Genomic DNA, 72089 nt, shown 5'->3' with positions numbered 1-72089 from the left:
TCACTCCTATGTGAAATCTAAAGAAAAAAAGGGCACTATGAACTCATCTACAAAACAGAAACAGACTCATAGACACAGTAAACATTTTTATGGTTACCGGGGAAAGTAGGTGGGAAGGGAGTTTGAGATTTACAAATGTTAGCCACTGTATATAAAAATAGTTTAAAAAAAGTTTCTGCTGTATAGCACAGGGAACTATGTTCAATATCTTATAATAATTGTTAATGAAAAAATATGAAAATAAATATATGTACGTATATGCATGACTGGGACATTGTACTGTACACCAGAAATTGGCACATTGTAACTGACAGTACTTAAAAAAAAAAGAAAATTTGCTTTTTGAGCAACTGGATTGATTTTATTTTTAATTTCAGACATGGTAAAACTGATTGTATTTCCCTTTTTGAGTTGTTTGCTGGAAAACACAGAGACAAATTTGTGATGTCTCTCTATTGTTCAGTTGGTACTTTTGTCTCTTAGCTTCAGACCTCACATTATTAAAGAGACAATTTAAATCAAAGTGAATTCACTTGGAAAGGATATCCATGATATAATGTTAAAAAATGAGTTGCAGAATAGTGCAGAGAGTAGGATACCATTTTTGTGAAACAAATACCCTCCCATATATTTTAGTATGAGGATAGAGAGAAAGTGTAAACATTGATTACAAAGGAAGGGAAGTTAGAATTGGAGGAAAATTAATATGGGAGACTGAACCTTTTATCACCTTGATGTTTAATTTGTGACAACAAGCATGTATTATTTTAGTAATTTAAAGAAAGATTACCCCATTCTCAAATGAATTAGTTTTTTTTCCCTTCTAGTAAAGGAATTAAATGTTTAAACTAGCAATTACAATGTAATGTGATAAGTAGAGTGGCAGAAATAGATGTCCAGAAGAAGTACCCAGGAGAGAGTGATTATCTAAGGGGGAGGTCCCAGAAGGGAACAAGCTTTTTAAGAATAAAGAGCAGTTTGCTAAGTGGGTCAGTGGCAGAAGGGTGTTCCCAGAACAGGAAGCACTATGACATGAGGCATAAAACTGTTTGGTGTGTCTAGAGAAGTGCCCTGGCATATGTGATGTGAAGAGTGGTGGGAGATGAGGCTGGAGGGTTAGACAAGGTCCAGATCACACAGGGCTGTACCTAGACTTTAATTGTAATGTTCCTGGGTTAGCATCCTGTTACGCACACATCTTGCTATGTGCGGTGTGCAGGCTGGATCTGAGGGCATGAGATTGACAGAGAGATTGCTTGAAAGGGTATTGCAGTAGTCAGGGTGAGAGATGATGACGCAGGGGTTGTGGGGCTGGAAAGTCCTGGACAGATTCTCTTCTTGCCTCCCCTCTTCTTTCCCCACCCTCCTTCCCCTTCCCTCCAGTGTGACTTTCTGAACAGCTCATACCGTCACTGACTGAATCTTCAGCCTGGACCTCAGCCCATGAGTTACCCCCTGTGACTGATCCTTGAAAACTAAGTGCAAATTTTCTTCCTCTGGCAAGACAACTTGGACTTCCTCACCCTCCCAGATTTGGTTTGGGTAACACTTCCCTGGGACCTTCTATTCTATAAAACCTGCCTCTTGGATATGTGAGTTCCCCAGGGCTTGACATAATCTCCCCATTTCTCCCACCACACCATCACCTACCCTGATGCTGAGATCTTCTTTTAACCCCAAAGTGTTCCATGTACCACCTTTTCAAAACCCAGTATTGGAAGACTAAATCAGATAGTAAAGAGGGTACAATAGGACAACTACCAAAATATCTGCAGTTATAACTGTGTTGCAAAATATTAATTAGTCATGACAATAATGCTGCAAAATTCCTTCCCTCCTCTTTCCTACAACAAAATTCTCATTAAAAAAAATGCAGTTGATCCAAAAATGGTATTGTAAACTTGGCATCCATATTTATACAGTCACACTGTCATACGCACATGTGTTTGGTGCTTCCTCTCTGAATGCTCTAGACCTCTCCACCCTGCCCTTTGCCCTTTCAAGAGACTTTATAACTGCAAAATAGCAGAGATTATTGGCACAAAAGGAGAAGGGGGCTGTGTCACAACAGAAGATAAGGACAAGGATGTGTGGTGTCTGTCTTGAAAAAAATTCAACTTAAAATAGAACTGGTGGATATAAAATGGAGAATCTCATGCTTGTGCCCTCAGGAAGACGACTAAGGACCAGGAGACCGATTTCCTGTAAATGCCTGATTTACAGAAAACTGATAGTGTTGGAATTTTCTTGGAAGTTGGGGAGTTGATCAGAGGTTGTCTCATATCAACTTCAGGAAGTTTTGCCTGAGGTGTGAACCAGAAATGACCTGGGTCCAGTTGATCTTGCAAAGTGGGCTAAATTGAGTTTTGTTTGTGTGAGTGGGCTTATTTCATCTGCTAAGGAAGTTTTGAAGGCTGGTCTCTGTTTTAGATTATAATTGACCTTAACTGAACTCTTCACTTTACATTCCCTGCCCATAAATAAACCTACCCTAAACCCTCAACCACTCACATGTAGCGCGCTACAGCTTGCTTGTCCCGAATTGCAGTTCCTCTGCTATTTCCCAATAAACTCATCTTTGAGACCTTGCCTCAGTTTACCTCTTTTGATCAGTCAACACTCTGGAATTCCTGTTCATGGATGCTCCTTGTCATTTCTACTCTACCTGGTGTCTCTTCAATCCTGGTAGGCAGGGCGCCCCACGAAGAGTATCTGAGCAGCAGCCTTGACTTCCTCTGCCACCTGAAGCCAAGAGCCCATTCTGCGAAGCCCTCTGGTTTGTTGTGGATTAAAGGAGTAGTTATATCAAGCTCAGATTTGCCATTAAATAAGTGACTGGTGCTGTTTTGAATGAAAGCTCTTTGTCCTACAGAAACTACTAAAATAACCAATTCAAGGAAGTGATTAAGCAGCTGGGATTAGGGATGAAAACATCTGTCTGTCATCCTCCCTAGCAGAGCGCTGGGCATCTCCGTCATAGATTTGGATCCTAAAACCTAGATACTGTGTAGAATTGAGGATGTCCTGACAGGTGTCCAGGGCTTCTGCTGACCAGCAGGAAGGTGAACACTTCACATTGTATTTGTGCCCCTGTTGTTACTGTAGTTTGGGTTAAAAATAATATATTATCTTCTTGTATACGAGTTGTGAGTGGGATTGTTACATTTGCTTTTAGAAGACATTAACAGTGAAAAGTCATCCGGTGTATGTGCAATACAGCAAATAGTAAGACAAAGGTCTAAAATCCCGCAGTGAAGGTTCTTGATTCTGGCTGCACTTGGGTAGTTTCAGCAGGTAGCTTGGTGAACATTCACAGACCTGGGCCCCATGTCTAGGAGATCTTGATGTGCAGCTGGGGTTGAGAACCAGTGTCAGGGTTGGGTGAGGAAGCCTATCCAAAAGCCACCCAAGAGTATATTGATTTTTTTTCTTTTTAAGTAAAAGAAGATCCTTGATCTTCTACACATCTCTAGTTGGTGGTAATTCACTAATAATGGAAAAGTGTGTTGGAAATAAATTAGCAGGTGTGTATGTGAGAGTAGAGATGGGTAGCTTGGTGTGGTGGGAATATCATAGAGTTTGAACTAGAAGATCTCAGTTTAAGACTCTGATCTCCGTCTACCTGGCTAAGTAACGTTGGACTCCTCTTAGCTCAGTTATTTCTTTGGTGAAATGAAAATATTAGCACCTCAGTTACAGAGTGTGACCATCAGATGGGATGATGGTTGTATGTGGAACTACTTTGTCACCAGAAAAGCACTCCATTGATGCACGGAGAAGAAGGCCGCATGGAGACAGAGGCCGAGGCCGGTGTGATGCTGCCACAGCCCATGAACACCACGACCGCCATCACCTGGAACGGGGAGAGATCCTTCTGTAGAGCTTTCTCCTCTAGACTGCATGGCCCTGGAATGCCTTGACTTTGGGCTTCTGGCATCTGTACCTGAGAGAGAATAAATTTTGGTTTGTGGTTATTTGTCACAGTGGTCCTAGGACATGAACATAGAGTTTAGTGAAAGAGTCTTTGGTGGGGACAGTGGTCAGTGGAGGCTGGCGATCCCTGAAGGGCAGGCTGCTTTGGGGCTGACTCCTTACTTCTTCCAGTTTCTTCTTCTCTATCTTTGGATTCAGAATTTTCCACCTGATTCCCCTGGGAGCGGAAGGTGGAGCTCTTGGGCTGCTGTTGTGGTCGGAGGTGAGCACGTGGTGAGGGAAAGAGACACAGGCACAGTGTGTGGGGTTCATCTGTGAGTCAGAAGTCACTTGAAATGTAGAGGAATTTAAAGAAACAGGGGCATAACGACGGACATGTTGTGATGGTTATTCTTTGCTTAATTATAAAAATAAATAAGGCCTATTTGCCGTTGGGAGTATCATTTACACACAAATCATTAATAAAATCCTTAAAAAGTGTCTTATAATCATGTTTGCACTATTGATTTGCTTAGTAAATTATTTTGTAGAGATGGTACAAACTTTAGTCCCAACCTGGCTAATTTATGAGAGCCTAATTTAGTTCATTCTAAGTTATTGACACTTTATTGTACACAAGTGCAAATTACATATTTGCTTTTGTGTTTGCACTTCAACTTTATTGTAGGTCATAAAAATAGAATAAATTAAGAGAAAATATCTTGGGACAAATAATTATATGCTTAGATATACTGATATGTGGTTTAGCCTAAAGCGTCATTTTTGCAAAGGGAGAAGTCCAAATGTTAGTTTGTAATGGCTGTATTATTATTACTACCTTTAAAATGTTATGACAGTTCTTCTTTGCTATCTATAGTAAGGTAATTTTTGTCATCTCTCTACTTTCTTCTTTCTATTTTATTTTATTGTCTTTGGTATTCTTTTTTTTTTTTTTTTTTTTTTTTTTTAAGAGACATGACAGCATTTTTAGTTTGGTCTTACTGATACCATTGCCGAATTTAAAACTGAACTCTGTGAATTAAGATTATTGTTCCTGAAGTGGGTAATAAGTAGGTGATAGATAAATAGAGAGAGAGATTCATAGGGATAGAGTCTCTTTTTTGATGGTTTTAAGTCTTTTTCAATTAGGCAATATAGTCTCGATTATAAGGATTTCTCATTAGCCACTCTGTTCACTTTATCGATTCAGTTTATTTACTTGGGAAGACAAAGATGATAAAATGCAGCACTACCTCACTGAATGTGCTTTATAAACCATGAGCTCTGCTGTAGCATGTTGGTCAAGGTCCATTAATCAATCTGGAAAACATTGATTAAGCTGCCAACGTCTCACTTTTTTTTTAATCAACAGTACAAGACAAGGCTGAGTTATACAGAGAAGGAATGTCTGGTATTGGTGAGAGACCGTGAGATAGGTGTCTTGTGTCATTTGAAGTCAGAATCACAAGAGATTTAGGGAGTGACATAGTAGATTAAAGACTGGCATTAGCTGGGGGGATAATTAGAAAATTTGATTTCTACATATCTTTGGAAACAAGATTTTATTTTTATTTAAAAAATTTTTTTCATTTGTCAAGTCTTTTAAACTTTAATAAACATGTTAAGATATACATGCTAAACATTTTATCTTTTGCTGTGTATTTTAGAATGTTAAGTTTCTTTTATTTATTTTTCTTTTTAATTTTTAAATTTAACATCTTTATTGTGATATGCTTCCTATACAGTAAACTACACATATTTCAGATGTACACTTTGATAAATTTTGATAGATGTATGCATCAGTGAAACCACTACCACAATCAAGATAGCTAACATTTCCATCACTCCCTAAGAGGTGCAGTTTTTGAATTCCCAATTTATCCCTTCCCACCCTCTTTAATCCCTGGTAACTGTAAGTTTGTTCTCTATGTCTGGTAGTCTGTTTCTGTTTTGTAGATAAGTTTGTCCTTTTTTTTTAGATTTTACATGTAAGTGATATCATATAACATTTTCTTTCTCTTTCTGGATTACTTCACTTAGAATGACGATCTTTAAGTCCATCCATGTTGCTGCAAATGGCATTATTTTATTCTTTTTTATGGTTGAGTAGTATTCCATTACACACACACACACACACACACACACACACACACACACACACACACACACAGAATATGTATATATCATATCTTTATCCAGTCATCTGTTGATGGACATTTACGTTGTTTCCATGTCTTGGCTATATTGTAAATAGTGCTGCTATGAACATCAGGGTACCTGTGTCTTTTTTGAATTATATTTTCCTCTGCGTATATGCCCAGGAGTGGGATTGCTAGATCATATGTTAAGTCTACTTTTAGTTTTTTAAGGAACCTCCATACTGTCTTCCATAGTGGCTGTACAATTTACATTCCCACCAACAGTGTAGGAGGCTTCCTTTTTCTCCACACCCTCTCCAGCATTTATCATTTGTAGACTTTTTAATGATGGCCATCCTGAGGTGATACCTCATTGTAGTTTTGATTTTCATTTCTCTAACAATTAGTGATATTGAATAGCTTCTCATGTGCTTTTTGGCCATCTGTCTGTCTTCTTTGGAGAGATGTCTATTTAAGTCTTCTGCCCATTTCTTGATTGGGTTGCTTGTTTTTTTGATATTAAGGTGTATGAGCTGTTTGTATATTTTAGAAATTAGTCCCCTGTTGGTTGCAACATTTGCAAGTATTTTCTCCACTTGTGTAGATTGTCTTTTCATTTTGTTGATGGTATCCTTAGCCATGCAAAAACTTTTAATTAGATCCCATTTGTTAATTTTTGCTTTTATTTCCATTACTCCAGAAGCTGGTTCAAAAAAGGTATTGTTGTGATTTAGAAACAAGATTTTAAATAGTTGTGAAAGAAAGTTGTGCTCACTTTTATAGCTGCATTATAAATGTAAGAGTTCCTTATATTCCTATAAAGCAATGAGACATTTGAGTACCTTAAAGAAAATTTCTTCGTGCAGAGAGGTCTGTAGACTCAGTTGGCCTTAATGAGCAAGTCTGCAGGGACAAGCTGCAGGGAATTGGAGGTAAGAAAGTGACTCCTGTTGGATATTGGCATAAGGCATATACCTTAGGTGGATGGGCAGCTGTCCCTCATTCTGCCAGATGCTGAGATTATGCTTGATGGCAGGAGGATCAGAGCTAGGAGAATGCCCCAGGTTGCATGGAGGTGGATTGCCTTCAGAGGATTAAGTCAGAGTAGCTTAATAGCTATATTTACCTTCCAGACAGGCCAGACTCCTTGGGTTGATTCCGTCACTGTGGCATTGCTCATTCTACTTTCCCAATCTTCAAAGGGCCATATGAGTGGTTCTCAAGACATAGTTGCCAGATCAGCAGCATGAGCATAATTTGGGAATTGTTAAAAATGCAAAGTCTTGGGCCTCACCTCATAGCTACTGAGTCCAAAACTCTGGGGCGGACCCGGCAGTCTGTTTCAACAAACCCGCCAGGTGATGTTCATCTATGCTAGAGTTTGAGGACCGTGGGTCTCTGCTATTCTCTCTGCCTAATTTATTTCCAAGGCCTGATTAATTTTTTCCTTTTCTTAGAAGCCTCTCACATATATTCCACAGCACCTAACAAAATACCTAAGTGCATAAGAAGTACTTGATAAATCATGGCCCTATGAATGCTCAAGACTGCCATAGAGCTTTTGAAGGAAAGAATGTCTTTGTCTTACTGGCTAGCACCCTCCCAGCCATGGTACTTCTGATGGCCTCTGCCCACCACTAGAAGTGCTTTTGCATTTTGTGTCATACAAAATTACAGGTGTTTCACAAATAGTAGTGAAACATAGCACCTGCCATCAGGGAGCCACCAGTAGAATGTGGCAGCCACACAAAAACAATTACGCTGCAGGGTACAGGTGATGTGTTTATGATGAGCATTCTTTCAAAATTTCTTAGGATGGGATCAGTCATAATTATTTTATATCCTTTCCTGATAAATACCTGTTTCTCTCTGATTGTATGTTCCAAAATTTGGTTGAAAAATACAATGACTGTAGTCATAATGAAGCTAACGCAAGAAGGGAAATGGGTACAAAGAGAAATAAGGATTTTAATAGAACCAAATCCTGAAACTGAAGACAAGACACACAAAGCATTCAGGTATTTTGATTTGGGCTGGGGAGAGGGCAGTAGGTTTAGAGTCTGGAGCGCTGTGGAATCCTTCCAGTTTAATGCAGTAACTCAGGAGAAGATGAAATGTGGTCGTGGCTGAGGAGCGAGGGCGAAATCCCAGTGCTACGTGTATCTGCTGTACAAACGTCAAGCTACTTAACTTCTCTGAGCTACCTATAAAATGCAAACATTAACATTCAGGTCAGACTCTATGAGTTTTCCAATATTTGACCTTTGTGACCCACAAAAGCAGAAATTCCACATGATTCAAACCAATATCTACCTCAAAGAATTGTTGCAGGGATTTAGTGAAACCAATAGATAGGGTGCCTGACGCTTAGTAAATATTAGAACTAGTCTCCTCATATGAAAGTGACTGGCACACAGCCTTCAGGAGATGTTTTTGAATAAAGTAATCACAGGCGGCCATCTTCTTGGTATTCTCACTCTTAACAGCTCTCTCTGTGCCAAGAAACTGTCTCCATCCTGATTACTGAATTATTTTCTAGAATATTCATGGTGTGGAAGGTGTCTGGGTTTATTGAGGGGTTTTTTGATCCTGTATTTATTACTTATGTGGACATAAAAAGGTAGTATCTTATATGCATGTTTTTATTATTTAAAGCATTCACCATTTAGCGCTGGTACTCTTCTTGAAATGAATTTTGAATTGCATAGAACACTTACCCCTGTTGTGCTTTGGTTTAAGCAAAGGGAAAAGCAACTTAAGGCAGTCAGCCTTTGGTATATTAAAACACATTATTGATGGTTTCATTTAGGCTCTCCTGCAACACACAGGCCTGAGCAATGACTGAAATGGCTTTAATCCCTCTGAATAGTTCTGTTTCCACTGTGGGGCGTCTCTTCCAGTCAGGGGCCTGTCACATCCATGTCAGTGCCATACGGTCCACGTTGGTTGAAGTGCAGTCCCCAAATACCAGTTAATAGTAAAGAGTAGTTTTTGAGAGGGAGGCAAGAATCAGCGATAATGTTCTATAGAAAACATTGTCAAAGTCTGTGACTGTCCAGCTGTATGCTTAGAAGAGAAGGCAGAAAGAGAACCAGACACACTGCAGGCTTTTGTTCACTAAGAAAGAGCCCCGTGACATTATTATCCTTGGGTGTTGGCATTGAGCAGGGCTGCTGGAAGAGCTTGTTTCCATCCTGAGTCTTTAGCTTGGAGTCAGGGTTGTGTTAGGATTTCTGCAGCTCAGCAGCAGCATCCAGTTCCAGGTGGAAAACATGTCACTTCTGATGGTTGCCAGAAAAAAACCATCTCGAGTGCATCATGCCTGCCATTTGCTCTGGCAGTGGTTTGTTAATACTGGTTCTGCCTGTTCATTTTTTTTTTGTTTTCTCACCAGTAGAAAAACAAGTTGTTGACGAAGGAGGAAGATATGTGGTGTCTTCATGCCTCCCTCTCTTCTGATTCATATTTCTTCCCTACATGGAAGTTGCAAAAAAGTCCCAGTGATTGGGAAACATGGCATTTTGGAATCTCTTTCTTTTCAAAAATTTTGGTTTGCTTCCAACCAGAAGGTAGAAGGTGCAGTCTCAGTGGAAGGAACGAAGAAGCAGGTAGCCTCACTCATTCCTATCAATTCCACTGGTCAAATCAGGGGGTTTGGATTATATTATGAATATATGAATGAGTGTTTCATAAAGTCCTTGCCAGCTCCGGCAGTTCATATTACAGCCTAATTCCATTTTGCTGCTGTTCTCAGCCAGCTTGCTTGCTGTAGCTCTGGAGACGTCACCGTTTCTTTCAGGCAGTTGAGGATGGCTTCACAGTAAAAATGTTTACAACTTGACTCTAAGTAAGAAACAAAGGGTAGAAAGAGCAGGAGATTTTATGTTTCTTTTGAGTCCTTAGTACTTGACACATTAAAAAAATACCTATTACATCCTTTGCTGAATAAGTCAGATGGGAAGCAAGAAAGCCTGGGCTCTGCTGCTGGAATGACTAGCTGTGGAGCCTCAGCCAGGTCACCAGAGGCAGCTGGGCTGGGGGAGGGGATGTTGCTGTCCCAGGAGACCATTGAGAGCTTTCCTAGCTTTAACATTCTGTGAACCTGCATTGTATGCGTGTATGTGTGACTGAAGGATTATGCTGTACACCAGAAATTGATGCAACATTGTAAACTGATTATACTTCAATTTAAAAAAAAAACTAAAAATTAAAAAATAAATAAAAACAAATTGTTTTCCAACAGCACAATTTGTGAAATGGAACACAGTTATATTTTAGTATAAAAGTTTAAAGTGATCGCAGTAAGAGCACCAGTAAGGGTTAATTATTTTTATTTATAATTTATTTTTATTTTTTAATTGAGTTATAGTCACTTTGCAATGCTGTGTCAATTTCTGGTGTACAGTCGTACATGAATATAATAACCAACTCTCAACTGGAATCTCACAGGATGGAAACACCAGTACCTTAGCTTGTTTCCTTTTTGGGGAGCAGAGCTGGTGCAGGGGATAGAAAAAGGAAGCTGGAAGGAAGAAGGGGTAAACTGTAGTGGTGTTGAGCAGAGGCAGCTGGAGCACTAAGTGTGAAGGCAGATGCTGGTAGGGTGGGAGGAGAGGTTGGTACCTCTTGGCGGCTTTGGCCAGGTTCCGGTCAGGCAGAGGCCTGGTGCTGTGACCACCCGTGCACATGGCTGCTACTCTTCCTTTCAGGTCTGTGGCCATTAATTCTTAGCAGTCATGGTCTAGTTGCTTGTGCTTTGTAGATTTGTGTCCCAGCAATTTGGGTGCATTCTTAACCTTATTATGCTTCAATATCTTCACATTTAAATTGAGGATAATAATGGGGATTACAAGACAATACATGCAAAATACTTAGATCAGTGTGCAATGAACATTAGCTCTTAATAGTAATAAACATCAAAACATTGGCTATCATTATTTTTGTTACCACTGCTACCACTCACTCATTAGAAGAGATAGATGAGCTCGCTGCTTAAACAGGAAACAAGCAGTGTTGAGAAGATAGGTTCCCTGCTTTCGTTGCAGGAAACTCCCCAAACAATTCTCCCCCTAAAAAAACCTTTCCTTTCACATGACTTTAATTTGGTTTATAGCAGTTTCATTCTCTTGGGCAAAGCATTGCCCTCTTCTCTTTCAACATGGAAATAGGCACTGGGGGCAGCATATTAAGTCCTTAAGATACTATTATGAAATCATATCTAGAATCTCTTTTCTCTGTGACAGAAGGGTGAGGGGGGAGAGAGAGAGAGAATATGAATAAGTGAGAGTGAATTAAATCCATAAAGGGAAAAGGATTTGTCCTCAAAGGGCAAAGGGAAGGTGGAAGTGAGTAGGAGACTGAAGGGAGAACTAGGCGTCATGAAGGACAAGTGTCCCCGTCTCAGAGTTCTGTCCATGCAAGAGGGTTGCAAATAGTAGACTGTGCTTTCATGAAAACTTAGACACAAGATCATTTCCAATTTCCACAGTGATAGCCCAGAGGCTTAAGATTTTTATATCTCGATTTGAATCTTCATCTGTATTTGCAAAAAAATTCTGCAGACTCTCTATTGCATATTTTATTGATATCTTCAGTCTTCTGCCAATTTTTTCGGGGGGTATATTTAACAGAGACACAGTGGGGCTTACTCAGTCTGGATTTGATAGTAAAGCAAACTGTGAAAGATAAAAAAAGATGGAGACCAAAACGTCATCCAGGGAACTCTGTAGGAAGAGCATATGATTATAGGATCCTGCAGAGTTAGAAAACTCTGGAGAATGATTAGTCCTAGTCATAAATTACAAAAATATGGATATTTGCATAGATGAAGCTGTGTAGAGTATCTAAAAGGTGGTATCAGAATGGGAAGTCTTTCTATGAGAAACAAAATCTGATTGTTCAAAGTTGGTGTATTCTGGAGTTATATATGGGCACAAGTGATTTAAAAGCCAGCCCTTGGTGGGGAGAATGGTAATCAGTCTTTCCCCTCTTGTGGCATCGCCTTTACATCCCAGAAGGCACATGTGTTCCTTTCATCAGACCCTTTATGGTTCCCTCTTGTATGGCTCTAAGTCCATTTTCTCCATGGGACTTGTCTTCATACTTCTAAACCATGGATATTCTTCTAACTTTTGATTCGCCTAAAGCCCTTCCTATCTGGACCTCTCTATGGGCACTCTATAATTACACCTTTCATTCTAGTGTATGATTTATCTCCCCATCCAGATTATGAAGTCTTTGAGAAAAAGAATTACATCTGTGTATCCATACAGTGTATATTTTGGTGATGTGGGCATAATAGATACTCAAGAAATATTTGTGGTTGAGTAAAAAATTCTGTTTTTATAGGGAAAAAATTTAAGATTATCAACCCAATTTAAAGAAAATTCATCAATTTGGAGTTGGTGGTTTGAAAATAAGGAATGTCATCATATTGACTAAGCAATGGCTAGTGATAAACCAGAGTTCAAGTCTGTAAGTGAAGAAATTTCATTTTAAAACAAACCCAGCAAGACAATGTTTGAGTCCATTGGTTCATGCATCATAATTATACTTGCATAGTATATTCTGTTTTCTTTGAACTGGAAAAATTCTGCTCATGTCAAAGTATTGGGATTTCCAATGTACTAGAAATGAGTTTATTTACCAATACACATGGTTATTTATTTTTAAGGACTATTGTAAATAAAATTTATTTGTAAAAATTCTCAGAATACTAAACAAATGCTCTTAGATTTGAAACATAGTTTATGCCTCTTTCTCTTAGAACTTTATTTCCTTTCACACAGTCCAGTGATGTTTTATGATTATTTATTGTAGGTTAGTGTCTAGTATTTCCCTAAATGTCCTAGAACTTGAAGGTTGATTTAGCAAGTACAATAAGTACCAGGCAAGTCACTGAAGCTAGGAGAAGGCACACCCATTAGAGGGACAATTGTGTCAGAGTCGGGGCCATTCTGAGCAGCTGGTGGCTGCACGGGGCCCTGACGTGGTTTCTGTTTGCTCCATTTCTAAAAGAAACTTAGTCAAGTCCAAGAGTATCTGAGGTCTTTATTGAAGAACCCTTTTCCCACATGGGTGGCCTTAACATCTTGGCCTGGAGCAGAGGGGAGAACATGAGACTTACCCTCTCCCAGGAACACAGCTGGGAGACCAAGTCTGGCTCTATACAAATAACTGCCCCCATGGGGTGGGACAGCGTGGATGCTTTCTCTATACAAATAACTGCCCCCATGGGGTAGAACAGCGTGGACGCTTTCTCTCCATGACCGCACCGCTTTGTTTTTTCTAAGGGGCTTATGAGATATAAGGTTCTTGGGCAGCAGCACTGCAAGAGTAAACATTTAGAGGGGGAGGGAACCAGAACACATGATTTTGTAGCATTAGGCTTTTCCCCCCTTTTTCTATTTTGATTTAGATTTTGCATTGGACTTTTTTCTATGGTGATTTATATTTTACAACTTATAAAACTTATTTCGCATACCTTTGAACATCCTATAATGTTTTCAGCAGCATTATTTTCCTGTGATGACATCTCAATCAGACTCAGCTTCAAATTCATTGTGACTTTTTTTTTCTTGAAGTACAGTTGACCTACAATGTTGTATTAATTTCTGGTGTACAGCATTGTGATGCAGCTATACATAGTTATATATTCCTTTTCATATTCTTTTTCATTATAGGCTATTAGAAGGTATTGAATATAGTTCCCTGTGCTATACAGTGGGACCTCATTGTTTATCTATTTTATGTATAGTAGTTAGTATCTGCAAATCCCGAACTCCCAGTTTATCCCTCACCATCACCTTTCCCTCCTGGAAACCATAAGTTTGTTTTCTATGTCTGTGAGTCTCTCTCTGTTTTATAAATAAGTTCATTTGTGTCTGTTTGTTTATTTCTTTTGGATTCCACATATGAGCGATCTCATATGGTATTTTTCTTTCTCTTTCTGGCTTACTTCACTTGTATGACAATCTCCAGGTCCATCCATGTTGCTACAAATGGTATTATTTGATTCCATTGCATATATATATATACCACAACTCTTTTATCCAGTTATCTCTAGTGCAGAAAAGTAATAGGAGCCAGATGGCATGGAGTGTCATAGGCCATTGCAAAGACCTTATTTTTAACTCAGCTAGGAAGCCACAGAAGGCTTTGAAAAGAGTGGGGATATGATCTGAGTTTATATTTAGAAAGTATCACTTTGGCTATTGTGTTAAGAATAGACTGAAGGAGGAAATTGGGAGACTCTAGCTGAAGCTATTGCAGCAATCCAGTAAGTGGTCCTGGCATCTTGGCAAGATGGTGGCAGTAGATGTGGTGGTGATGAGTGGTTTGATGTCACATGTCTATGTCCATATATACTGAGAGGAATTGAGAGAGACAAGGGAAGCTCTTGTAAATCCTCGTTAGTAAATGAGATAATAGGGGAAAGAGTAGGTGAGTATGACTGGGGACATCAGGTAGGCTTCTAGGTGGAGGTGACTCATGTTGAGCCATGGAAGCTGACTATGGGTTGCACTTGTGGAAAAGAGAGTGAGCTGGTCCATTTTGCTTCTTTCTCTTCTTTCTGCTGATGAAGGACCCCTCCTTCTATCTAAAGTCATTTTTATTTCCAGTGTTCCGTGTTTCATTCCTCTCATCCTCCCAAGGCATTATTAATGACTTGTGTTTCTGCCTTTAAAAAAATAATAGTTTAAAATGTTTATTATAAATAATATTAAAGTAATAGTATTAATCTAGTTTGTTTATAAACATCTTAGTTGTGGTTCTCAGTTTTTCCTTTCTATTAGCAGTGTGTGAACTACATACCTCCCATTACATGTTTTTTTGATGTTATCCCATGTAGGGACAAACTGCTTTAGCAAAGTAGTATCCTTGAGCTGCTCCAACTTTTGAACACCATTGTACATATGAGGAAATAGTTCTTGAGACTAAAGCCATTTAACAGCCTTACTTCCTGTCTCTTATGGGTAAATAAAAGTTTATGTCACACATTTTAGTTTTGAATTGTACTGAAATCAGTTGCTATCTGAACAGTTTTTTTTTTTTAAACTTTAACTTCTCCCTGTGTACGTTTAGGGCATGGAAAATCTAAACAAGAAGATATCTCACAATGGGAGATTAGTTGCGACTTAATGTCTTCTTCCCAATTCATTTTTGATCCCGTAGACACGAGTTCACTAACTTCTTTTTTTTTTTTATTTGGCAACTACCTTAGAACTTTCTTTTTTTTTTTTTAACATTTTTTATTGATTTATAATCATTTTACAATGTTGTGTCAAATTCCAGTGTTCAGCACAATTTTTCAGTTATTCGTGGACATATACACACTCATTGTCACATTTTTTTCTCTGTGAGTTATCATAACATTTTGTGTATACTTCCCTGTGCTATACAGTGTAGTCTATTCTACAATTTTGAAATCCCAGTCTATCCCTTCCCACCCTCCACCCCCCTGGTAACCACAAGTCTGTATTCTCTGTCTGTGAGTCTATTTCTGTCCTTTATTTACGCTTTGTTTTTGTTTGTTTGTTTGTTTTTGTTTTTGTTTTTTAGATTCCACATATGAGCGATCTCATATGGTATTTTTCTTTCATCTTTCTGGCTTACTTCACTTAGAATGACATTCTCCAGGAGCATCCATGTTGCTGCAAATGGCATTATGTTGTCGGTTTTTATGGCTGAATAGTATTCCATTGTATAAATATACCACCTCTTCTTTATCCAGTCACCTGTTGATGGACATTTAGGCTGTTTCCATGTTTTGGCTATTGTAAATAGTGCTGCTATGAACATTGGGGTGCAGGTGTCATCCTGAAGTAAATTTCCTTCTGGATACAAGCCCAGGATTGGGATTCCTGGGTCATATGGTAAGTCTATTCCTAGTCTTTTGAGGAATCTCCACACTGTTTTCCACAGTGGCTGCACCAAACTGCATTCCCACCAGCAGTGCAGGAGGGTTCCCCTTTCTCCACAGCCTCTCCAGTATTTGTCATTTGTGGATTTTTGAATGACGGCCATTCTGACTGGTGTGAGGTGATACCTCATTGTAGTTTTGATTTGCATTTCTCTGATAATTAGTGATATTGAGCATTTTTTCATGTGCTTTTTGATCATTTGTATGTCTTCCTTGGAGAATTGCTTGTTTAGGTCTTCTTCCCATTTTTGGATTGGGTTGTTTATTTTTTTCTTATTGAGTCGTATGAGCTGCTTATATATTCTGGAGATCAAGCCTTTGTCGGTTTCACTTGCAAAAATTTTCTCCCATTCCGTAGGTTTTCTTCTTGTTTTATTTCTGGTTTCCTTTGCTGTGCAGAAGCTTGTAAGTTTCATTAGGTCCCATTTGTTTACTCTTGCTTTTATTTCTTCTAGGAGAAAATTTTTGAAATGTATGTCAGATAATGTTTTGCCTATGTTTTCCTCTAGGAGGTTTATTGTATCTTGTCTTATGTTTAAGTCTTTAATCCATTTTGAGTTGATTTTTGTATATGGTGTAAGGGAGTGTTCTAGCTTCATTGCTTTACATGCTGCTGTCCAGTTTTCCCAACACCATTTGCTGAAGAGACTGTCTTTATTCCAATGTATATTCTTGCCTCCTTTGTCAAAGATGAGTTGACCGAAAGTTTGTGGGTTCATTTCTGGGCTCTCTATTCTGTTCCATTGGTCTATATGTCTGTTTTGGTACCAATACCATACTGTCTTGATGACTGTAGCTGTATAGTATTGTCTGAAGTCTGGGAGCCTCTTTCTTTCTCTTCAGTAATGCTTTGGCAATTCTAGGTCTTTGATGGTTCCATATGAATTTTATTATGATTTTTTTCTAGTTCTGTGAAATATGTCCTGGGCAATTGGATAGGGATTGCATTAAATCTGTAGATTGCCTTGAACAGTGTGACCATTTTAACAATATTGATTCATCCAATCCAAGAGCATGGAATATCTTTCCATTTTTTAAAGTCTTCTTTAATTTCCTTCATCAATGGTTTATAGTTTTCTGTGTATAATTCTTTCACCTCCTTGGTTAGATTTATTCCCAGATATTTTATTACTTTGGGTGCTATTTTAAAGGGGATTGTTTCTTTACTTTCTTCTGTTGATTTATCGTTAGTGTAAAGAAATGCAACTGATTTTTGAACGTTAATTTTGTAACCTGCTACCTTGCTGAATTCTTCAATCAGCTCTAGTAGCTTTTGTGTGGACCTTTTAGGGTTTTCTATATATAGTAACATGTCATCAGCATATAATGACACTTTTACGTCTTCTTTTCCAATTTGGATCCCTTTTATTTCTTTCTCTTGCCTGACTGCTGTGGCTAGGACTTCCAGGACTATGTTGAATACGAGTGGTGATAGTGGGCATCCTTGTCTTGTCCCAGATTTTAGTGGGAAGCTTTTGAGTTTTTCCCCGTTGAGTACTATGCTGGCTGTAGGTTTGTCATATATAGCTTTTATTATGTTGAGATATGTTCCCTCTATACCCACTTTGGCGAGAGTTTTTATCATAAATGGGTGTTGAATTTTATCAAATGCTTTTTCTGCATCGATTGAGATGATCATGTGGTTTTTGTCCTTTCTCTTGTTGATGTGATGTATTACACTGATTGATTTGTGCATATGTTGAACCAGCCTTGTGTCCCTGGGATGAACCCCACTTGGTCATGATGTATAATCTTTTTTATGTGTTGTTGGGATTCTATTTGCTAAAATTTTGGTGAGGATTTTGGCGTCTATGTTCATCAGTGATATTGGCCTATAATTCTCCTTTTTTGTAGTGTCTTTGCCTGGTTTTGGTATCAGGGTGATGGTGGCTTCATAGAATGAGTTTGGGAGTATTCCCTCCTTTTCAATCGTCTGGAAGAGTTTGAGAAAGAGTGGTGTGAGTTCTTCTTTGTATGTTTGTTAGAATTCCCGGTGAAGCCGTCCGGTCCTGGACTTTTATTTGTAGGGAGGTTTTTAATTGCTATTTCTATTTCCTTTCTAGTGATCGGATTGTTCAAGTGTTCAGATTCTTCTTGATTCAGTTTTGGTGGACAGTATGTTTGCAGAAACTTGTCCATCTCCTCTAGGTTATCCAGTTTGGTTCCATATAGTATTTCATAATATTCTCGTATGATATTCTGTATTTCTATTTTGTTTGTTGTAATTTCTCCATTTTCCTTTCTTATTTTGCTAATTTGTGCTCTCTCTTTGTGAGTTTGGCCAGAGGTTTGTCGATTTTATTTACTTTTTCAAAAAACCAGCTTTTGGTTTGGTTGAGTTTTTCTATGGTCTTGTTAATCTCTATTGTATTTAATTCCTCTCTGATCTTTATTATTTCCTTCCTTCTGCTGCTTTTTGGGGCTTTTTGTTCTTCTTTTTCTAATTCATTCAGGTGGTGGGTTAAATTGTTTATTTGAGATTGTTCTTCTTTTTTGAGGAAGGCCTGTATCGCTATAAACTTCCCTCTTAGCACTGCCTTTGCTGTGTCCCATAGGTTTTGAGTGGTTGTGCTTTCATTCTCATTTGTCTCAAGGTATTTTTTAATTTCAGCTTTGATTTCCTCATTGATCCATTGTTTTTTCAATAACATATTGTTTAATCTCCATGCTTTCCTTTTTTTCTCCTTTGTTTCTCTGTTGTTGATTTCCAGTTTCATGGCATTGTGGTCAGTAAAGATGCTTGAGATAATTTCTATCTTCTTAAAATTGTTGAGGTTTCTTTTGTGCCCAAGTACATGATCGATCCTGGAAAATGTTCCATGTGCACTTGAAAAGAATGTATATCCTATTTTTGGGGGGTGTAATGCTCTGAAAATATCCACCAAATCTAGTTTTTCTATTGTAGTATTTAATTTCTCTGTTGCCTTATTTATTTTCTGTCTGGAAGATCTGTCTAGTGATGTTAATGCAGTGTTAAAATCTCCAACTATGATTGTATTCCCATCAATATCCCCCTTTATCTCTGTTAGTAATTCTTGTATGTACTTAGGTGCTCCTATATTGGGTGCATATATATTAACGAGTGTAATATCCTCATCTTGTATCACTCCTTTAATCATTATAAAATGTCCTTCTTTATCTTTCTTTATGGCCTTTGTTTTAAAGTCTATTTTGTCTGAAATCAGTACTGCAACACCTGCTTTTTTGGCTTTTCCATTTGCATGGAATATCCTTTTCCATCCTTTCACTCTCAATCTATATGTGTCCTTCTCCCTAAAGTGGGTCTCTTGTATGCAGCATATTGAAGGTTCTTGCTTTATTATCCAGTCTGCCACTCTGTGTCTTTTGACTGGAGCATTTAGTCCATTAACATTTACAGTAATTAATGATAGATGTGTGTTTATTGCCATTTTGAACTTATCTTTGCAGTTGAATTGGTATATCCTCTTTGTTCCTTTCTTCTTCCTTTTGTGGTTTGGTAATTTTCCTTTGTATTATCATGGATTTTATTTAACTTTTGTGACTCCTTTGTAAATTTTTGGCTTGTGGTTACCCTTTTTTGTAAATCTGTCAACCCATTACTATAACTGTTTTATTAAACTGATAGTAACATGATCTCAAACCCATCCTACTGTTAAAAAAATTTAAAAAAGAAAGAAAAAAATATTCTATATTTCCTGCCTCCCTCTCCCACTCTCAGTGATTTGTATGTCTTCTTTTATAATTTCATGTTTACTTTATTTGTAATTCATGAGTTATCACCTTTCCAGTTGTGTGTTTCTCATTTCTGTAGCATCCTGCTGCTTTTCTATTTAGAATAGCCCTTTCAATATTTCTTTTAGCATGGGTTTAGTGTTGCTAAACTCCTGCAGCTTTTTTTTGTCTGTGAAACTCTTTATTCCTCCTTCTATCCTCAAGGATAGCCTTGCTGGATAAAGGATCCTAGGCTGCATCTTCTTTTCATTCAGGGCTTTGAATATATCTTGCCACTCCCTTCTGGCCTGTAGTGTTTGTGTAGAGAAATCAGCTGAGAGCCTTATGGGGGTTCCCTTGTAACTTACTGCTTTGCTTTTCTCTTGCTGCCTTTAGAATCATTTCTTTATCCTGACTCTGGCCATCTTGATTATGATATGTCTTGGTGTGGGTCTATTTGGGTTCTTCCTGTTTGGGACCCTCTGAGCTTCCTGTACTTGGATATCTGATTCCTTCTTTAAGTTTGGGAAGTTTTCAGTCATGATTTCTTCAAAAACCTTTTCAAGTCCCCTTTGATCTTTCTTCTCCTTCTGGGACCCCTATTATGCGAAGATTGGGACGCTTTATATTATCCCATAGGTCCCTTATGCTATTTTCATTATTTTTTATTTGCTTCTCTTGTAGTTCTTCTGAATGGGTGCTTTCTATTGCCCTGTCTTCTAGATCACTGAATTCGTTCCTCTGCATTATCTAGTCGGCTTTGCACAGCTATTAGATCATTCCTCATCTCTGTCAATGAGTTTACCCATTCTACTTGGCTCTTCTTTATAGCTTCAATTTCATTTTTGACATATTTTATATCTCTAAACACTATCTCTTTTAATTCCTTCAGCAATTTGATCACTCCTTTTTTGAAATCTTGATCTAGTAGGCTATCGATGTCTATTTCGTTGATCTTTCTTTCAGGGGATTTCTCTTGTTCTTTTAATTGGGAAAGGTTTTTCTGCTTCTTCATCTTGCTCATACCTCTTTGGCACTGTGGTTTATGGAGTATCAGTTGTTTATTTTGGTCCTTAAGGATTTTATCTATCTGATGCCTATTTAGGAATAGAACTTAGGAAAAAAAGAAAAAAAAAATGTGAGAGAGAGAGAGAGAAAGAATTTTAATAGAAGGGAGAAAGAGGGTTTGAAAACAGTGTATAATGAATAATAGAAGAGTGAGTTGAAGCAGAGTATTAATCGGGTTGAGATGTCCTTTTAAAACCTTTACAAAAAAAGGGGGGGGGAGATGAATAGATGTATTTGAAACCTGTGTCTAATCAATAGCAGGACATCAAAACCTAAGAGAAATAGAAATGAATTAAGAAGTAAAGATTAAGAGAGTAATAGAAAATAGAACAGGTAAAAACAGTTTAAAAAAAAAGAGGGGGGGTCTGTCGGTGTTCTCCTGGAGTCTGTGTGCTTTTAATGTGAAGTCTTTCTGTCTTCGTCCTGTTTTGGAAGCTCGGCTTGCTGTTTTCAGAGGCCCTCCGTTGGCGCCCTCTTCTGTGCTGCTCCCAGCACCTGTCGGCAAGCCGATCGCGCCTCCTCCTAACACTGGGTCAGGTGCAGCTCTCTGCTGTGGGCGGGCGGGTCGCTGCCCCTCCGATGCCGCAGTCAGATGTTGCAGACTGGCCGGGTAGGAGGGCGGGTCGTGCCCCCTCCCAGCACCTCGGTCAGGGGCTGTGTTCCTGCCCGAAAGGCGGGGGGCCGCTCTCGCTCTACCTGGGCCGCCGCCGGTAGCTCCGCTGCTCTGTGCGGCTGCGCGCTCCGCCCTGGTCGGCGCTCCGCCCTGGTCGGCGCTCCGCGGGTGGGCTCGGGGAAGACCGAGGGACAGCCCTGTCCCTGCTCCGAGCCAAAACCCAGCTCCTTGTTTGTCTTTGTGTAGCAAGTTCTCTGACGGACCAGGATGGAAGGATCCTATCTGCCCCAGGCTGCAGGCCAGTCTCAGTTGTCCTTTGAGGCTGCTAAGCCCTTCGGTGCGGACGCAGGTTTCGCCCACGCCCCCGCCTGAGTGCTAAGCGCCGAGGATACGGCGGCTGTGCCTGAGCCCCGCCTCTCTTCCCCCGAAAACTTTCCGCGGGTTTTCAGAGATGGGGTTGTGCACCCTTCCCCCGAGAGCACATCAACCTTGCTGTTTTATGGAGGGCCCAGGTTGTTCTGCCCTGTGCACCCACAGCCACGGCGCGCAGCTCCTTGCGTTCCCCCGGGGCTGCCTCCGTGCAGCTACTTCCGTCCTCCGCCCGGCTTGTGCAGCCTGGCCCTGCCCTCCGCTGCCGGCCCGCGTCTCAGGCTGCGTGTCGGGGGGACGCTCTGTGCCCGTTTAACTTAGTTCTGTTAGTCAAGGGCTGTTCTGTACAGATCCGAGCCTCGGAGGCTCCCCCTCCGTCCCGCTGGCCTCTCAGTTGGAGAGGGGAGACCCAGCGAGCGAGCGCCAGTCCTCCTTTGCCGCTCCCTCCCCGCGGGACCCGTCCCGCGCTGCTTTGCCTTTTGTTCTTTCTTTTTTCCTTTTCTCCTACCAGATTTTTGGCGTCTTTATCTTTTGAAGACGGCGATGTTCTGTCGGAGTTCCACAGGTGCCCTGGTTGGCTGAGTGGGTCTGTAGTTGTGGTTCTTGGTGTATTTGTGGGAGAGGGTGACCTGCGAGCGTCCTTCTACTCCGCCGCCATCTCCGTCCCCCCCCCCCCCCCCCCGCGTTCACTCCCTTCTTGGTGGGGGAAGCATTTCTTTGCTTTCCAACCCATTTTGCTGCTGCTGCTACTGCACGCTCTTTTTATTCCCTCCGCGCTTCGGTGAAGGTGCACTAAAATCTACCTCTCTAGTTTTTTTTTTAAACAAATGTAAAATAGGTGTGGATAAGCTCTCAACTCAAATTTTTTTGGAGAAAATACATTTTCCCTGCCAGAAGATGTTATTAAGAGATTAAATAAATTCAAAAAGTATATTTCTTTTAATAAAAAATTCTGTTTCATTTCTAAAAGAAACATATGCATTTGTATTATGCATTATAGAAAAATAGATGGTACAGGCAGCTCTGGATGGGTATTTGATCATTCTTCTCCAGCTACATGAAACTCCATAAATGAGTGACAAACAGATGGTGTCTCATTATCTCCAACGGAGAGCCTTGAATGCAGTCTGTAAGCCTTTGAATAGTCTGTTTTGTATCTAAGTGAAAAACTTGTGAGCTCAGCCTTTTTCCCTTCTTTTTTGCGTAGACACATTACTAGGCTGTATTAACTCAGAATCAAATTGATTCACATCTCTGTACTTGGAAAAATGCTCACTTTGGGAATGAGGACATTATTTCACACTGAATTTGAAGTCACAATAAACAGCATAGGAGTGGGAATTTGAAAATCGGGGTCAGTGGTAACTATGTCTGTAATAGACACAGACAGGTAAATATATGCTTGCTTGGGTGGGTACGCATGGGGTTTGGATGTCTGGGATTACACCCATTAAGGGTGGGGCCCATGCCTTTTTACTTGATTTCCTGCTCTCCCCCCACACCCTTGCACATGCAGCACCATGCCCACCTAGAAGGAATTTCATTTGGTTTGTTAAATTATTGAAAATAATTTGTTCTAGTTAAATTGATACTACATTTGAACTTTTGGTGTATTGGATTTTTATGGTTAAACTCCTAATGCATCATGAAACTTACTTAAATTTATAATGCTCAGTTTAAAATTTTCTTACTTGGAATCTAAAAAAAAGACACAAATGAACTTATATACAAAACAGAAACAGACAGACTCACAGACATAGAAAACAAACTAATGGTTACCGGCGAGGTGAAGGGGGTGGGAAGGAATAAATTGGGAGTTCAAGATTTACAGGTACTGCTATATATAAAATAAATAACAGGTTTCTTCTCTATGGCACATGGGAACTGTAATCAGTATCTTTCAGTAACCTATAATGAAAAAGAATATGAAAACAAATATATGTATATATATGACTGAAATATTATGCTGTACACCAGAAATTGACACAATATTGTAAACTGACTATACCACAATCAAAAAAATTTCTAAGAGAATTATGCTTTGATGTAATATAGTCTTTTAATAAAGGTGTCAGTTATAGGCATTTCTAAGCATAGTTTAGATTTCATAATTCTGTGAGCCTTTGTATATAAATAAATGAACAAATAAAATAATTCCTGACCTGCTCCACTGCTAGTGAAAGACTCAGACTATTAAAGATTTACCGTGATACTCAGATCAGTAGCATTGGGTCTGCTCCACACTGTATTAGTCAGCTCAGGCTGCCATAACAACATGCTACAGACTGGGTAGTTTAAACAACAGACATTTATTTCTCACAGTTCTGGAGGCTGGGGAGTTGAAGATCAAGGTATCAAGGTGCCAGCCAATACAGTTCCTGGTGAGGGCTTTCTTCCTGGCCTTTAGATGGCTGCCTCTTCTCTGTGTCCTCACGTGGCCTTTTCTTAATGTGTACACACACACACACACACAGACATGCACTGAAAGAGAGAGAGAGACAGCTCACCGCTCTTTGGTGTCTGTTCTTAGAAGAGTACTAATCACATCATGGAGGCTCCACTCTCGTGGTCTCTTCCAATCCCAATTACCTCCCATAGGCCTTGTCTCCAGATACCATCCCATAAGGGGCTAGGGCATCAACATATAATTTGGGGGGGGGGTGGCACACAAATAGTCCACAACACATGCACAACTAATTTCTTGTTCAGCATTGCTCCTTCAAGTCAGCTTCTTTTGCTTCTGACATTCATGCTGACCCAAAAGATGAGCTAAGAGAAACAAAGGAAATATTGGTGAGTGAGAAGAACGAAACTGAAGTGTAGTGGTGGAACAAATTAAGTTAGACTACCACAGGGAGTAGAACAAATGGGAAGCGGTCAGAGGGTTATTATTTTAACCAGTGGAAAAAAAACTAAAGTAAAATCCGAAAGCAGATGAGGCTTAATCAGAATGACAATCGGTGTGCTGAAGTGGTATTGGGATGGTTGCCCAGGGACTTCTGGAGCAGCCTGGCTGATGCCACCAAGGCAGACACCAGCTCCAGGGATGGATGGTCATGGATACCCGTGGTGCTTCTTTAGGAATGTATTAGAGATGTGTGAGGTTGGGGTACTAGGAGATATTTGCTCCTCCTCCCGGGGGTTGTCTGCCCCTGAAGGGTCCCAATTCCATGTCTCTGTGTGGTTATTCACAAGTTAATGGTAGCTGCGATATACCAGCAGCTGAGGTGTTTCAATAGTTCAGGCAGATGTAGCCTGAGTAGCATCTTCTGCAACTCCGCTGGCCACTCTGTCTGGGGTGTGATCTCATTAGCTAAGATTTCTCACCCTGGCTCTGTAGTGATGATATGGACATTGAGATCCTGGAGTGTGGCTGCAGGGGTGTGCAGCCTCAGTCAGGGAGAACAGAATACACATTACTTTAACGTGATAATATAGTTACTGCAGCAATGATTCTACTAGATAAAACTTCTAGAAATCTTAGTCAGTCCTAATAGTCCCTCTAGACCTTATAGGACATCCGAATACTATTTCTAATGTGATTTGTCCATCAAGATTTTAGTTGTTTTTCCTAACAACATCATTTGTGCAAGCTACCATACCAGAGGAAAGCCAGCCATAGGACAAGGATCAAAGAATTGTCATTGAGTCCTACCGTGGAATTCTTCCTGGAGCTAGTCTTTTTCTATTTGATAACTTTGTTTCTGGAATTTAAAGCCTGCAGTTGTGGTTAGAGAAAGCTACTGATGATTTAGCTACTGTGTTACTATCCACACTAATAATTACCTCTGTTTATGGGAGATTCTTTAGGTCAGGCATCATGTGTTACTCACCGGTATATTCTAAGCACTTAGCATTTCAATGAACAGGATAATTGTGAATGAACCAGATTTTTCTAAAAACCGAGACAAGATGGGTATCAGGAAGAAAAGTTACAGTGTTTATAATGTATTCCCTACTCTGAGAGGAATTAACCCATCCTTTCAAAATTGGGATCAGTGGCATGCCATGTTCCCATCAAAGGTTGTTTTCCTCCTCTCACTTCCTTTCAGTTTCCTGGGATGGGATGATTCTAATAATAGTGACAGATGTCATATGTGTGTGCATATGAGAGTTTCAAAACTGTGATATACACTTTAAATTACATTAGAGGTAATAATACTAGCAATAGTTAATATTTATTGAGCACTCGCTAAGTGCCAGACACTAAGTGCTTTATATACAATAAGTACTTAAACTACTTCAGTCCCATATTGCAGATGAGGAAACTAAGGCACAGAGGGGCAGGCATGGACCAATCAGCTGATGGATGTGGAGTCCGATAGTAGATTTAGGATCTGTGCTTGCTCCTTGCCCTTTTGCAGTGCTGTCTCCTGTGTGCTATGCTGTCTTCCAGGCTGCCACTCGCCCTTTTGGTCCTTTTGTGCAAATGGGAAAGAAGTGCTTCCTCCTTAGTAATAAGAAATAATTGTAACCGTAAAGCCATTCTTTAGAAATTATGCAAATTGAATTATGAAGCATAAAATAATAGATGTTTTGAGGTTTTAATTAAACATTGGAAAAATCGCCCGTGGGATATAAAAATTTGTTTCTAAATACAATCTTGCTTTCATGGAAATTAAATTAGTTATGACAGGTTGAATGCTTACTTTCTCCAGTATCTCTTTTTCTATAGAAATGGTTCCTAGACTCATGTGACATCTCTTGTGATGTGCTAGGCCTTAAGGAGTTTATATATTTTAATTTTATGAAGATATTTTCTCCACTGGTGACTACTATTGGGAAAGTTAAATATGTCCTGAGAGCTGTAAAAATATTTGGATATGTGTCTGGTAACTTATTGCTGAAAGTGTATTGTTATGTGTGTATATATATATATATATTTGATTTTTGAGATATTTATTCTTCTGTGCATAATAGCTGTTGAAGAAAAATGTGCCCACACTATACATGCTGTTATAGAATTTTTTAAAAGTTGTGGTAAATGAAGTCTACCCTCTTAACAAATTTTTGAGTGTACGATACAGTCCTGTTCATGACCAGCACACTGCTGTATAGCAGACTTCTAGAATGTAATCCCCTTGCATAACTAAAGCTTTGTGTCTGTTGGATAGCAATTCCCTATTTCCCCTTCCCTTAGTCCCTGGCAAGCACTGGTCTACTTTCTGCTTCTATGTACCTGACCACTTTGGATACCTTATATTCATGGGATCATGCAGTGTTTGTCATTCTGTGACTGGCTTATTTCTCTTAGCAGAATGTCCTCAGGGTTCATTCATGTTATCTCAAATGGCAGGATTTCCTTCTTTTTTAAAGTTGAATGATATTCTATTGTGTGCATACTATAATTTTCTTTAATCCTTTCATCCACTGATGGACATTTGGGTGTTTCCACATCTTGGCTTATTATGAATTAAGCTACAGTAAACATGAAAGTGCACATTTTTCCTCTAGATCCCAGATTTCAATTTCTTTTTTGGAATAACTACTCAGAAGTAGGATTGCTGGATATACGGTTGTTCTGTTTTTAATTTCTTGAGGAATCTCTGAACTGTTTTTCATAGTGGCTGCACCATTGTGCATTCCCACCAACAAGGAATGTTTGAGGGTTTCGGTTTCTCTATATTCTTGCCAACACTAATCTTTTGTTGTTTTGATAACAGCCATCTTAACAGGTGTGAGGTGGTATCTCATTGTGGGTTTTGATTTTCATTTCCCTGATGACTACTGAGGCTAAGCATGAAAAGATGTACAGCATTACTAATCACCAGAGAAATGTAACATTTTAATGAGAAATACAAGTGATTTTTCAAAAACAGTTAAAAGTTACTGATATCACAACAATATCATATTCTTTGCTATGGTCATTAGTTAATATAAATTGTAAATTTTTACAAAGTTGCAGTAATTCACATTTATCATAATTTTCAAATTATATATGTCACCTGGACAGTACTTCTCAAACTGTAGTGTGCATTCACATGATCTGGCGATCATGTTAAAATGCAGATTCTAATTCAGTGGGTCTGGTGGGGCTTGAGATTTTGTAATTTAAGCAATCTTCCACATGTTACTATATATAAAATAGATAAATAACAATATACCTACTGTATAGCACAGAGAACTATATTCAATTTCTTGTAATAACATATAATGGAAAAGAATCTGAAAAGAAAAAAAAAATATGTATGTATATGTGTAACTGAACCACTTTGCTGTACACCTGAAACTAACATTGTAAATCAACTACACTTCAATAAAAAATTTTTTTAAAGAAAAAAAAGAAAACTTACGCTCAAAAAAACAAAAAAAAACAAAAAAACCTCAAAACAAACCAATCTTCCAGTTAATAGTGATGTTGCTAGTTCATAGATATATTAACAAATATCTAGAACAATGAAGAGTCCATGATGTTCTACATTATCATAAGCCTTTCTTTTAAAGACAATATTGTCATTTCAAATGTAAGAAAAAAGTTGCTTTTGAAACTTAGTTTGGGATCATGCTGGACTGCTAGTGAGATTTCTAAGTGAATAACATCTTCCTCCTTTTTCTGGTAATTCAATATTGGAGAAGTCGGTGTCAGAGTTAAGAAAGCCTGCAGCTGGTTCAGCGTCAATGATAGAATTGTAGTAAACAGAATTGCCTCATGTTTCTTTAAGGAATTTCTTATTCCCTTTGATTCTTGAAGGGCACTATTGATTGAATTTTGGTTCCTGCATATTTTGCATATAGCATTAAATAATGTTGATGTTGCAGGAGGCTGAAATATTTTAACGGGAGTTAATTTTTGTACTGCCAGAATTTCTGTTACAAAAAATAATGAATTGCCATATTAAGTGGGTAATAACATAGTAATCTCTAATTTATGTCCAAGTAATATTTACTTTGTGTATTATTGATGGGAATTGGATATTTGTTGTTACATAGTGATTTACATCATCTTGAAAGTATTTGTAGATTCAAATTAAGAACGCAGAAATGTGATTCTGATTCAGTAAACAAATAGTGGATGGTATGAACTTCACTGTACAGCATCACATTTAACTTGTGCACTAATACCAATAGAGGACTTTTTGGCTCATGTTTTCAGATACTTACCTATTGGCACACAAGTCAGATATGTAATTTCTTGTGTAAAAACACAGGTTATTTTAGATGTTTGACCAGCAAGGCCTTTTGATGATCAATCTTGTTTGTCCTTTGTCGGAGGATGTTTGCAGTGTATTGATTTTTTTTTTAAGAACAAGATATAGTGCTGCTATCTGCTAGAAAATTGTCGTAATAGGCAAATTGCCCATTTTTTTAGTCAATAAGGTTATTATAAAAATATGACAGTGGATCAGAATGGCAAAGCTGTCTATGGTGTGAGTGTTGCCTCTTGAACATGGAGTCCCTATATAAATGAACAACCCTGCGTGGCAACCCTGGCTGCCGCCCTAGGTGTCTTTCATTCCAGGACTGGTTTCTCTTGGTGCCCCATATTAAGACTTCACTTGTCCTGGTTTCATCTCTGCTGGTATCTCTACTCTCCAGATTAACCCCAAGAATTCTGATGTAGAGAATGAGATAAGACATTTGAAGTATTTCTACAAACAGAAGTGATAAGATCCATGTAGGTTTCTATATGGGGCCTCTTAGAGAGGGCACTGATGTTGGTAGGTTTTCCATCCATGGAGTTTGTTGGTCAGCTCTTGAGCAGAAAGACAGGGAGTTCATGCAGGTCTTTGCACAGGGGTCTGTGCATTTAACAGCCCACTTGCAGGTACCACACGGGGGCCTGTGTCTTAGGCTCCATAGATTTATCCAATTATAAGAGCAGATCCTACCATCATCCATTACTCCATGCAAAGGAAGTCTGATGTAGAGTTCTTCCTTGCCCAAGGACCATATCTCCTCAACATTTGGACCACATTCAGTCTTGATTTCCACATTACCTTGACTAGGAATGCCAGGACCAGTGTCACGTCTGGAAGGGACCTGTGGCATCACCTAGCCCACCCTCCTCTCCAGTGCAGGGATCTCCTTTCTAACTTCCTTGATCACTTCCCTTTTAGCTGAGGGTTTCCAGTGATGGGCTGCTCTGTAGTCCATTTCATTTTCAGTGCACTCCAGAAGCACAGGTCTTTTTGTTAGAAATATTGACCACACATTAGATTCTCTTAATTATCAGTTAATTAATGATTATTTCCTGATAGCTTTACTTATTCAATCTTTTTTCCTGAAACAGAACAAACTTTGATCTTCTTCAAGCACATTTATCAAAGCTGAATTTAAAGTCCACGTGTAGAATGTATAGAAGCAGAATATAGGATTATAGAATTTCAGAATTGGAAGACATTATGTAATAATTTATATTTGATTTTCTCCATTTACCCCTTCTCCCATGGATGTTTAAGTATAGCTTTCCCCTTGTGAACTTTATATATCAAAAGAAAGTCTATTCTAGCATGTAAAGTAAGGGCTGAATTGCTATCAAAATACCACTGAAGATAAATGCTGTACATAGACTGTAACTGATTGTATAGGAATGTTCAAGGTTTAGTCTTATTAGCAGTAAAGTCAATCAATATATGCTGAATGCAGTGGATGCCCATGGAAATAATTAAGCTAATTGTCTTTGGGGAATCCCTGTTGCAGATTTCTTTCCCGATTTGCTGTGCTGTCTCCAAGGCTGCCTTTCCCCTACCACTTTCTAGTCCTTTTATGTCTTCACTTGAGATCAATAAAGATCCAGTCAGAATTTAAATTGGCAGAATTCTCGTGGGAACTCTATCCTTTCTTCTTCCCCTTTAACCAAGCCCCCGCATTTTTTCCATGAAAGATTTGGGCTTAGCTTGAATAAATCATGACCACTGTGGTTCTACCAGCATGTTAACAAGAGCAAAATGAGGGTGCATGTTGGCTAGACAGTTTTGATGGCAGGTTGCATGTGGATGGGCTATGCTGCTGAGGGTGGCTGCATGCTTGGCAGCTGTCTGACAAATTTGGGCTCACCCTTCCCTTCAGTTATCCCTGGTGGGGAGGAGTATTGGCGGAGTGTAAAAAAGGGACAATGCTCCCTACAATGGCCAATCCCAACATGGCCTTGGACCTATGGAGGTGTTTAGAGTACTCTTTCTAGAGGGCGCACAGAGATGTCACGGCTGGAGGTGTTACTCATAGCTTTCCCCGCAGAGTTTTACCTGCCCTTCACATGTATAATCTAGAACAATTCTCATAGGACATTTAGTAGGAAAGTTGTAATCATAATGAAAAGAAATCCTCATGGTTTTACTTTTTCTTTGATTCTTGCTTCTTTCAACTATCTATGCCTGTATATTGAAGCAAAATCAACAAATATTTGGTAAATGTCTATGAAGGATTTTTGCAGGGAAATGATCAAGCTAAAGACAAATCCCTGCCTTCTATTTATAATCTAATTGGAGGAGGAAGGATGAGAGAATCATGTGCAAAAAATTACTCAGGCTCAATATGTTTTTCTTAAAAGGCAAAAAAGGGTCAGGGGAATTTACACCAAAGAGTTTTATATGCGTTACAGTAATATTTTTGAATAGCCCCAGTTTTAAATATTGTGTTCCATTAACTCCATAAATTACCTAAATGTGTGTGTTTTTTTCCTTACCTCCGAATTCCATTTTTCAGATGATCTTTCTCCTGAAAGTGATGACAAAACCTAGTCAGATCTTATGTTCTGATTTATAGGTCAGAAATTTTGGTCACTGTTCTAGTTTTGGATTTCTGCTAATTTGAGAGTGACCCTAGACAGTCCTCTTCAGTTCTATATTTTTTGGATTCCTAATATGTAAAATAAACTGCTTGACATGGTTTATCCCTGAAGTACTTTGGGGCTTTAAAGTGCAATGATTCTTAGACGTTTTTTTCATGGAGTCTATTTCAGATGCTGCCATATCTTGGACAGGGATTTTTTTTCTTAGAATGTCTTTTTAAATTAGAAAAGTAGGTTATGCTAGTTGTAGGAAATGAAGAAAATACAATTGACTGAAAAAATGCCCAACCATCAGAGTAACAGAAGTGAATAATTGTATATGCTTCCCTTTCCACCTGTACCCCATCCCAGTTCAGTGCAGGTGCGAATCCTCATTTTATGATGTGGCAGCACACCTGAGGGGTTATCACCACAAACTTTTCATCATCCTGGGACCTGGCTGTTGTCTAAACAGTGAGTGATCCAGTTCGAGAATCACATCCTGAAGGGCCTACTTTCTAAAACCATTTTTTCTAAATTTGATTAATTTCTTTTTATAGTTTATTGATGTGTACATTTATATCATGAATTTGAGATCTTCCTTTCTAATGTAAGGGCTTATTTTTCCCTCTAAGCAATTTGTTAGATGCATCCCATAAATTTTGATATGTTATATTTTAAAATTTTTCATTCAGTTCAAAATATATTCTGGTTTTCCTTATGGTTTCTTCTTTGACCTATGGCTTATTTATAAAATGTTATTTAAATCCAAATACTTGGAGATTTTCAGAAATTTTGTTATTAAAATTTCTAGTTTAATACCATTGCAGTCTGAAAAATACTTTGTATGGTTTTAATGTTCTTCTACTTATCAAGACTTTATGGTAAAGAATATTGTTTATCTTTGTGAATGACTTCTGTGCACTTAAACAGAATGTTAATCTGTTGTTTTGGGGCATCATTTTCTATAAACGTTAATTAAGTCAAATTGGATTATAGTAGCATTCAAGTCTTCTATATCCTTACTCATTTACTGTCTATTTATTCCACTATAGTTGAGAGATGAGTACTGAAGTCTACAATTATAATTTTCGATTTATTTCTTTCTCCTTGCCATAGCCATTTTTGCTTTTGAAGCTCTGTTTTAAAGCACTGCATAAGCATTTACCACTGTTCTATTGTCTTAATGAATTGAACTCTTTATTATTATGAAAGGCACCTCTTTAATCCTGGTAATCTTTTCTGAAATCTATTTTTTCTGATACTAGTATCATCATGCCACTTTTGATTAATTTTTGCATATTATGTTTTTCCATCATTTACATTTTAACTTATTAGTCTTTTTACATTTAAAGTGGGTTTCTTATAGATATCATATAATTGGGTCTTCATTTTCTAGCCAACTTGACAAGTTTTCCATTTCAATTGAGTATTTAGACCATTTACATTTAATACAGTTAGTGCTATGGTGGGATTTATTGCTTGTTTTCTATTTGTTTTGTTCTTTGTTCCTTTTTCTTTTTATGCTTCCCATTGGATTTGCTAAGTTTTTAAAAATCCCATTTTCTTTTAATTAAATTTCCCAGCAATATCTGTTTTGTTTTTACATTTTGGTGGTTGCTGTAGAGATTACAATATACATCTTTAGTTCATCACAATCTACTTTCAAATACTATTATAACACTTTCCCTTCACTGTAAGACTCTTACAAAAAGGTACTTGCATTTATTCCCTCCATCCTTTGTACTATTATAGTTAGACATTGTGCTTTTACATTGGCTGTAAAGCATATAATCCAGTGTTACTATTTTTGCTTGCAAGTCAGTGATCTTTTACAGAGATTTAAAAATGAGATGAAATATATTTTCATGTACTCACCTGCTTACCACTTGGCACTCTGTATTCCTTTGTGTCGAGTCAGATTTTCCTCTGGTATAATTTCCCTTCTACTTAAAGAACTTTCTTTAACATTTCCTGCAGGGCAGGAGGTAGGGATAAATTCTCTTAACTTTCATTTTTCTGAAAAAATTTTATTTGCCTTTATTTTTGTAAGATATGTATCTGACTGGCTGAGAGGTCTGGGTAACAAGCTTTTTCTTTCAGTATTTTAATGTCTCTTCATTGTATTCAGGGTTGAATAATTTTTGATATGTAAGCTGTCATTGAAATCCTTGTCCCTTTATACATAATGTGTCCTTCTGGCTGTTTTGAAGATTTTATCAATGCATGTTTAACAATTTGATTCTGATATGCCTTGGCATTGTTTTCTTTAATTTTCTTCTCATTGACATTTATTGAGCTTGGATCTGTGATTTTATATTTTTTCATCATATTTCAGAGGCTATTGTTTATTCAAAAAATTTTTTCTGTCCATCCCCTTCTTCTTGTATACCAATTACATGTATGTCAGAATGCCTGATAGTGTTCCGCATATAACTGATATTCTTTTAAGCTTTCCCCACTTTATGTTCATTTTAAATAGTTTCTATCTCTGTTTTCAAATCCGCTGACTTTTTTTCTTTCGCAGTATCTAATATGATGCTAATTCCATGTAGTTTATTTTAAATTTCAAATATATTTTTCATCTCTAAAAGTTTTGTTTTGTTCTTTTAAAAAATATCTTCCATTTCTTTCACAGCATGCTCAAATTTTCTCTCCCTTCTTGAAATATGAAACGTTTTTAACATCCTTGTCAACTAGTTCTATCATCTGTTTCTGTGTCTGTTTCTGTTGGTTAATATTTCCTCTTATTATAATTTATAGTTTCCTGCTCGTTGCAGAGCAGTTTTTTATTGGCTGCTAGACATTGTACATTTCTGGTGCTAGATTTTGTTTTCCTCTTAATACTATTGGATTTTATTTTTGTGTGCAGTGAATTTACTTTGTATCAGTTGGAATGTTTTGAGGTCTGCTTTTAATTTTGTTAGGCCATTAATCTGTAGCTAATCTAGCTCCACTGCTTAGTCAATAAACTTTTGAAGATTTTACCCGATTTCTTATCTGTTATAAGATCTTTCCACTCCGGCTGGTGGGAACACAAACTATTCCCACTTTGTGTGCTTAGGAAATTGTTCTGACTACTCTCTTCCAGGGTCTCTTCTCCACTGTGTACTTTCTTTAGCCACAAACTCAAAAGGACCCCTCTGCAGATTCTTAAGAGCTTTTTGTGTAGCTCCCTTCTCTCCTGTACTCTGCTATACAAATTCTAGCTGTCTTAATCTTACTGAGCTCTCATCTGTGTCTCTTCCACTTAGCAAGACTGCCCAGCTCTGTATTGACCCCCTCCCACCCAGCTCCACACTGCAGTCTGATAACTGCCTCCCAGAACATAAGCTTGGGCAACAGTAAGGCTCATCTTGCTTTTTTCTCTTCTTTTGTGGATCACAGTCTTGTCTTGCTTTTTGTCTAATCTCTGAAAATTGCTATTTCATATAATTTGTCTGATTTTCTAGTTGTTTATGATAGGAAGGTAAATGTGGTCCATGCTATTCCATCTTGGTTACTAGCAAAATTTGTACTGTTGTTTTTAGAGATATATGGTTTCTGATAAATTGTCCTGATTAGAGAATACACTCAGTATTACTTCAGTCTTTTAGAAATTGGTGATGCTTGTTTTAGGCCCTTTATGGTTTTTGTCTCTTTGCTTTATCAACTATTGAAGAGGTGTGTTATGATTCACAGTATGATTATGAATTTGTCTCTCTCTCATCATCCTTTAACATTTTGCTTTTTATACTTACAGTTTATGTTATTGGTTATTTGAATCATGTTATTCATTTATGTTAAATTTAATATCGCTCTGTCTTCCTGGTGGATTGAACCTTTTGAAATGTGAGTGACCATCTTCGTGATTAATAATGCCTTTTGCCTTAAAGCCTGTCTTGTCTGGTATCAATCAATCAACAAACTTTTTGTTTTCTAAGTGTATCTTTTATTCTGTTACTTTCAACCTTGCACTGTATGTTTTAAATAATTATTTTATTAATTTTATATAAATATATGTCTGATCTAGTCCTTTTTACCCTTTAATTGGAGCATTTAGCTTATTTATAATAAATGTAACCACTAATACATTCATGTTAAATCTAGTGTTTCATGTGATTTTTGTTTATTCTACATGTTCTCAATTCCTTATTTTCCCTCTTTTTTGATCTTTATTTTTAAGTGCTAATTATTTCATAAAATTTCATACAAAATAGAAATTAATATAAATGCAAAGTATATCAATTAAAGTAAATTTAAATAGAGCCAAAGATTTTAATATTTTTAAATGAAAAAGTAAAACCTTTTCACATTATACGAAATTATTCATATTTTAGATGTATGTGGCTTGAATTGTCACTTTTTTCTTAGACTTAAAACAATGATTTCCATTAAACTTAATTAGGCTATGTATTGTGAAATATTATTTGAAAAATCGCAAGTGCAAACAGATTCTAAAACTTAAGAATTTACCAATAATCACAACTGATTACTGAACTCTTTTCCATGTTTAACAAGTTTAAAAATCTAGAATATGAATTCTGTCTGGAAATAACTAGCCAAACACCAACTACCTTAAATAAAACTCAGCTTCTAAGATGGTACATAAAGCATAAATAGAATTTGAAGTAAAAAGAAGTTTTTATGCACAAATGAGTTTTGTCAATAACTTTTAAAAACAAAGAAGCTGCAATTTCTCAGATTTTTCTTATTCAGTGCTAGGACTTTTTAACACCATCAAGGGCAAAAAAAAACCCCCAAAAGCTTATGTTAATGTTAAAATTACAAAGAATTTTTAAATGAATTTACAGAAATTTACATTCCAAAGCTTCTAGAGAAGAGCCTCTAATATTTATACATTTGTTTTCATTGAAATGTAGATAATCATATCTGGGGATTACTATTAACTGCTAAAAGAAAGGAATAGTCTCTGGGAAATTCCCCAAAGAACTCAGGCTTTAACTTTTACAAACAAGCTCTTAAAACCATTGTTCTGAAGAAAAATTTATCCTGTTAGACTACTGCACTGCTTTCCTTGCTCCTTCAAAGTGAAATCTGATAGCCACTCAGCAATGACCATCTTAATTTGGGTCACATTTTGTGAACAGATAGATGCCTGGCAAAGGAGTAGATACCTGTTTGTATCTCAATTGTTTCGAATTAATGAATTAGGGTTTTATTTATTTAACTTGTTAGAGTTAACAATTGGCAATGTGTACATTATTTTTCTAAAATTGTGTTCATATTTCACACAGATACCTCTTCATACAAAGGACTTGAGTTTGACCTAATACACTAAAACTATAATTAAACCCCAAACTCTGACAAATAATCATCCTATTAAAACAGCGACAGATTCGTTGTTTTTCTCCATTTCTGATGAAAAATTGTCAAGAAACATAAAAATTATATATCATATGTAGAATAATTTTAAAAACTCATTCTCTAAGAAGTGTACAAAAATGCTGTTTTGGAAATATTTCTTTTGAAAAACTAGCTACATTAAAGATAATGGTGTATATTTTTTATATGGTTTCTTTTCCAAGACTTTCAGATATGATTTCTCTATAGTAATTTCCATTGATAATCTGGAACATGGAAAGCATAAATATTTTATCATTACTCAGTCACTTTTAGTTTCTTCTACTTTGCTTTCAAACCAAGAGGCAGTGAAATATTAAAAGCCATCTCACGTGTAGTGGAAATAGAGCAAAATTGCAGAATATTGATACATGCAAAAACAGACATAAATTTCAAGGAGATTTTGATAACAGAAGCAAGTAGTCCTGTAGTCAGCATAAATTGGTGGTGAAAGATTGAGATCTTTGACCATTATCACAAAAGAAAACCCAGAATAAATATGGCAGAATAGAAAACATCTGAGGCATCTTACGGGAGTCCATTCTTCTGTAATGTTGGAAAATGTTCAAATCGGAGTCTGAATGCTTGATTTCATTTGCTGGTTCCCTTCAACTTCTAGAGTCTTCTCTAAATGTAACAAAGCACTTAGGTGAACAGTCCTGCCACCAAATTTTCTGTGTGTTGCCTCTTTATGTTATTCTTTGTCATTAAATCTTTAATCTCTTCATGAGTAACCTAATTTGCTGCTGCTACTAGCTCATATTTTCCATCTTTACTTTCTGAGGAATTAAAATCAGGAGGAGCATTGCCAGGGTCTCCCTAAGGAGTCTCTTTATCTGCTGTTCTTTTCCAGGCTATAAGAAATGATTATCTTGAATGTGATGTGGAGGTTTGTTGAAGTGATTCACGAATTACTAGGACATTTCCTATGTCATCAAAGCACCTATGTATTTAAAAAAACAAACAGGGAATTTTTGAATGCAGATTGATTTGGTATCTACTCGGATAACCTTCAAAGAGAATCTGAAGCTCGGCAAGTATCCTCAAGCCCCGTGGACTGGCAACTTCTGGCCTTCTTGATTACTGATTCTTTAAATCAGTAATTTTTTTGCTGTTTTTTAGTTGTGTTGTGCTCTTTCCCTATCCTTAGTGTTCATCCTAGAAATTACAAAATGTATCATTGACTTATCAGTGTCTAATATTAATGGATAATTTTACTCTCCTCCTGGTTAGTACAAGGAGCTTAGAATTCTTAACTTCATTTCTGTAGTTCCTAATGTACATATTATCATGTTTAAATGAATCAGTGTTTATTGAGATTTACTCACAATTGCAACTTTCTTTTCTCTTTTTTCTTTTTGTATTTTTGGCCCCTTGATCTCCAACAAGCATTTCCCTATTCTCTGCAAGAATTCGATGAGAATTTAACAATATATTGGACAGTTGAAGAGACAGCAAACTGAAAACTTGCTTATAATTTCCTTTGGGTGCAGGTCTCATGGTGAACTCTTTCAATGTTTTATTCATCTGAAAATGACTATTATCTTTGCTGATTGCGACTTCTAGGTTAGCGGCTTCTTTCTGACTTTTTTGATGCCGTTCAGAAGTCACCTGTCAGTCTGCTGTTATTCTCTTGAAGGTGAGTTGCTCTGGCTGCACTGAAGTTTTCTTTGGTTTTATATAGTTTTCCTATGATCTGTTGAGGTATGGATTTCCTTTTATTTATTCTGTTTGGGATTTATTTGTGTTCCTAAATCTGAAGACTGATGTTTTTCATCAGTTTTGGAAAATTCTAAGCCAAAATCTCCTCAAAAATGACCAGTGTCCATTTTCTCTCTCTCTTCTACATACCTAAACTTGAGGCTTTCTCATGGAATTCTGAGTCTTTTACCTTCTCTTCCATGTTTTCTACCTTTTTGCTGCTTATATGCTGCATTCTTGAGTCTTATGACCTATTTTCAGTTCACTGTCTTCCTCTGTCCAATATAGTGTTACAGTCTCAGTGAATTCTAGATTTTTTAAACAGATTTTTCAGTTGTAGAATTTCAATCTGTTTCTTTTTTAAAACAGAGAAGTCACTTTTTTATAGTTGTTAGCTCCTTCCCTACTGAAATTGCCACAACTTATTTTCCTTCTTGAAAGTGGTAAGAATAGTTATACTGTATCTCATAATGCCTGTGACTGTTTTGGTTATTTATCACTGCTGGTTCTTGCTCATGGTATCCTTTCTCCTCATGCTCTATTGTGTGCTGGACATTGTGTTTGAAAAAGTATTTGTTGAAACAATTTGAGACTTAAGATGATAGTCTCTTCCCCCAAAGAGGGGCACTGACAATCTAGAGTGTTCCTGCAATCTCACAGCCTGAGATTTTTTGGGCTATTGATATTTTAAAAAGAAGTGAGTCTACCATCTGGACAAGGGTTGGTTTATTTTTGTTTTATAACTATTCTCAGGGTGTGACCCTTGGGGGACCCAATTCCTAGTATTGGATGGACCCTGAACTCTGACTTTCCCTCCAAGAGGTTGTCAAAAGCACATATCAGTTACCTCTTCCAGGTCAACAAATGCTCACAGGGCAAACCTTTTCCCAAGTCTTGGATTTCTGTCCTGTAATTCCTTATTATCTTGATATATCTTTGATACTTTTAAGAAGGTTTTAAAATAATATGTTTAATCAAGCTTTTGTGTTTTTTTTTTCCCCCAGAGTGTGGTTGGGCTTGGTTAAACTACTCAGTCTCTCATTACCTAAAGCAGAAACCTCCTCCTGCCTTTCATTCCATGTTTCTTGGCTCCCCTTTCCTTTTCTTTCTTTCCTTCCTCTCGCCCCCTTCATTCCTTCATCTTTTAAAATATTGCTGGAATACTCTTTTCAGAAGAGTACATAGAAGGTAAACCTTCAGAGTTCTTGCATGTCATTCTTTCGGTTTCATCTTTGATTAGTAGTTTGATTATGTATAGAATTGTTGATTTAAAGTCATTTTATTTCAGAATTTTGCAGCCATTATTTCACTATTTTTGGCATTTATTGTTGCTAATGAGAAGACTAAGACCATCGTGGTTTTGGTTCCTTTATATCTATAGGAAGTCTCCTGTTTCCTAGGAAAACTAATACCAGAAAAGTCCACTTAATATAAATCTATTTAAATTGAATTGCTTGGGGGTACTGTTTTCCGATAAAAATAAATGATGGCATGATATATTTTCCAAGTTCATATTTCATTTTCCTTAACAATCATGAAGATAGTAATTCTGCAAAAATATTTCAAGACTTGCCTCCAAGGGCCTGTCTTAAATCCTTTGGTTTTAAAATGAAATCACTTTTGAAGACCCTTTCTTGTCATTCTCCTGGTTGACTTTTCCCCTCATTCATCCGTAATTGACCTAACTGCTAATTCTCATTTAGCAGTAGCTTTGTTGGTGACTCAGGTCACCAGCCCTTTTATCACCTCTGTGAAATCTAACATCTTGCCAAGATTTGCAGTTTTACTTTAAGGTCAATTTATGCTCTGTATTTTTATTAAACATTTATTAAATATTTATTGTTTACTTATTTTAATCATATATTTATTAAAAATTCAATAACAGATTGAACAAAGTAGACTCCGATGTGATTTGTGAGGACAAATGTTAGTGTGACGTGGGATGGGCATCTGAGTCAGGACAAATTTTACAAGTGGCCGGCCCATTAATGAATATTTTTGAGCTATAACTGCTTCCTGTGCGATCTCACGGCAGCAAAAACTCAGGTGGTGAATACATTAAACAACAAGGAGCTTCCATAGCCCTTTCCTGGAAGTTTCCAGGATATTCTCTTTATCCTTGGTGTGTTGCAAAATTTCATGGAGGTATTTCTAGGTGTTGGTCTTCCGCATTCATTCTGCTCAGCATTCGCTTCTTTTGGTGTGAAGCCAGGTGTCTTCAATGCTGGAACATTTGCTTCTTTGCTTTTATTTTATCTGACAATATGATTCATCTACTTGCCATCTTCCAGAGGTTTTAATAAATCTCTGGTCTACTGATGGCTCTCTCTCCCCCTTTTTTAGTGCTGCTGTGTGCTTCCCTTCCTAGCATCTGTATTTTTTGTTTGTCATTTTTACAGGAATTTTGGAGGAAGAGAAGGTAAATATCTATGTAAATAGTCTGCTATGTAGAACCAGAAGCTTCAGGATTATTTATATTAGATGCAGAGTATTTTATTGAATGGAAATCTCAATCTCTTTCTCTTCCTCCACTCCCTGTATCAATGTATGTATGAAAAATGTCAGTGTGTTGTTCTAATACACTGTGGAACAGCATGACTTTTCTGGACATAGATGTGTTTACAATTCCATTTTCATATATATTGCATGGCTTAATGGCTTGAGAAATAAAAACAAAAAGAGAAATCAAAAAATCTCTCCCTATCTTACTTATATTTATCTCCATATATATTTATCTCTGTACCAAATCCCTATTACTAGATATTTAGGTTGTTTATGATTCCTCAAAATTATTCTAAAAATGCTTCCCATTAGTTTATGACGTTTCTGATTTTAAAATCTGCCTTTTCTCCGGATGCATGTAAAATTTTTATGAGCAGAATACTATTTTAACTTGGATACATTTACGTTCCATGTCAAACAAATACTCCATTTTTTCTGAATGTGATAACCATTCGAGCCCTAAATAGGAGAGACTGGTTCTTTTAGGGCCAAATAAGGAGAAGATTTAAAGTGAAGGGCTTTTGACAGCCAACCTGGAGAGACAGAAATACTCTTGGAGAGTGGCCTCTGTTTTCCAGTACATTGCAGACTATGCCCGAAGGAGAGAGTGGTGTAATTGCTGGCACCGAGAGGCTTACATGCTAAAGGCAACCACATTTATCCCGCGCCTCAGGGTTAGGCAGTCATCTCTGGAGCAAAAGAGAGGCATTCTCTTATTAGGGGAGGTGGAAACCAAAGGTCAGTAGATGGGGTTTTTGGCTGTCTACTAGGAAAAAGATACATTTTAAGATATTATGTATGGATAAAATAAAATTTTTGAATATGAGTTCCAAATCAGTTATGCTAAACAATCCAACATTGGTTCTCTTTTTGAAGTTTTCCTTCATTGATTTGCACAAAAGAAAGATGAGCCTGAAAATATATGTTGTTCTAATGATCAGGTCTTGTTGGTACCAGTGACTAAGCTGCTGAAATCTTTATTAATGAAGTGACATTCAGAGCTCAGGTATTTTAAAAATAACACCAGGGCCTATAGAAAGGCTTCTCAATGGGCTGTGGAAAATTAATCCTCCAGATAGCACCTGTTTCTTTAAATGCTCCATTGCTCCCAATTAATCAGAAGGGTGGATGTGCCGAACTTTAAGTTGTAACTGCGTTCCTTCTCCCAGGAGCAGCGCTAGATGGTGTGTTCCAGGACAGAGAGTGGCCAAGATTTATCCCTTTGTGTACACAGATAGTCAAAGCTCAAAAATGACATAGGAGGAAGTTTTTGTTAAAAGGTGAAATGACTATCACTCTAAATTGAAAATTAAAAAATTTAAAATAATTAAAATTGAAATTGAGCACAGCTTCAGTTTTAATTTTCATTTTTTCTTCAATTTTATTTATTAACAGCTAATTATTCTCCTTACCAATGGCAGGTAATTCTGCTCATCTGTTAAGAGGTATCCCTTTTGGATAAACTGGGGAGTTAGAGATTTACAAATGTTAGCCACTATCTATAAAAATAGATTTTAAAATGTTTCTTCTGTATAGCACAGAGAACTGTGTTCAGTATTTTGTAATAACATTTAATGAAAAAGAATATGAAAATGAATATATGTATGCATATGCATGACTGGGACATTGTGCTGTACACTGGAAATTGACACATTGTAACTGTATTTCAACTAAAAATAAACAAATAAATAAAGCACATTAAAGTACTCAAAAAAAAAAAAAAAGGTACCCCTTTTGAGTCTAGTGTCTTATCCTTGAACTGGTGGTAGGCTTCCCAGAGGTGTTCTGTGAGCCGGCTCAGGTGTGGGAACATCTCTGAAGCTACTCTGAGTCAGCTGGCATGAGGTGCAGTGAAAGAAGATTGGGCTGGGAGTCAAAAGCTCTAGGTCTAACCTTGGCTAAGCCAAGACGTGAAGAATAAACAGGACTACAATCTATGAACAGTGTGTGGAAGCAAAATACTAATATTTTTATATACACTGGAGAATTTCTGGGATCCCTCTTGGAGAAAAAGGAAGAAAATGCCTTTTTGTCCTCTCCTCCACTGATAGCTCCCTGAACCTACTAGTTGATTCAGGCTGCTATAACAAACTTCTATAGACTGAGTGGCTTAAAAAACAGAAGTTAATTTTCTCACTGTTGCGAGTGTTAGAAGTTCAGGCTCAAGGTTCCAGCCAATTCAGTTTCTGGTGAGAACCCTCTTTATAGCTTGTAAATAGCTGCCATCTTGTTATGTCCTCGTGCACCTTTCATTTTCCGTGCTTTTTGGTGTCTCTTCTTATAAGGACACTATTATCAGATCAGGGCCTCACCCTTATGGCCTCATTTAAGCTTGAGCTTCTTTTTTTCAAATTGAAGTATATTCAGTTTACAGTGTTGTGTCAGTTTCTGGTGTATGGCATAATAGCTCAGTCATACATATATGTATGTTCATTTTCATATTCCTTTTCATTATAGGTTGCTATAAGATATTGAATGTAGTTCCCTGTGCTATAAACTTGTTGTTTATCTATTTTATATATAGTAGCCAGTATCTGCAAATCTCGGACTCCCAATTTATCCCTTTCTACCTCCTACCCCCCCTCATAGCTGTAAGTTTGTCTTCTATGTCTATGAGTCTGTTTCTGTTTTATAAATAAGTTCATTTGTCTCTTTTTTATATTCCACATATAAGTGATACCATATGATATTTTTCTTTCTCTATCTGACTTTTTTCAAATTGCTTCCTTACTCCAAATACAGTCAACCTAGTGGTTAGGGCTTCAACATATGAATTTGGGGGGGGACACAAACATCCAGTCCATAACATTAGGAAAGATTATATTGAACCTATAGAGTCCTCAGCTGTGAACTCATAAGTGACTCATAAGTTGAGGCATCAACAGAGAAAAAATGACTGTGTGCTAAAGATTTGCTTTCTATAACCTCCAGTTAGATTTTCCATTCTTGGCTGGTACTTGAGAAAAAGAACAAAATACTTAAATTTTGAGATGCCTCTGCTAAATGTTTTTTTTTAAATATATATATATATATATATATTTATTTAAGTATAGTCAGTTTACAGTGTGTCAGTTTCTGGTGTACAGCACAATACTTCAGTCATACATGAACATGTATAGGTTTGTTTTCATATTCTTTTTCACCATAGGTTGCTACAAGATATTGAATACAGTTCTCTGTGCTATATAGTATGAACTTGTTTATCTATTTTATATATAATAGTTAGTATCTGCAAATCTCGAACACCCAATTTCCCCTGCCAAATATTTTTATACAGCTTTGGATGTTGTCAAAACCTTTTGAGACACGTTGGATTCAGGACATCTGCACTAGAGTCATCACACTTAATTGTTTTTATTGATTGTCCCATTGCACATTTCTTAAACAACATCAATACTTTATGTTTGTGGAACCTATGCTCTAAGGACAGAGAGGTAAAATGATATGATTTTAAGGCAGTTACTCTATGTCAGCCATGTAAAACAACAGAAAATGTTACTCTTTAAAACCAAGAGGATAAAGGAGGAAACACTGTAAACAGTACATTTTGGAAAGATGCATCCTTTTAGCCTTGTTAGCACCATTTGGCATTTATGTCACTACTTTGCATGTGGTAGGATCCTGCACAGGGTAGGTGTTGTGATGAAGTGGCACTGGGTCTGTGCCCTGTCCTAGGGTGAGGGAACAGCTAACAAGGAGCTCATGTTGAGGTGGTGGAGTGCCTGAGAGGACAGTGGTTCCAGGAGCACGGGGTATGCATGAAGCATGTGGTGCTCACTTCAGAGCAGTGTGCCAACAGGCACAGGGGTCCTCACACTTGGCTTAAATTTGGAGCGAGTCCTTGTCATTGTTCTGGAGAACAGTCCTGGGTGAGCTTGTCTGTTAGCAGGTTAACCAGGTAAGGAATTGGGCAAATAGAACAATGTAGAAGCTCAGTTACCAGAACTGGGGCACAAGCTCAGGCTTGAGGAAGAGTGACTCGCTTCTGAGACTTGGGAAGGTGAGATTTTAAATCCTTCCTGAAGATGAGGAGCACGATGGCAGGAATTTGGACTTACAAAGGCAGTTCTCCTGCTGCTCTCTGGCTAGTTTTTAGTTTTCTGACCATTTTCTGGGTTAAGATTGATGTGTGTTATCCTCAAATGACAGAGCTCTATTTTCCTGGAAAGACTTTTCAACAAACTTTAAATAATTTTATAATTTTGTATAATTGTAGGTGATGACACTGAAAACTAACGATTTATTCAGGTTTACAAAGCATTTCTAGGAGCAGAGTCAGAATTAGAAGACAAATCCATTTCCCTTAATGGAAAATTTTAGGAAACAACCTTATAGAGACAGTTTTTGCTGTGCTGTGCTGTACTCAGTCTGGTGAGCGTCCTTCTGTATGTTTCTGAAACAATGTTTAATTAGACTCAGCCTTGGTTTTGGCTGAGGCAAACCAAATGTGCTGAACATCCCAGTTTTCCAAAGTGAGGCTCTGGGGCACCTGTGTTAGACACCCCAAGGGCGTGGTCATCTAGGTGTGAGAGCACTGAGTGGAAGAAGCAGAACTGTGGGGGGTCCAAGGTGCTCTGCTCCCATCCCCTCATCATGGAGGGGGATGGCCAAGTGCTTCCTGCTCACCTCAAGCTCTGCCTTGGTGGGGAGAATTGGTGGTGGGGGGGTGCAGTGGACTGGTGGTGTCTTTCTCACGTTTAAGAGCTCTGAGGGTGACAAGCCATTGGGTTGTGTCGGGGGAAAAGTGCACTAATTATGGTGGCAGAGTGGTGGCATTAGGTCTGAAGACCATGCAGAAGAAGGACACATCACCAGAGCAAGCCTTCTGAGGGGCTGCAGATAGTGTTGCTGGTGGGTAGCTGTTGACAGGATTTCAACAAGAATCTGTGGGGATGGGTCACCAGAATGTTCTGACTGAGGTTGGGGTTTGGAAGAGGCTGGTGGAATCAGAGGTTTCACCTCTGTCCTGGGACATGCAACGAGAGGCTTCCAGTGGGCGACTCTGAATTTCTGAGAAATGCACAGACGCACCTTGTGAGTGTAAACATCCACTGAACCAAGAGAACAGCCCTCCACCCACCGCCACACTCTCAGGGGTTCAGAAACCATAGAGTGGGAGGGGGCAGTGGAAGGACAAGGCGGGGAATGGAGGCAGGTGCCAGCGGCCACGCTCATCTCCCTCACTGCAGGCTTCCTGGGCTGGAGCAGCTCTAGCTGGGGGTGCTTTAACTCTGGAGAATGTGTAGGGTTTGCTTACAGGTCTGAACTACAGATTTCAGATAATGAAAAAAATTTCTTTTGGCTAAAAGTACGTGAGGACTTTTTAGGATTTGAGAGTAGTCAGAAAAAAGTTACAGGATTTTCTTGAGACTTCATAATTAGGTAGAAGGAAGAAGTAGCCAAAAGGCCAGTTTTAATGGAGTGTGTGTGTGTGTGTGTGTTGTGCGCGCGCGTGCGCGCAAATGGAGGGAGGGGGCAAAGGATAGTAGAGGTACAAATCTGTTAGTTTGTACCTAATGAGGTGATGCTTAGTCAAATAAATGATTACACTTTCGCCGCACCTGGATAAAGTCCATCCAGTACCTGTCGAGCTATTTTGTTCTTAGAGAAAAAAGAATCTGTCATTATAATGTAAGCATCTTGAGTATCAGTTTGCTGCCTTTTTCTCTGACACATAATACAGTGTCTGTCACGTAATAGGCACTCAGTCTGTATTTGTTGGATGAGCAGCTATTTGAGGGTAGCATCACTTAGTACTTAAGAGCTCAGCTTCTGGGTTTAGAGAAACCTGGGTTCAAATCCCCGCTCCACCATTTGCTAGCTCTGTCATTTTAGACAATTTTTAAATGTTTCTCTGTACCTCAGATTCCTGTATTTAAATAAGGATAATAGTAGCTCTACCTCACTGGTCTTTTTTCAGAATTATATTAGATAACATAACATAATATAAGCACCTGGCCTGACTTATTAAGTGCTCTCAGTATGTAATAGACATAGCTTATCATATTTTATGAACTATTCTGCGTTCCAAACTTCTCCCATAAAGAGCTTACATGCTGAGCAGACATTATTTTGATTTGAGTTAAATTTTAGGAAAAAGAAACATGTTGCTTTCAAAAGCTAATTAAAGTCCTTCCTCCCTCCGTCCCACCAACATGTTTTAAGCATATTACCTTGGATGAAGTATGGTGAGGCCAAAACAGCTCAAGAGAGAGAAGCCAGCAAGGGTTTTACAGTTTGCTGGACCCACAGTTCCTAGGGGAGAGCACAACACACCACGCAGTGCCTCTCAGGGAAGAACCAGGGTTAGTCATGAGTCAGAGCGAGAGAGGAAAACTGCGGGCAGGTGCCTTTACTGTGGTTTCTGAGAGGAAGAAAGGCGAGGCAGGGCAAACATTTTGGATTGTCTAGTTTGACTCAGCAGGCTCTGGGGCATAGAGGCTGTCCCTGGTTGTGTGGCACCCGGCCCAGGGGGGCAGTTCCTTAGAGCAGGTGTGTAGTGGCCCAGAACGTGAGAGCTGATATTGGAGGTGGTGAGGGGTGTGGAATTAATTGACTGCCCAGGAAGCAGAAATGGCCAGTCTCTAGCCAGGGCCTCAAAACGGGGTCAAGTCAGCGTTTAAAACCCTGTGCTACACTACATAGAGTCAAATGTTAGCAGGAAGTGAGGCTGAGGTTCTTGCTCGGCGGGAGGACTTACCACGTGGGGGTCGTAAATAGTAAGTGCTGCAGATGCGCCCCACCGAGGCAAGGCTTGAGCAGCCCGCCGCCTTTATCCTCAGCAATCTTTTAACGCGTGAGGATTTCCGCCTAAGTGGTGAGCAAAAGGATTATCATCACTTAATGTTTGCTTGGCACAGCACATTTGGGAAGTGTTTCAGCGTAGCTTATTAATTAATGAATTCTGAAGTACCTGTAAGTTGTAAATGTCTCTCTCTATATAAATTTATTGAACATTTTCCCACTAAAATCATTGGGTTTGGGTAAACCATAGATTGGCCCATAAATACGGAGCCTCTCATTTTTTTCATGTTAGAGTCTTCTCTCTACTGTCTTGCTAGAATGGACTCACTGAGCAAAGGGGGCATTGAGGAAACATGGAGAGAATATATGCTGTTTTTGTGTGTGTGTGTGTGTGCCTCTTTGTTTTGTTTTTTTGGAAAAAGGAGAGAACAAAAGGAGATGGAGATAGGGAGTAGAAAGTTCGGTATGGTGTGTAGATTTGATTACATAAGAAAACATAAGTCCTCTTGCCTTTTATTAAAAATAGATCTTGGAATGTGTCTCCCACATTCCTATAATGAATAATAGCCACTCTGATATTCCAAAGAAAATCCTGGTAATTAGATTTCTATAATGAAGAATTGTTTCCAAAGACCTTTACTTTGCTTTTTAAAACTGTTTGCAATCTTGATACATTTTCATAATCGGCACTAAATTATTTTTAGTTCAACTGTCCACAGTTGAGCATAAACCTAGATTCTGTTTTGAGTATACATACTATATAAACATTTAGTTATATAGCCAGTCCAAAGATACGGTCTGTGGTTTTTTTTACATAAACTGTAGTAGGAAGAAAATTCAAATATTATGAGACCATTTTATAAGGTTTTCACACAGACAATATGTCAGGCTCATTCATATAAAACTGGATTTTATTTGAAAATTTAGCCATTAAGTAAATACTGTTCCAGTATGCAAATAATTCAGATAAAATTTTACACTTTCAAAATTCTTACCTACCAAATGAAAACTTAGAATAAGCTGCAGGAATAGTTGTAATAGCATGTACAGTCTGCCTGTTCACAGAGAACAGTTTATTCATAAGGTGAGAAACATTCAAACAACCATGGAGTATAGAAAAGAGTACTGGCAGGGGTCCTTTCCTAGTTGTTACCAGTGATGTGACCTTGGCCCAGTCTACCTCTCTAGAGTTCAGTTTCCTCTTCTGGAAGAGAGGGGAGTATATTAAATAATCTCTAAGGTTTCTTTTTATTATATAGTGCTATGGTTTTTTTTTTTTTACAAGTTATGTCTCATTTAGGAAAAATTAGGTGAAATTTATGTATAAATGTGAATTTCATTGTATGACAGGAAATCATGAACTTTGTCTTGGCATGAATTTTTTTTCAAATAAAGTGTACAGTTGGAAAAGTGTTGATATTTGTATACGTCTGTGACATCATCACCACAAATTTCCGCATGCCTGTTGTAAAGCCCCTCTCTCTCCTCCTTGTCCTTCTCCTGCCCCGTGTCCAGGCAACCATTGATCTAATTTCTGTTGTTGTAGTTTAGTTAGCAATGTATAGAATTTTATATAAATGAGATCATACAGTATGTGCATTTTTTCTTTGGTCTGGCTTCTGTCTGCTCAGCAAAAATTATTTTGAGATTTGTTTGTATTTTTGCATGTGTCCGTCATTTAATTCATTATATTGCCTAATATGATTCCATTGTAAAAATGCTGCAGTTTATTCATCTTGTTGATAGATATTGGCATTGTTTCCACTTTTCGCTTATAAAAAAATTAAGCTGCTATGAATATTCCTGTATGTCCTTGTATGGACATATGCTTTCTTCTGAGTAAATATGTAGAAAGGAATGGCTAGCTTACACAATAGATGTCTATTAAGAAACCACAAAACTCTTTTCCAAAGTAATTGTACCATATCACATTCCCACCAGTAGTGTATGAGAGTTGCAGTTCTTCCCCATCTTCACCAACAACTGTATGGTCAGTCATTTACATTTTAGCCATCCCTAGTGATCGTGAGGTGGTATCACAGGGTGGTTTTAATTTGCATTTCCCTGATGACGTATGATGTTGAACATCTTTTCATGTGCCTATTTGGCCTCTGTATATCTTCTTTATTGAAGTATCTGTTCAGTTACTTTTCCCATTTTCAATTGGATTGTTTGTTCTCTTACTCAGTTTTGAGAATATATGATTCTTTATATATTGTGGATGTTCTAACTTTAAAGACTTGTGAGGTGTGGCTGCAGCAGTGCTCAGTGTAGGGCTAATTATCCCCCAGTATTAAGGTAAGACCATTCTATGTTCTCTGTCAGATGCCCTGTGGATCGTGAGGCTCCCCAGTCTGGTGGGAACAGGCACTCTTCCCAGACCTGTGTGAAAACCAGGCACAGTTACTTCTAATTCTCTGGAGTAGTTCTTTCCTTGGCCTTGGGTAATTTTCTTAAGAACATGTGTTGATCAGTAATCAACTGAACACTTGAGAGGAATTATCTGCAATCCTCTGGAGTTCCCTTTCTATTCAGTTTTCTCCTCTCCTGAGAATTCAGGCTGCTTTGTCTCAACTCCGGGAGTCTGCTGGTACATCTTGATTCCCCACTCTCTGCTGCACTGTTGGAAACGCAAGACGGTAAACTGGCGCACTTTGTGGGCTCATCTTGTTTGCTTCCTATCTCTTAGGGATCCCTGTCCTTTGTTATCTGATGTCTGGTGCCTCAAAAATGTTTTTCACATGTTTTTGTTACTATTTTTTCCTGCTTCAAGCAGGAGGGTGAATTTGGTCCCTTTGACTACACTTTGTCCAAAACTGAAGTGGTTTTTAGTTCTTTTCTCTTGGAAATTTGCATAAAGTCTTTTTTTATTTTTTAGCATCAGCCAGTATTTATGAAGGACTCACTGGTATCAACTGTCCCAAGAGCATGATGTCTTAACTGAGCCACTGGCCGTATTTACCTGCTCACAGTCTCACCATCATTAACGTTTTGGTGTATATTCCTCCAGTTCTCTCTCTCTCTGTCTTTTTCTTAGACAAGTTTATGAAAATATAATTCATTTACTTAATAATTAACCAACTTAAATCATACAGTTCAGTGGTTTTTAACACAGTCACAGATAGATGCAACCATCACCACGGCTAGTTTTAAAATATTTTTATCAGTATAACGAGAAACTCTTTATCACCCTTTTATCCCCCATCTCTCCCCTAGCCCCCTGCCTTGTCCCTAAGCAACCACTAATATACTTTATGTCTCTACAGATTTACCTATTATGGACATTTTATGTAAGTAGGATCATATAATTTTTCATCTTTTGTGATTGACTTCTTTTACTTAGCATAACGTTTCCAAGGTTCATCTTTATTGTTGACTGTATCAGTACTTCATCCTTTTTATAGTTAAATAATATTCTATTGTATGGGTTTCTCAAATTTTTCTCTTCAATTGTCTGTTGACAAGCATTTGAGATGTTTCTTTTGGCTGTTGTTAATAATGCTGGAATGAGCATTTATGCACACATATTTATTTGAGTACCTGTTTTTAATTATTTATGGTAGATATCTATGAGTGAAATTGCTGGATTGTATGGTAATTCTATGTTTAACTTTTTGAGGAATTGCCAAACTGGTTTCCACACTGGCTGCATCATTTTACATTTACACCAGCAACATTCAGGTGTTCCGATTTCTCTGCATTCTTGTAAATACTCTATTATTTTCCATGTTAAAAAAAAGTAGCCATCCTAGTGGGTGTGAAGTGTATCTCATTATGGTTTTGATTAACATCTCCCTAATTACTAATGATGTTGAGCATCTTTTCATATGCTTGTTGGTCATTTGCATATCATTTTTGGAAAAATATCTATTTAAGTGCTTTGTCCATGTTTTAATCAGATTATTGCTGAGTTACAAGAGCTCTTTATGTATTCTGTTATTAAACTCTTATTACATTCATAGTTAGAAAAACTTTCCTCCTATTCTGTGGCTATCTTTTCACTTTCTTGGTAGTATCCTTTGATGCACAGAATTTTTTTTAATTTTGATGAAATCCAAAATACCTGTTTGTTCTTTCATTGCTTCTGCTTTTGGTGTCGTATCTAAGAAGCCATTGCCAAACCCAAGGTCATGAAGACTCATCCCTATATTTTCTTTTAGTAGTTTTATAGATTTAGTGCTTACATTTAGATCTTTGAGTCATCCTGAGTTAATTTTTTGGAAGTGGTAAGAGGTAAGGATCCAGTTTTATTCTGTTGCATGTGGCTATTCAGTTGTCCCCAAACCATTTGTTGAAAGGACTCTTCTTTTCTCATTAAATGATTTTGGTACCCTTGTTAAAAATCAGTTGACCATAAACATTCGGGTTCATTTCTGGACTTTAAATTCTATTGAATTGTTCTGTGTGTCTGTCCTCATGCCAGTACCACACTGTTTTGATTACTGTAGCTTTTATGAAGTTTTCCAATTGAGCATTGTGAGCCTTCTTACTTTGTTCTCCTTTTGAAAGCCTGTTTTGGCTATTCTGGTCTTCTTGCAATTCCGTATGAATATTAGAATCAACTTGTCCATTTCTATAAAAATGTCAGCTGAAATTCTAATCAGGACTGCATTGAACCTGTAGATCAATTTGAAGAATATTGCCATCTTAGTAATATTAAGTCTTGTAATTCATAAATATGGGATGATTGCCATTAATTTAAATCTTCTTTAATTTCTTTTAATAATGTTTGTTTTCAGAGCATAAGTTTTTCACTTCTTTTGCTAAATTTGTTACTAAGCATTTTATTCTTTTTTGATGCTGTTATACATGGAGTTTTAAAAATTTCACTTTTAGATTGCCCATTGCAAGTGTATAAGAAATGTAATTGATTTTTGTATATTGATCTTGCAATCTTGCTGAACTCATTAATTAGTTTTTATTGTTTTTTGGTGAATTCCTTAGGATTATCTACATATAAGATTATGGTATCTGTGGATAGAGATAGTTCTACTTCTTCTTTCCAATCTGGACAACTTCTGTTTCTTTTTCTTACCTTATTGCCTTTTCTAGAACTTCTAATAGGATGCTGAATAGAAGTAGCAAGAGCAGACACCCTTATCTTGGTACTGATCTTAGAGGGAAAGCATCCAGTTTTTCACCATTAATTATTATGTTAGCTGTGGGTTTTTTGTAGATAACCCTTTATCAGGTTGTGGAAGTTCCCTTTGATTCATAGTTTGTTTAGTGTTTCTATTATGAAAGGGTGTTGGGTTTAAGCAAATATTTTTTCTATTTCTATTCAGATGACCATGAGTTTTTTGGGTTTTTTTTTTTATTGATAAATGGCATTACAGTAATTCATTTTCAGATGTTCAATTAACCTTGGATACCTGGCATAAATTCTAAATGGCCATGGTATATAATTCTTTTTGTATGTTGCTGGAATCAGTTTGCTAATATTTTGTTGAGGGTTTTTACATCCCTATTTACAAAAGATATTAGTCTGTAGTTTTTTTTCCCTCAGTGATGTTTTTGTCTGGTTTTGGTACCAGGGTAATAATGGTCTAATAGAATAAGTGGGGAAGTATTCCCTCCTCTTCTAATTTTTGGAAGAGTTTCTGAAAATTGGCATTCATTTTTCTTTAAATGTTTAGTAGAATTCAGCAGTAAAGCCATCCAGGCCTGGGTTTTTCTTTGTGGGTAACTGATTACTAATCTAGTCTCTTCATTTGTTATAGATCTATTCAGATTGTCTATTCTTCTTGAAAAAGTTTCAGTAGTTTGAAATGTCGTTTGAATATACATTTTTACATATACTATGCATTACTTCTAAGCTTTCTATTCTTTTGTGTAATCATCACTCTACTAGTTCTTAAAACAAGTATCACGCTGCTTTCATTCTTATTATTTTAGCATTTTAAAAAACCTCTAGTAATTAGAAAATAAACTTTCCTTTTTTTATTTCTTAAACATTTTTTGTTGACTACTTCCATCAATTTATATTCCAGCTGATCATTAGAATCACTTTGTCATATCACCTCTGTTCCCTCTGCACCTCCCTCCCCAAATTTCCTTTTGGAGTTTGTTTGATCTTAGATAAATGTTATATACTATTATGAGAAGGACTGTCAGTTGTCAATGTTGAAGAGACCCATTGTAGATATTCTCCTATCCTTTAACTTACTTTTAGTGTTTCTGGCCACTAGACTCCTGAACTTCTTGAAGTATAGCTGCGTAATTATTCTTAACTCTTTCCTTATTACAATGTTTCTCTAGCTCTTCTCTTTATTCTTCCCTTCTTTCTCCAGTGGGGCTTTATCTCTAAACAATCTCTTGCCAATCTGTCTCCTTTCCCTTCAGGCTTCTCATAGAATAATTATTTTTGTCTATTTCCTTCTTGGAAGCCATGATGACTGCCAGTTGCTTAATTCCATCAAATAGGTCTCTACTCTGATTCCAAACATTTCTTCAACTGTCGTCTAACATCTCTGTCTTCTCCTGCCCTGAGCGTACATACTACTCCACTTCCCCCTCAACTCAAAAGTTGTATTCCTCTCCTGCTACCTACTGGTTTATAATTTCTACTTTAGCAAAACAAACCTATTCACATTTGTTTATTTTTAGAAAAGCAAAACTCACTGAAGTTTACCTATAGAGGATCATGTAGACACCCTATCTTGCAGTATTTGTTACTTAATCTCTTTCATAAAAATGCATATCCTCTCCATCTTCCAATCCCTGCTCAAAACACACTTAAGACAGGAAGTATGTTCATTTTAGTGCTACTCTAGTCATTCTAAAGGTTTTTTGTGATGATATTTATCTAGTTGTAATTGATTGTACAGAGATGCCTTATTTAAGAAAATATAATGTACAAGCATGTACACTATATATAAGATTATAATTGCTTTTATAAATTTGATTCACCACTGGATTCGTTTAAATGTTAGCTTATATTTTCTGGAAGCTATAAAAATTTAAACCGAGAACTGTTGTTTCTAAGAGTATGAAATTCCTATGTATGTATAGATCAATACTTACAAATAAATAAAATGAATTCCTTCAAAGACATAGAAGAATATAAACCTTAGTATAATTTAAAATGTACAAAAATTTGCTGTTTAATACTTTGGTATTATATATTCTTTATAAAGCTATTCTTGGGTATTCATATTTGTAAAACAGCCACTGTGGGTATAGTTTTTTAAAATCTCTCTGTAAATTCAGTCCCTGAGAAATAATGGATTAAGATCATGGTGCTCTTAGAGGACTTTCTCACCTCAATTCACCCAGTGTGGCCATTAACCTAAAGAGTACAGAGGACGGTAAGAATAGAGAGGGACCTGCTTCAACCTGTGGGAGTCAGAGAAGACTTCCAATAGATGACGCTTACTCTGAGTTTTGAAGGAGAAATAGAAGTTAGCTAGACAGTGAGGTGGGAGAAGCGAGCATTCCAAAAACAGCAAGGGATGTGCATATGTGCAGAGACCTGAGAGAACGTGACAGATGTGAGAAACTACTAATGATTAGTACTGCTGGAACAAAGGATGCAGTGAGATCATAGAGGAGGTAGGGCCAGCAAGCCAAGCTGGGGCCACGTCACGAAGAGCTTTTGTACACTATACCAAGGAATTTGGCCTTTATTCTATAGGCAGTGGGAACTTGCTTGCGGTGTACTTCCTGTCAGTACGTTAAGAAGGCTAAAGCTAAAATTCTGCCTCTTGTGTAATGAGCAAGACAACCTTTAAAAAAAGAATGCCTGCCTCCTCTTATGAGAAGACTGCCAGCAAATCAGGTTCACAATTGACTTCAGCTTTTCTAAGCGCCTTAGATATTGTTCCTTTATAAAGTACTTTTATCTTGTTTTCAAAGATCCAGAGTATAGAATTGTTTACTTGTTTCTAGGAGCTATTTTTTTCCTTCACAGATTGTCCCTGTCTTTGAATGTGCCTTCAAAATGGTGTTTTCCAATTTGATTCTCAGGAATAAGGCCCCGAGCGTGAAAAACATGAATGTTTTTTTCGTAGAAGCAAGTGAGCTTTCTTTCTTTCCTGAGATACACAGATGGTTTCAGGATGTATCGATGCTGAGAGCCATTTACAGTCAAAAATTTTTTTGATCTTTGGCAAGCCCTAGAGGGAAGAGGAGATTAATGTTGCGTGTCATTCCCAGCATCAGACTGGAGGATAGATTTGTAACTATGATGAATGTTTTAGTCTCAAATTTAAGAGAAGCTTAACACTTTTGACTACATCTGGGCAGTGAGACGTGATGATTGAGGAAGCCCTGGGGGTACTCAAGGAGGGGCTGGGAAGAGACTGTGCTGCTTGCCTTGTGATGCAGTGGGGGAAGAGTGGTGAATGTTCCCGAATTTTTTAATTCATGAAACTTTTAAAAGTTACTTTACATAATTGTAGAGATATTTCCTGAGGGCTTGTTTGTTTGTTTGTTTTTGGTGCAAAGTTAAGAAAGCTTATAATGAAGTTATGAAGAAGTAGGGCTGACCACTGGGGAGGAAGGGACAGAGACTTAAGCTCCTGGGTCTTCACTGTTAGGATGTGGTCCCAGTAGAACATGAAAGTTGTGCTGCACATCGAAACCGCTAGCTGTTCATTTCCCCAGAAGGTCTGAGTGACTAACGCTTCTACCCGACACTGCGACTTGGGAAGAAAGGTGACAAAGACGGGAACAGAAAGAAGAGTTAAACCTAAGAGTTCAAAGGTTGATTTTGTGCTTCAAACAGATATAGAATGGAGTAGGCACGGGTGAGGAGTAAGTGACTGAATTAGCTAGTTTCGGAGAGGAAATGTACACTTTGTAAAGTGGGCCCTGCCTTTTGATTTTTTTTTATTGTTTCTTTTAATTTTTATGTAAAGACTTTTTCAAAATAGCAGCTTAATATGTCCAAAAGAAGATAAGGAAAAAATATTTTGTTTGAATTGAAATCTGAGCCAAAATTTTTAAAGGAGAATGGTGTATCCTTGGGGTCCTGGCAAAATAATGGTCATGGAAATGCAGTGAGAAGTTTCTGCAAGTTTTAGAAGTAAGAATCCCTCGTACAGTCGTCCCTTCCGCCCAGGGCCTCTCCCTGAGCTCTTCTCTGCTCAAAACTGGAAAGGAGTAATGGAACCTATTTCCCTGGAAGAAGCTCTTAGACCTTAAGTAACTTGCAAGAGACTGTTTGGACAAGGTTCATGAAAACTGTGTCAGGAAAAGGAAATTACTTGCTTTAAAAACTCTGACATTATTGGTGTTAAGTGTTTGCATTCTGCTTTGTGATTTGCATACAGATGGGGCCATGTGGACTCAGACCTATGTTCCTTTGTGTCTCTTTCCATTTCTACCACTACAAGAAAATGAGTCAGATATGCAGATCAGGTTGCCCCAAAAGAGCCAGTGATTTTAATTAGTTTTAAGAGAGAAGTTAACCTAAATACAGCATTGGGATTAGAGTTGGAAGGATACCGTTCTGCTTAACTCTGTATCCTGGCCTAGCAGAACTTTTATATTGTTGTAGGATTTTAGAGCTAATGGGGCTTAGGAATCATGTAGTCCAGGTAGATCAGGACTTCCAGTCTCCTGACTTTAAGTCAGTTTTTCCCACTATCTTGGACTTTCTCTTTACAAAATGCAAAACAGTGGCTATCATTTAAGTTTAGGGAACTTAAAGAGCAGATGATCATAGCAGAAGAAACTCATCCCTGCCAATTTAGAAGATGTCAGTTTTCCTATGAATGCTGCAGTCAATTCACCTGTTACTATCTGAACATAGAGACTGTTGCACTGGACGTCTCTGAACCTTTCATTGTAGACTTAAGGACCTTTGAATCTTTGAAGCCTCTGGGAACCCATCTTGACGTTTCAAACATGTAGACACAGAATCATACCAATGTTAACCTTTCTGAGCCTCAAACTTCTCTCTGTAAAATGGAGTATTAAAAATTGTCCTCTTCTCTTTTAAAGCTCTGAGCATTTTGTTCATCATTTCACTGTCTAGAATGCTCTCTGCTTCTTTTCTTCACCTTCTCTTCCTTGAAAACTCAGGTCAAGTACGAATTTATCAAATTTTATTGATTTCTTCAGTTTCATTTAGATTACTATTCTTTTTTTCATAATTCAATATTTGTATAGATTATACTCCATACAGAGTTATTCTAAAATATTGACTGTATTCCCTGTCTTATACAGTATATCCCTGTGACTTATTTATTTTATACTTTGTAGTTTGTTCCTCTTAATCCTCTTGACCTGTTTCACCCCTCTCTCTACCCCCTTCCCTCTGGTAACCACTAGTTTGTTCTCTGTTTCTGTGAGTCTGTTTCTGTTTTGTTATATTTGTTCATTTGTTTTGTTTTTAGATTCCACATATAAGAGAAGACATGCAGCATTTTTCTCTTCTCTGTCTGTCTTATTTCACTAAGCTTAATGCCTTCCAGGCCCATCCATGTTGTATTCAATTCTTTCGGCAAGAAACTACGTGGTGGTTTTTTTTTTTTTTTTTTTAATGTGGTTATTTACTTTAGGTAACTTTTAACATTTTGATATCTTATTTAAGCTCCAGATTGCAAGCTTTTAGAGAGTGGAAAGTGTGACCTCTCCAACTTTGCATTTAACATAATGTTTCTCAGAGTGCTTAGTACATACTATATTTTTAGTAAATAATTGTGACTTTGATTTTATATGGTCATAGAATTTTTTTTACAAAAACTTTAATAAAAGCTTAGAAAATGGAGGCATACATTAAGCATTTATTTTCAAAGTGCAGCATGTTATTCATTTTATCTGGATCTCTTATTTCTTAGTTTAAAAATATATCTAATATACATCTATAAAATCAAAGTCTACAATATTAATTTATGTTATGTTTTAAATAAACTCTAGCATTATAAAAATATAGGTAATTATTTTTAGTGACAGTTTCTAAGTTCAGAATTTTAAAACATCTTGAATCTGTGTTCAAATATGTTAATTTTGATACTAAAATTAAAATTCCACTAACAATAAAATGTAAATGCCTGTATAAACAGGAAAAAGGTAAATGTATTTTTGTTGAAGAGAATTTAGAAAACAAATCATTTCAAAAGAGATCAAAGTGAGAGAATATTTTGTTCTATACCTACTAGATAAAATAATAAGTACTTCTAGTAACACAGAGGTAGCTAGTAGCCATTAAGGTCTTAGGATCACCTGACACTTTATGAGGTGATGGGCCCTGAAATTCTGTAGGATTTGTCTCCCAACCTCTGGTTCATATATGTTTTATTAAGGCATCTAAAGTACTTGCTATTCTTTGCTCATTAGGTTCAGTCAGCATCATGTCATCAGCAGTAACAGACCAGTATACTCCTTTCCTATTGCTGCTGTAATAAATTACTACAAACTTAATGTGCTTAAACCATACGAAGCTATTATCTTACCATCTTAGTGGTCTGCAGTCCTAAAATCAAAGTATTGTCAGGGCTACCTTCCTTCTGGAGGCTTTAGGGGGAAATCCACTGTACCTGCATTCCTTGAACTTGTGTCCCCTTCCTCCATCTCCACCAACAGGACATCTTCAAGTCTCTCTTTCTCTCTCCCTCTCCCTCTCTCTCAGTCTTTCTCTCTCTGACTTTTGATTCCATCCTCATATCTTCTTCACTCTGTTTCTGACTCTGACCCTCCTGCCTTCTCTTATAATCTCCTTGTGATTACATAGAAGCCACCTGTTTAATCCTGGATAAACTCCCTTCTCAGTATCCTTAACTTAATCACATCTGCAAAGTTTCTTCTGTCATGTAGGTAACATATCACAGGTTTGAGGGAATAGGAAGTAGGTATCTTTGTGGGATCATTATTCTGCTGCCACAGTGAGTATGATACTACATGGAATGTCAAGATGATCAGATTCCTGTGGACCATATTATGGCAGTGAATAGAGTTGTAGTTCTGAGGTATACTGATGGCCCTTCTAAGTAAAAGAAAATTTTTTTTTCATGATTTTTAATCAGTATGGAGGAAAAAAAAGCATTTGCTAAGTCAATAGGTGCTTATCAGTTACCAGAATGGGTATAATTTGCCCCAATATAAATACTATATTTGGAATAACAGCTACAATAGAGTTAACATGTGATTAAGTTTATAATAATCCATGTTAATTCTCCAAAACTTTTCCACTTTCTGTCCCAGTCAGACAGACTAAATTAAATGAGGATGCCCCTATTCCCATGCAGAGATCTTAACTTTAGGTATGGATCTAGTTGCAATATGGGGTTGTTGGGATAGTAGGCATCCCCCTTTAGAGGATGAGCCTTGAAGATGATGGGCATCCTGCCTGGGCAGCTATGCTAGGTGAGGTAATTAACAATGTTTGTAAGCAAGGGAAGGCTATTCTCCCCAGACACAGGAGAGCAAGCTTTTTTCAATGGCAATAGTCAAAGTGACTTGAGTTTCCAAAATTCTGTTTCATCCAAGTTCAAACAGATGTCACTATTTTTCCCCTGAGCTCCAGCACCATATTTAAAAGACCCAAGCTTTTCACTTTCTTTCTTTAAGGAAGTCAGTGCACTCAGAAGCACTGAGCCCACGAAACTGTCCTTGCTATTGTCTCTGTTTACATCATGCTCAAGTGCAGCAACCACTTGGACCCCCAAGGAACTCCGTCACAATCATCCCCATATGACAGTTAGATTAACTATAATGCCACTGCATGTCTTGAATTATTTGCATCCCATTTCCCTTTGGCTAGGAACTCAGTATTACATTCAAGTCCAAAGACAAAATCCAAACTAAACCCAAGATCAGAAGCCTCTTGGGAACTTGTTAGAAAGGCAAATTCTCAGACCTTGTCCCAGCCATGCTGAATCAGAATCCCTGGTAGTGGGCTCAGGGATCTGTGGTTTATAAGCTCTCCTGGTGGTTCTCACACATGCTAAAGATTGAGGAGCAGGAACCACTCCCAGGTTTGCTAAAAGAGCAAAGTGGAGAGGTTGTAATTATTAAAACTTAGACTCTTAGAGGAGGAGACCTCGTAGAGCTGGAATTCAGACCTCTAAAGAGGAGGTGCTATTGGGTGTTGTTGGAATCTCTGAGTTCAGAGGCATTTTCCATGGACTTGGGATCCAGACTTCTCTGGATGGTGCTAATATTGCTGTGGGTAGGGGAGATAACAGGGCTGGTTCTACAAGTGTTGGAAAAATGGCAAACAGTCAGTTGCTGCTCCAGGAAGGAACTACCACCACTGTGTTGAAGAAGCGCAGCTAAGATGATGCTCATGGAAACTGCAAGCCATCAAGCCACTCCTCCTCCTCTGGACTTGCGTTCTCTCTCTAGTGCCCACGTTAGAATTGCCTCAGGTGGATCCAACCTGCAGTGCAGAAATGTGGCTTGCCAAGTCCAGCCCAGCATCAACAGAGTCTAGAAGGATGGGTTTGAAGCTGAGAGACTATGACATAATAACGATATAGATCGTGATTGTTGCTTCCTGTCTAAGAAGAAATACAAGAAGTTTTTAGATATTAATAGAAAATCAACTTGAAAACATAATTTCCCACTAATTTTCTCTCAACCAAATGAGTCATTTAATAAATAAATAAAGTAATTATTTTTTGAGACACGTATGTTAGCCCTGTGCTGTGAATTCAAGCTTACTGTAAGACAGAAACGGCCCTGTCCTCGAGAAAATACATTTTACTGCAGAGGCATTTTAGTTAATGTGTCTCATGTCATTGCATCCCAAACTCTTATGACCTGTCCTGTTCATATGTGGGAATGGTGATTTTAAAAAATATATAGCCAAATAAGATGTACAAATACCTTGGAAGCAGAAGCTGATAAAATAGAGTAGCTGATTTCTTAATTTCAACTGTTTGTGATTGTCAAAAGGGTTTCATTGTTCTCATTGGTTTTAATAAGTAAATGGCATAAATTTGTACATGTGAATAAATTTAATAGTCAAGTACTAAGAATACAGCAGAGGACTGCTCTATAGAGTACATCTAGCTATGTGACTTCACTGGTACACATGTCACTTAGGTTTTGTGTAAGTGCTTTAGTGAAGAACCAAACACAGACTTGGAAATAAAGATCTCAGCACCCACAGTCCCTTCATAAGGAAACCGAAGAATTAATAAAATGGTTTTGTTCCCGTGGCCAGTTCCCCAGTGAGAAAGACCAGGTTGGCTAAGAGGGCCAGTGGGGACAGGAGGTGATTTCTTAGACTTTGTTTATAAGTGGCTCCAAGGATTTGCCTTGAATTTACAATATATGTTTATTTGAAGCACCCGGAGACAGATGTATATGCACATTTTTCTATCATCTTGTAATCAAGGGGGAAATGAGCTACAGATTTTCTGATTTCTTTGCCAGAGGCAGTAACTTTACTCCAGCAACTGTAAACACAGATGCAAGGAGCCATTCCATCTAAACCTCTTCAAAAGTTCATGGATATTTTCCCTTGAGATGACTAGTTCTCGTGCTCAGCTTGGGTTTAAAATAAATTATTTTTATATCTATTTCAAGACCGTGAATTTGGTTTAAGAGTAAAGCCGTCATGGATAATAAAAAATGGACTTTAACTTTCAGCTACAATAAACTGTAACACTATTACTTTAAAATGATAAATCAGTGTGATATTCAAAACACATTTTCATGCATTAACTTTTTTTGGTTGTTGAGACAATCCTGCAAGATAGAAAGGGCACCACTATCGGCATCATTTTACAGATGAAGAAACCGAGTCCTCAGCAGGTTAAGTGATTGCCTAAGGACATAAACTGATAAATGGTGGATTTAAAACTGGGACACAGAGCTAAGTTTTTGAATACAATTTCTGATTTATAAGTACTTTGCAATGTATTTCTAGTAAAAAGTAAGAAAAACTGAATATGTTCTTTCCTTAACATAGGATAGAATCAAGGCGAGAATATTCAACCAGAGACTGGGATCCAGTCCTGGTTTTGCCATTTACTGTCTGATTTTGGGCAAGCTGCTGTTCTTTCAGGAGCTCAGTTTTATCACTTATGCAAAGAGCGTGTTGAACTAAGTTATCTCTGGTGTCTCTTTTAGACCTAATGTTGTATGATATAATCTCTGTTAAACTAAGTTCTAGATTTTTCTAACTGATTATGTAATTTCCCTCCACCATCCTCTCTCTACTTATACCTCCTACCCACAAAGTGAGAAGATAATTTCAGACATGTGAATTGTGCAGACCTCAGAACTCCAGCTATCAAACACCCCCCCTCCCACCAAGCTTACCACTGTATTCCTGTCTTACCTAATTTGGCCTGAGTTTCCCCCAGATAGAGCCTCTCTCTGAGGGGTTCAAGAGGAAGTCGGCAAATACTATGCATTAGTTTGCTAGGGCTGCTGTAACAGAATACCACAAACTAGGTGGCTTTATATAATGTAATTTTTTGTCATAGTTCTGGAGGTAATGAGGCCAGGATTAAAGTGTCAACAAGTTTAGTTTATTTTGATGCCTTTCTCCTTGCTTTGCAGGTAGCTGCCTGCTCACTGTGTCCTCACATGGTCACCCCTTCATTTTGTGTGTTATCTGTGTCCTACTTGTCTCTTTTTATAAGGACATTAATCATATTGGATTAGGTGCTACCCTAATCACCTCATTTAACTTCAGTTGCCTCTTTAAAGACACTGCCTCCACATGCCGTCACATTCTCAGGCACTGAGTGGTTAGGGCTTCAACATATGAGCTTTGGGAGGACACAGTTCAGGCTATAACATGCTGACTCTGTAAGGTCTCATTAAAACATTCTTTAGGAGTAGGGAAAGAAAGCCATAGGGTAAACCACCAAAGCAGATGTAACTGGGGGAAAAGGTATGAAATACGAAACTGAGAGCTGCTGGTGAAGTGAATTAGGGGCACCCAGGATACCTTTTGCTACAAGTAGATCTTGCCCACCACAGTCCTTAATAGAGGTGATGACTTGGAGGAAAAGAAATGAACATGTCTTATTGATGTATCTAAAGAATAATTACTCTCTTGTGTCAGTGCTTTAGAAAAGCTCTGTCAGAAAAATGAGGCAATCTTCTGTGTTTTCAGCTTTAGAATTCAGTTCTCCCTCATCCAGAAGACATGTACTTTAACCAAGTGTTACTTCAGGACCACAAGGAATCTTTCAGCTGAAGATTGGCAATAGAGACAAGTCTAAAAACCACTAAAATATTTGGCTACTTTTTGAAATTTTTGGATTACTGCTGTATATTTTTTCTATGTTCAGGTTGAATAAAAGATAATTCAGTTGTTTCAGGTAGATTTGTGCAAGTTTTCAGTTTCTCATCCCAAACACAGACCTGACAGGTATGTCACAACTCATGAAATGTCTAGATTTCACTATCCAATATGGTGGCTGCTAGGCACTTAAATTTAAAGTTAAATTAATTAAAATGAAATAAATTTAGTCCCTCAGTTGCATTAGCACCATTCCTCAATTTTGAGCACTCATTAGTTATGCATGGCTACCATATTGGACAGCACAGATACATAACATTTCCATTATCACAGAAAGCCTATTGGACAGCAGTGATCTAGATTTCTTTTTTCTCAGATAGACATATATTGCTAAAATATCATCTCATCTAAAGCAACTAAATGTTTACTGTAAAATGTTTTGTTTCTGCATCAGTTAGTTACGCATTCTGCTATAAATAACAAAAACAGAGAAGGGTTAAACACAGCCTTCTGTGCCTTAAACACAAAAGAGCTTCTTATTCCTGTTATAGATTCAGCTGCTCAGGTCAGGGCCCCATGTCACCATGATTTCCTTGGCCTTTCCCTCATGGTTGAAAGGTGGTTACTTTGGCTCCAGTCATTACATCCATATTTAAGGTAAGAAGGAGGGAGGAAATGTGTGGCATCTGTATCAGGAAAGCAAAAGTTTCCCCAGAAATCCCTTAGCCAACTTGGGTATGTATCTTCACCAGAGGAATTTTTATGCCCACTCATAGAAGAAGATGGCTAGAGATAATGGATTGGGAATCATGGTTGGGGCAGCCAGCCAACAAATAGAATCATCCATAGCTTCCTAATAGGATTTATGAAAAATACTTTCTAGCAAGAAGCAAGAGATTGTGTTTCATGATTTCTCTAAAGAGGACATATATTTAAGGCCTGGGTTTTCTGCCTATTCAACAATCTGGGTTCCTAATATTGACAAAGTAGGAGGGAGTGACTACTTCTATCTGAATTACATACGCTGGCTGGGATAATGACTGTGAGCACATAGAACAGTTACGAAAGTATGTCTGTTACTGAGAAGCAATGTGATGAAGTGGAAAGTGGATAGACTTTCTTTTGCCTGTGGTTGTAATTAGTAAATTGAGCAGGTCACTTATACTAAGTTTGATCATCTGTAGGATGGAGATTATTATGAAAATCAAATGAGCCAGTATATGTGAAGTGTGCCTGGTGTGGAATAGCCACTTCACAAACATCACATCTTTTTTCTACCTCTTTATATATGTTGTGCAGAATGGTCCCAAACTGAGGTCTCAGAAATTAACCATAGTGATTGGCATAAAATGTGAAGTATTAACATTTAGTATTAGCCTGATCATATACTCATAAAAATATATCTTAAGTCCTTTATTTAAACATAGTAATATCAAACTTATCACAGTGTGTTCTTTGTTTCCCTGAAGTTAAAAATTACTAAGAAGGATTAAAGATTTATTTCTTTTCCCCATAATTTCTTTTACACTGTTAACTTGCAGATCTGGACATAATTTACAATAAAGTTGAATTGTGCTTAGTGAACTTCAGAAACTCAATTTCCTCAGAGAGGCAGAACATTCAGAAGGGGAGGTAATCACAGGGACAAATATGGGGAATGATGACAGGCAGGCTTTTCTGTATCTTGAGCAACTTCAGTAAAGGAAGATGGTTGTCAAAAGAAACCAGCTGGGACCCAGAAGAAGCCATTCTGGAGAAAAAGTAAAGAGCTGCTGAAGATTTAGAAAAGAATAAAACCTTCCCTAATATTAACAGCAACAACCTTGAAGCCATACAACCATCTTTAGGGTGAACAGGCAGAAAGAAAAGTGCATGGTTAGAGCAATCATCTTGAATGGATACCAGTTTTTCCCTTGGGTATAGTGGCCACCTGGGGCTGCGATCAGCTTAATTATACCTACGTCAAAAGGAATAGCACAAAGGAAACAGGTATGTCTGAGAAAAATCTACTGTAAATCGTTGCTCTGATGGAGAGGAATCTGAAAATTCTAGGTTTCCCCTGTGAAATTAAATGGCTTACAGATTCTACTAGCTCTTGCAATGTAGCAATGATTTTAAAGAAAAAAGGAGCTATTTCTTCGTGGTTGCTATTATTCAAATTGAAGTCTTTCTGCAGCCTGTCTTAGGCACCCTGTTTCTGAGATGAGACTCTATTTGGAACCCTTAGTCCACGTCTACAGCAAGAAGGAATTCACAGAGTGTAATCAGAATGATTGAATGGTACGAGACTAAAAAGAATGATGAGTAAGTTTGGCTAGACAGCGAGGAAGAGAATGGTAAGCATTTTGCTCTATATTTGGAAAGCAATAAACAGCAAGGACCAAAGGGAATTATTTGCTGTGTTACTTGGAGCATAATGAAGCATAACGAGGTAAAATGAAAGTAAGGAGAATTTAGTGAGTATTTGGAAATGCCTCCTGCCAGGGACAACTACAGGTTAGCCTTCTTACAGGCCTCATTTAGCACAATGGGCTTCTGTAGGACTGAACACCATCCACCACACTGTAGAATCCTTTCTTCCAGAGAGGCACTGTGAGCACTTTACTGGAGATTTAAGATTATTTTAGGCTGCCATGAGAAATAATGTTGCAGGAAGCAATTTTCCATTGCTTTGCATATTCAACAGTTTAAAACTGCTTGCTTTTTCTTCTTTGTTAACAAACATTGCTTTGGTTTGGGTACCCATAAAACCAGAGCTTAAAGCAAGGATTTAGGTACATATAATTTATTGGGAAATAACTTTAGGAAGTAAGAGGAAGGGAAGGAGGAGAGTGAGCTACGAGAAGGAAAAAACCAATAAAGGCTTGAATTTTAAATGTTATCTACTGTAGACAGTGGGGGTTTATCTCACAGAATGCCTCCTAGAATTCTCTCTGTTAGGTATAAGAGGTAGGAGCATTTATCCACTGGCTCCCATTGCGGTTGGTTGAGCGTTGCCATCAGAGATGTTAACTTCCCAGCACTTCCAGGGGCTGGCTTCCCACAGATTTGGCAAAAGATCCAGTGCAGAAAAGTGAAGGTTTCATGGGTGAGAATCTGTCAAGGTACATGAAACTGTCCATACAGATGTGGCTAAAATCAGAGGTGGACCAAAGAGGTGGGACTCAAGACACTAGCAACATCTGCTACAAGTCCACATTACCTCTCTAAGCGCCTGACTCATTGGCTTCAGACTTGGCTAGAAGGAGGACAAAGCACCTTATGTGGCAACTTTGACTCTGCAGTGTCAGAGATGGTGCCCTTCGTCAAAGCCTACGTTTTTCCATCCTTGCAGTATTTGCATACTCCTTTTTATGCCTCCTTGGGAATTCATTAACTGCCAGACCATTTTTCTAGTTTTGTGCAAAAATTATAATTCTCTGTGTTGCCATTAACTCTTTCAGACTTGTCTTATCCAGTGCATTTTTTGTGCAACTGTGTACCTAGTGAAGTGACTTGCATACAGTATATATTCAATAGATGTGAGTTGATTAGTTTGTTTTTCATTTCTATCCATTTTTTTAAAAAAATAGAAAAAGCAATATGTGCACATGATAAAAATTCAAGCAGTGCAGAAGTTTTACAATGAAAGGTTATTCTTCCTCTTATCCTTGGAGTCCCAATTTTTCTTCCCTGTTATAGAAATTGTTAGTAGTTGTTTATTAATTCCAGAACTTGTCTGTGGATATGCAAGCATACTTATATATCCATTAAAAATGCAAATGGATAAGATTATGTTGTCTACATGATCTGTACCTTACTTTTCATTGAACAAATATGTCAAAGATGGTTCCGTAACAGCACATGCAGACCTACCTCATTAGTTTTAATGGCTATGTGGTATTTCATTGTGCAGATGTGCTATTCATCAATCTGATTTTTGTCCTTTCCAAAATATTCCTAGCACCATAATAATCACAACATTGTAATTAATTTTCCCAATCTATCAGCCAGGATACACTCAGTTATGCTGTAGTGTATTAATTTTCTGTTATGGTAACAAATTACTACAAACTTAGCAGTTTAAAACAACACTAATTTATTATCTCTCAATTTCCGTGTGTCAGAATTCTGGGTATGGGTTTGGCAGGTCCTGTGTCCAAAGTCTCATCAAGCTGAAAATCTAACGGTCAGCTGTGGCTGCAATCTCATCTGAGGCTAAGGTTTCCTTCCAAGCTCTCTGGTTGTGGCAGAGATCACTTCCTTGCAGCTGGATGACTGAGATCCTCATTTTCTTGCTAGTTGTCAGCTGGGGATTGCTCTCAGCTCCTAGAAGCTGCCCTTGTCCATAGACAATTAATAACATGGCTGTTTACTTCTTCTAAGCCAGTAGGAGTGTCTGCTCTACTTCTTGTTGTTTGTTTGTTTGTTTTAAAGGCTCACCTGATTAGGCCAAGCTCACCTAGAATAAGCTTCCTTTTGATTAACTCCAAGTCAGCTGATTAAGGATCTCAATCATATCTGCAGTTTTGGGGTTTTTTTTTTTTCTTTTTTTTGCCATAACATCGGAGGGATATCCTACCGTATTCACAGATCTCACCCACACTCAAGGAGATGGGATCATGGAGGCCATTTAAAAAGTCTGTCTACCACACATAGTAAGCACCTCCAAAATATCAGTGGTTTAAAACAATAAATAAAGGCCTATTTTGCACTTAAGCTCCATGTCCACCGTGGGATCTCAAAGGAGTTTTGCTCATTGTCATCATGCACCTATACAGATGGAACAGTTTCTCTTTGAACGTTGCTGATGGTCATGCCAGTGGGAGAAGAGAGATCCGGAGGGTCTTGCCTTGTTTATTAGCCAGAATTACATGACCCCACCCAACCACATGATGAACAGAAAGTGCAATATGACCATACGCCTGAGAAACTGAGACATCTGGCCAACCATTTTCATCTATATATATACCTAGGCTTCACAGATGGGCTAATATGATAACTCAGATAACTTCCTCAGAAAAGCCTTCTCAAGTATTCACATTTGATAGCCCTTGTGCTCCATTTTGTGACCTCTCATGATTAATTTGTGGTAGATTTCAAAGGGTTAACTGTAAGGAAGGTGAAATATTTTGATTCTTTCTTCAAAGAATAATCTATTTTTATATGTGAAAGTTTCATGTTTGAGAAAGTTGTCAGCTGAAGGCTATTTGACAGCTTTGGGTTTCTCAGCTCTAGTCTTACTTTGTGAGTTTCTGCTGTGTAGTAATTGACCTTGACAGCATCCAAATCCCCAGGGAGGAGATAGGTGATCCAGAGAGCAAAAGACAGTAGCAAGTAGGAGACATGATGACCGGGCAGCAAAAATCTGTCAATAATAGAAGAGGCTGAGTAGGGGGTTATCTTTTTCTCTGAGTTACTTTACACAATTTTGCTAGCTTACTTTGCAGAATCAAAATTTTAAGAAGATCCTTGACAGAGGATCCTTTAGGAAGATCTGTTCACTCTGTGATACCCTTTTAAAATGAACATTCAGTCGCTGTGTGAAGATATCCAAAAACAGGGACCTCACTACTTCCTGAGGCAGTATATTCCTTTTGTATAAATAAGAATTTCAGTTACATACAAATGTATAAATAATGGTACAAGTAATCTCTGAGTGCTCACCATCTAGCTTAAGGAGTGGTCAATGTTTTGCTATTCCTGTTCCAGCTATCTCCCATCCACATTTTCTTTTTGTTCTCTTTTAAAGCAAATCCTACACATCAGGCTGTTTAACTCATATATGCTCCCGTGAATGTGTCTAGTATGCAAAGACTTCTTTTACCCATTACTTATCAACCATTTAACTTTTAGATAACTCTGCTTTTGAGAAACTTCTTCCTTGAACATTATGCTGAAAATTGGCTTCTTATAAATTTGGCTCATCAATCCTGGTTTTTTTTTTTTTTTTTTTTTGGAATAATGCAGAATAACCTTTCTGTCTGTCATGACTATCTTGCAATCAGCAAATATTTAAATTCTGTTTATGTGCGTTATGATATGTACCTTCCCCCCGTCCATCCTAAAACTTTTGTCATCAAACATAATATATTTTATGTAACCAATAGGCCTATGATGAGATATCTTATTGTCTTAGCCATGTTTTTCTGAAAGTATTCTAAATGACTAAGATGTGTCTTAAAATGAGATATCAGAACACAACTCAATCATGTAGAGATGGTCTGACCACTGAAAGGTGCAGTTACCCAACTCAGGTTTGGCTGCTCGTCACTCAGAAGCCAATAACTAAGAGGTGAGTGTTGGTAGAAAGGAAAGTTGCTTTAATCAGAAAAGCCAGCAATCTGGGGAGAAGGCAGACTCATGCCTTGAGATCGACTCTGAAGATCCTGCTCAGCCATGAGAATCTTTAAAGGGGAGATAATCTCAGTTAATCATTAAGGTAGGAGGTCAGATTCTTCATCATTTTTTCCATTGCGTGCAGACCTGCTGACTTCTGATCTTCCTTTGGATGATAATCTTGCCTGTGTGGACCACCTGCAAATTTGCTAAGGGAAGCTAGGGGTAGAGAATCAGTTATTCTTTAACTCCTTAATTCTTTATTCTTACTCCTTTTAATCCAGGAAAGAAATCAGCAGGTTAGGCAAGGCATTGTGTACATTCAATAGAGCAGAAGTCAGTCGTTAGATTAAATGTTACCTTATAATTAACGTTTAAGGGGAAAGGAAATAGAGAAGCAGGAAAGGGGCAAAGGAGCTGCTTACAAATCCCCACTTGTCAGCTGTCATTCCATTTTTACGGGATTAGGAGGGAAGGTCCGTCTTCTGTAACTTCATGCTGACGTAGGGTGCCGTAGTCTCAGAGTGGAAAATGTCGACATGGGTCTGTAGCATCTTTTTCTGACAATTTCAATTGCCTGCTTACATATGCAGACAGAACAAGCTACAATTATTTTGATGCCTAAAAAGATATAGATTAGTATGAGCAATGATGTTAATCCCATTCTCTTGAGGCAAGTTATTGGAACTGTGCTGGCCATAGACTCAGGACTGCTCGAGGTGGGGCAGCCTATGTCATACTGCAGTCTGGTCATCGTGCAGTTAGCTTTTTCCTTCTGGTGGCAGTTATGGTATCTGTAAAACAACTCAGGAATGTGCATCAGATATTGAAAGACTCTGTATCTCTATTGTCTTAATCATTAACTACTTAAGTCTGTTCTTTTGTGACTCAGGGAGGCCTGGGACACTTCAGCTTTTCTACAAAGAGGCAGGGGAGGGGCCTTTTGTACGTGAGGGGGGGCTCTTGCAGGTTTTTGCTTGGTTTCAGCAATACTGTCTCCCTTGGTCTGAATACAACCTGGTATTTTTTTTTCCCCATACATCTTTACAAAAGGACTTATTTTTACATTTATGGAATTGACTTTGTTGACTCTAAATGCAGGCTTAACATTTCTGTCCTGTTTGAATTTTATCCTTTTAGATAAAAAAAAAAAAAAAAAAGAACTTGTCTCAGTTCTGTCATTTAACAAATTAGCCAGTTCTCTTGATTTTATGCCATATACAGACTGAACCAGTCTGATTTCTAGATCTATGCATAGTTGCTACAGAGGCAGGGTAGCGAACAGAAATAAGCCTGGGCTGGAGTCAGACAGCCTGGGAAAAATCCTGGCTCTGTGCACTGGCTGTGTATCTTGGGTGGATGCCTTTACCTTTTTCACCATCAATTCCTCATCTTTACAATAGAGAATATGATAGCATCTACTTCATAGAGTTTTGCAATGAGTAAGTCATTAATATATGGAATGCTCAAAATTCCTAACCCTAGCCCAGAGTAAGGTTTAACATATGTCACCTTATTATTAATTAAACATGTTAACAGCCGAGTCAAAGGCACAGCTTGGAGGTCATAGACCAGCAATATTTAAGGAGAGTCATTCAGCCAGCTAGGAATTCACCTAATGGTTTATTATCCAGATGTTTCTATCTTTTATATAGTTATCATATAAGATGTTGCAAAATGCCTGTTGATTTTTGCAGGCTATTTTTTTTCAGCCTGTTGATTAATTTTCAAATTAGTTACTTAATTATTGCTTAACCAATAATAATAGCCACAACAAAAATTCAAAAGTCAGTTTACTTCCTTTCTTTTGAAAATGAGATTGTGACCATCATATTGGGCCTGAAATAAACACAGGTATCTCTTCAACCACTGCCGTAAGCCTGAGAAGCAGCACTGGGGTATGAGGT

At 37.8% G+C, this 72089-nt stretch overlaps 1 pseudogene; it reads right to left on the bottom strand.

Moving 5' to 3' along the window:
- Nucleotides 1-37025: 37025 nt before the first annotated feature.
- Nucleotides 37026-68209, bottom strand: LOC116664442 (annotated as a pseudogene).
- Between the last annotated feature and the right edge of the window lie 3880 nt (nucleotides 68210-72089).

The sequence above is a fragment of the Camelus ferus genome, chromosome 6, assembly GCF_009834535.1.
Source record: "Camelus ferus isolate YT-003-E chromosome 6, BCGSAC_Cfer_1.0, whole genome shotgun sequence".
NCBI lineage: Eukaryota > Metazoa > Chordata > Mammalia > Artiodactyla > Camelidae > Camelus > Camelus ferus.
The sequence above is the reverse complement of the archived record's forward strand: the minus strand, read 5'-3'. Positions and strand labels throughout refer to the sequence as shown.